The sequence below is a fragment of the Camellia sinensis genome, chromosome 14 (assembly GCF_055761805.1).
Source record: "Camellia sinensis isolate YWXY chromosome 14, ASM5576180v1, whole genome shotgun sequence".
Lineage (NCBI taxonomy): Eukaryota > Viridiplantae > Streptophyta > Magnoliopsida > Ericales > Theaceae > Camellia > Camellia sinensis.
Genome location: NC_138974.1, coordinates 75,673,040 through 75,745,128, shown reverse-complemented (window position 1 = coordinate 75,745,128; position 72,089 = coordinate 75,673,040). Strand labels below are relative to the sequence as shown.

The 72,089-nt window shown below is 35.6% G+C and overlaps 3 protein-coding genes and 1 long non-coding RNA gene across 7 annotated transcripts; 3 read left to right on the top strand and 1 right to left on the bottom strand.

Moving 5' to 3' along the window:
- The first annotated feature begins 27,954 nt into the window (after positions 1 to 27,954).
- On the top strand, positions 27,955 to 32,288 carry LOC114322750 (uncharacterized). 2 transcript variants are annotated; one of them, XR_003650863.2, is made up of 4 exons: positions 27,955 to 28,214; positions 29,345 to 29,524; positions 31,024 to 31,297; positions 31,666 to 31,976. It is a non-coding gene; the product is annotated as an uncharacterized LOC114322750 (long non-coding RNA). The 2 variants fall into 2 exon arrangements; XR_014350991.1 differs by having other exon boundaries at positions 27,960 to 28,214; positions 31,024 to 32,288.
- Positions 32,289 to 33,186: 898 nt separating this feature from the next.
- Positions 33,187 to 38,857, bottom strand: LOC114322749 (uncharacterized). The gene is made up of 8 exons (XM_082907219.1): positions 38,463 to 38,857; positions 37,875 to 38,387; positions 36,114 to 36,282; positions 35,632 to 35,929; positions 34,774 to 34,846; positions 34,600 to 34,690; positions 33,977 to 34,056; positions 33,187 to 33,750 (listed from the first exon to the last, which is right to left on the bottom strand). Exons 1-8 carry the CDS (start codon positions 38,556 to 38,558, stop codon positions 33,505 to 33,507), a joined length of 1,566 nt encoding a protein of 521 aa, XP_082763345.1. The 5' UTR covers positions 38,559 to 38,857; the 3' UTR covers positions 33,187 to 33,504.
- Positions 38,858 to 43,812: 4,955 nt separating this feature from the next.
- On the top strand, positions 43,813 to 47,275 carry LOC145806743 (uncharacterized). Of its 3 annotated transcripts, XM_082904530.1 has the most exons (3): positions 43,813 to 46,504; positions 46,599 to 46,704; positions 46,799 to 47,275. In XM_082904530.1, exon 1 carries the CDS (start codon positions 43,828 to 43,830, stop codon positions 46,186 to 46,188), a length of 2,361 nt encoding a protein of 786 aa, XP_082760656.1. In that variant the 5' UTR covers positions 43,813 to 43,827; the 3' UTR covers positions 46,189 to 46,504; positions 46,599 to 46,704; positions 46,799 to 47,275. The 3 variants fall into 3 exon arrangements, with proteins under 3 accessions (XP_082760656.1, XP_082760654.1, XP_082760655.1); XM_082904528.1 differs by having other exon boundaries at positions 46,599 to 47,275; XM_082904529.1 differs by having other exon boundaries at positions 43,813 to 46,704.
- A 2,132-nt stretch (positions 47,276 to 49,407) lies between these two features.
- On the top strand, positions 49,408 to 55,091 carry LOC114263856 (uncharacterized). Its single transcript, XM_082904531.1, has 9 exons — positions 49,408 to 49,561; positions 52,114 to 52,542; positions 52,625 to 52,866; positions 53,123 to 53,341; positions 53,431 to 53,523; positions 53,617 to 53,718; positions 53,825 to 54,208; positions 54,310 to 54,406; positions 54,881 to 55,091. The coding sequence occupies exons 2-9, from the start codon at positions 52,116 to 52,118 to the stop codon at positions 54,895 to 54,897; spliced, it is 1,581 nt and encodes a 526-aa protein (XP_082760657.1). The 5' UTR covers positions 49,408 to 49,561; positions 52,114 to 52,115; the 3' UTR covers positions 54,898 to 55,091.
- Positions 55,092 to 72,089: the final 16,998 nt, after the last annotated feature.

The window sequence follows — 72,089 nt, the reverse complement described above, 5'->3', positions numbered from 1 at the left end:
TGCAAATACAAGACAAAACAAAATGTGTTCACATGAGATATCTATAAATGATATTTTTTTTTTGCCCCCTCCAATTTTAATAACCAATTATTTAAGAATTATCAAAGTTAAAGGGAATGAAGCACATTTTTACAGACCATAGCATCTCTTTCTATCCAATGATGTGGCTGTGAGGCAAATTTAGATTCAAATCTTGTCAACGAAGTTAAAATCTCAAATGAAGCAAACTCAAAAGCCATCTGGCAGAGGAAGCAAGACCTGCTAATGTTACTACATTTAAAGCTGACCAATGTATGCTTTTATCTTCGCATTCGAGTGGGAGCTGCTAATGCTACTACAATTTAAAGCCGACCATTTATGTTTTTACCTCTCAAATTTAAACTCTCAAATGCATTTTTTATCAGATGAAGGGTATAAAAGATATTTCACTCGATCAAGTGAGTCACCAATTAACAGCAAAAGATTCCATTGACAGAGCTAACCGGGTGTGCGGGTCGGTGTGGTTTAGAAGAAAAATAGAAACCGTACGGCGGGGTGGCTGATTGATAAAAGTGTCATTAGAAATTGTCATTTTTCTTATCAAAAACCAGTGGTTCGATTGGTAAATAATGGCGGTTTCGACTTGACAATTCAGGCAGATTGACAGTTTATAAAAAGACATAATTCAAATTACAAAACTTGAATGAAAAAGTAAAAAAATTAATTTATAAATTAACTAAAATAGTCAAAATTAAAATAGATGTTCATTCATCTAATCTAACATTAAACATTGACAAACTAATAAATTAAAAATTTAACAATCTAAACAAATTATACAATAACAATTTAACAAGGCAATAAATACTAAAAAATAAGATCATCCAACATCCAACATAGTTCAAAAAAAAGTTCTTAAATGTTAATCTAATCATCAAAGTCAACAAACAATCCAAAAGTTTAAGAGTTAATCTAATCATCAAACTCCACAATAACTTCAATCCTTCACAATTGCTTCAACCAAACTCCAAAACTTCATTAATATGTAGACATAAGCAAAGAAAACATAAATAAATAAATAACAAAAAAATTATATATATATACACACATAGAGACAATAACATTATTAATTCTTTCCCTTTATGAATTGAATAACTTTTGTGGGGTTTCTGATTTTACATTTTAATAATCCATTTGACTCTCTCACTGTCACAGAATATCTTGATTCCTCTTTGAAGCCACGAAAAGAGATTTAAATTGATGTAAATATATTAGGGGTGCAACTCGGGCGGGCTCAACCCGAGCAATCTGAGCCCAGCCCGAATTTTTTTAGGGCTTGGGCAACTATATCTTGTAATCTGGACGGGCTTGGGCAAAATTTTGATGTCCGAATTGCAATTCGGGCCGGACTTGGGCAGAACCAATGGCCAACCCGAGCAACCCGAACCCGAATTGAATTTAATATATTATATAAATTATATAATATATATATAATTTAATAAATTATATAATATATATAAATTAAGTAAAAGATTTAGTCTTAATTTTTATTTTTTATTTTTTTTTTGGTTAGTCTTCTATTAAGTAAAAGAGTTAGTCTTAATTTTTATTTTTTATTTATTTTTGGTTAGTCTTCTACCATTAAATTAGCATCTTTTATGTCTACCCTTAGATCTACCTACAGGTTTCTGGACTCGGGCAATTCGGGCAATTCGGGCTAACCCAAGTTCAAAATACAAAGCTCGGGCCGGGCTTGGGCAGCAATGCTCGGGTTCATGGTCGGGTTTGAACGGGCTTGGACACTGCCAAATACAATTCGGGTCGGGCTTGGGTAGACCTCCAACCCGACCGAACCCGCCCGAGTTGCACCCCTAAAATATATATAAACAAGGTTTGAGAATGGTTATGGTTACAAACAATTTCCATGGAATCAAGAGAAGAAGAGAGGCATTGTCGGATAAAGAATGAGCTATGTACCAGCAAAGAGCAGTGGCAACGAGCAAAGAGCAGCGGCAGAAAGGCTAACGGCAGTGACACAGCAAGGCTAGTGCGCGATGGCGCCAATCGGTAAGGTAAGCAACAAGGGAGACGAAGCAATCTATGAATGAAATGAGATGTATTGGGGGTGTGAATTAGGTTCAATTGAGAATTGGTTGTGTGTGTGTGAGTGTGTGTACAATTACTTTGATAGATCTAATCCAAAGGAAAAACAAAATTGCTAGCAGGTCAGGTCGGTTGATATGGTGGGTTGGCTGTTGTAATCTGCCACCTGCGCCAACCCGCCCTTCTTGAACCGCCCACCCGCCCGCCAGAAGCAAACATATACACGGTTTGGAGCGGTTTGGTGCGATTCACAGCAATTTTGGCAGTATTATGCACAGCCCTAACCGCAATGAAGTTTGTGGGTAGATATGTACCATTGCACAAAACGTCAGGGCATGAAAGCGAAATTTACCCTATTCTAAAATAAAATGATGCATCCACTGTTTGAATGAAGACAAATATTTTCTCCACTTAACATTTTTTTGGCTTTTAATGACAAAGCCATACATATACAGCATACAAAAAATTCGGATTCTTACCTCTCTGCTCTAAGAATCTTGTACTTTCCTGGTTTGATAAGTTCAACCACGGTTGATCCTGCACGCCCCGAAGGAAGCACACCACCATCATAAGCATACTCACAATGTTCCCAGTGTTAATATTTTCAGAACATAAAATCTTATGCTATGGATCATCTATCATGTGTATCATCAAGAAATTAAGATAAACATGCGTACCCGAATCCATTGTTATAGTTGAACGGAAGCGTGATTGTCAATACATCCTTTGATATTGTCTTTGTTATTGCCTTCCAATCCTTTCCTTATTAGTGCCTTAAGTTTCTCCTTGAGAGGATATAGAAGAAATTGGCAGTTCTTCCTATCAGGCAGGATTAGGGACCATAACAACTTAAGGTTAAATAGGTTTTCAAAAACAAAAACCGTGTGGCAGTTTCTTAAGAGAATGAAAACCAACTTAACCAATTTTGTTTTAATTTCTATTTCTGCCCCTCATAGAAATAGAAATTTCTCAACTAGTATCTACACATTAGGTCCATGACACATATACCCTCAAGCCTATTAACTAAATTGAATCACTTAAATTGTAGGCTTCTTATAAATGATAACACCACATTTAAAATATGTGGTCCCATTGAGACATTATCTAACAATCTCCCACTGGACCACATATGTAACCTGACAAATGTGCTTAACTTTAGTGAGCTCAGAAATTTGTTATCATGACCTGAGGGTATCCAAACAATCTAGTCCATTAACTATATTGATATAGGATCAAAGCGGTCTTCGTTACATTAATCGTAACTCGACCCACCAAGGGTCACGTATACCAATACAGCTAAATGACATAGATCAATCATGGATGCGTAGCATGGAAATTACATGTAATGTGATCCATACATGCCTATTTCCAACTGGTCCTACTTAACTTTATTGAGATCAATACTTCACAATACGTAACAGAGTGTAATAAACTGAATACTTCATTTCTGCAGAAATTAATCTAATTACATAGATAAAACTCAAGGCTGACATAGAGCAGTAATATAAATACAAACTCCCACTAAACCAAAATGTTCTCAAAGAGAACAACACCCATACGAGCAGTGTGCTCATGAAAGCCCTTGGGTGGTAGTCCCTTCGTAAGTGGATCTGCTATCATGGAGTTTGTCCCAATGTGCTCTATGGAAATCTGTCCACTCTGCACTCTTTCTTTTACAACTAGGAACTTGATATCAATATGCTTTGATTTTGTCGAGCTCCTGTTGTTATTGGAATATAAAACTGCAGACTTATTGTCACAGTATAACTTAAGTGGTCTTTCAATGCCATCCCGAATACGCAACCCAGTGACAAAATTCCGCAGCCATATTCCTTGATTTGATGCCTCATAACATGCTACAAACTCTACGGCCATGGTGAATGAAGTTATGAGCGTCTGCTTTGCAGACCTCCAAGAAATTGCTCTGCCAGCTAATAGATAAATATAGCCTGATGTAGATTTCCTACTGTCTTGGCATCCAGCAAAATCAGAGTCGGAATACCCAATGATCTCTAACTTATCCGACCTCCTATATGTGAGCATATATTCCTTTGTTCTCTGTAAATACCGCATAACTCGCTTGGCTGCTTTCCAATGATCCATGCTAGGACTACTTAAATATCTGCCTAACATGCCAACTATGAACGCAATATCCGGATGCGTACATACTTGGGCATACATTAGACTCCCTACAGCCGAGGCATAAGGAATCTTCTGCATTTCTTGAATTTCAAGACTGTTCTTCGGGCATTGGCTGAGACTAAACTTGTCTCCCTTAGCAACCGGGGTTTCACCTGATTTACAATTTTGCATGCCAAATCTATTGAGTACTTTTTCGATATAGCTCCTTTGTGATAATCCCAGAATACCTCGAGAACGATCTCGGTGTATTTCGATTTCTAATACAAAGGAAGCATCACCAAGATCTTTCATTTCAAAATTCTTCGATAGAAATCTCTTGGTGTCATGCAATAAGTTTATATTGTTTGTGGCAAGCAATATATCATCAACATATAAAACCAAAAATATGTGTTTACTCCCACTGAACTTGTGATACACACATTCATCAACAACATTAGTTTCAAAACCATACGAAGTGAGAACTTGATGAAATTTGAAGTACCACTGACGAGAAGCTTGTTTGAGTCCATAGATGGATTTAGTTAATTTGCAAACCATATTCTTTGAGTCTCCCGACACAAATTTTTCTGGTTGTACCATATAAATTGTTTCTTCAATGTCACCATTAAGAAAAGCTGTTTTGACATCCGTCTGATGCAACTCAAGATCAAAATATGCAACAAGCGCCATAATTGTTCTAAAAGAATCTTTCGTAGAAATTGGAGAGAAAGTTTCTTTAAAGTCAATTCCTTCCTTTTGAGTAAAGCCTTTGGCTACAAGACGTGCGTTATACCTCTCCACATTACCATTTGAATCCCTTTTGGTTTTAAATATCCATTTACAACCTATGGGCTTTGCACCAACTGGTAATGGGACAAGTTTCCAAACTTTATTGTCTTGCATAGACTTATATTCTTCATTCATGGCTTCTATCCATTTATGAGATTTGGAACTTTCCATGGCTTGACGAAAGTTGATTGGATCATCTTTCAACATTCCATTTTCTACCTCATGTTCCTGGAGATATACAATATAATCATCCGAAATTGCAAATCTCCTTTCTCTCGAGGATCACCTTAATGGCACAGGTTCTTGAGGTTGAGGTTGTAGAGTTTGTTCCTCAGGAATAATTACCTCATCTTGAATGAGGGGTTGAACTATATTGTCTTGAACAACATTGTCTGGTTGAGGATCCGAAGTTACTTCTCGAGCAATGACAGGTATAGAAACCTGTAATTGGTCAAAAGTAGTAGTAGGAAGTGGGATTACTCCTGCTTCCTCCTCAAAGACAATGTCTCTAACTGGATTTCTCCCCCCAAATTCAACATCCTCAAAAAATGTTGCAATTCCCGTCTCAAATATTGACCTATTTGTGGGATCATAAAACTTGTAACCCTGTGATCGTTCGGCATAGCCAATAAAGTAGCTACTAATGGTTTTGGAGTCCAATTTTCTTTCATGAGGTTTATAAGGCCTCGCCTCAGCAGGACACCCCCACACATGCAAGTGTTTTAGACAAGGCTTTCGCCCAACCCAAAGCTCATAAGGTGTTTTTGCAGCTGCTTTAGTTGGCACCCGATTTAAGATATAAGTTGCTGTCTTTAGAGCCTCACCCCAGAGGGACTCTAGTAAAGTAGAATGACTGATCATACTTCTTACCATATCCTTAAGAGTCCGGTTTCGTCTCTCAGATACACCATTCATGCTAGGTGATCCTGGCATGGTGTATTGTGGGACGATTCCACATTCCTCCAAGTATTTTGCAAACGGTCCTGGACGTTGTTCACCTGATCCATCATATCTGCCATAGTATTCACCACCACAGTCAGACCTGACACTTTTTATCCGTTTGTTGAGTTGTTACTCAACTTTGGCCTTAAATTTTTTGAATACGTCCAAAGACTGTGATTTCTCATGGATAAGAAATAGATACCCATATCTGGAATAGTCGTCTATGAATGTGATAAAATACTGTTGACCATTCCAAGACACCATAGGGAATGGCCCACAGATGTCCGTATGAATTAATTCTAAGACATCTGTAGTCCTATGGGCACCAAATTTCTTCATTTTGGTCTGTTTTCCCTTGATACACTCAACACAGACATCAAATTCTGAAAAATCAAGAGAGTCCAAAATTCCATCAGACACAAGGCGCTCAACTCTAGATTTAGAGATGTGACCTAGGCGTTTGTGCCATAATGAGGCTGAATTTTCCTTAGTTAATTTACGCTTTGTACCTCGTGATTCCACGTGCAAGGTTTCATTATAAGATGCAATAGTTTCTAGCAAATATAGATTATCAAATGCATTAAATAAACCAGTACCAACAACATTTGAATTAATAGACATACTAAACTTCATATTTTCAAAAGAACAACAATATCCAAATTTGTCCAATACAGAAATAGAAATTAAATTCCGTCTAAAGGACGGTACAACAAAAGTGTCTATTAAGTTCAAATAATAACCAGTTTTCAGCAATAATCTAAAGTGCCCTATTGCCTGCACTTCTACTGACTTGCCATCACTCACAAAGATGTATTTTTCAGCACCAGTTGGCTTTCGGTAGTTCAGGCAACCCTGCATAGAAACACATATGTGAGTAGTAGCACCAGAATCTACCCACCAAGTGTTTCTTGGTACTGAAGCTAAATTTATTTCAGAACAGACCAAAACATAATATGTACCTTTCTTTACACGCCAGTCGACGTATTTGGCACAATTCTTCTTTCTGTGTTCGGGCTTGCCACAAAAGAAACAACCATCCTGCACTTTCTGTTTCTTTAGTTCCGGACCCTTAGAAGCAGCAACTTCCTTTCTCTTATGCTTTCTTTTGCCCGTATGCTTGGAGGTGCTTGCCAGATGAGCACTTTCAGTCCTTTCTTGCTTCAATCTCTCTTCCTCTTGCACACAAAATGAAATGAGCTCATTGAGAGTCCATTTCTCCTTCTGGCAGTTATAACTGACCTTAAATTGGTTAAATTGTGCAGGAAGAGAGATGAGAACTAAATGCACGAGCAAATCATCAGATAGGTCGAGTTTTAGTGCCTTAAGTTTTGAAGCAAGATGAGACATTTCCATGATGTACTCGCGAACATTACCCTTGCCTTTATACTTAATTGAAATCAAGCTTGCTAAAAGCGTGCTTGTTTTAGCCTTATCATTTTTAGCAAAACGCTTTTGAATTTCTGAAAGAAATTCATCGGCAACGGTAACATCCTCTGTTATTGCACCCCGAAAGACTTCTGGAATCCCACGCTTCATGATCATAAGACTTAGCCTGTTAGAACGATCCCACTTTTCAAAGTACACAATTTCCTCAGGAGTACTTTGTTCAGTGAGATCATTCGGTTTTGGCATTCTTAATGCCAAGTCTATGTCCATGCAGCCGAAAACAATCAATATGTTCTCTTTCCAGTCCTTAAAGTTTGTTCCATTTAACATTGGAACATTGTTCATGTTAGCAGAGATTGAAGTAGTCGACATTAAAGCTGAATAGAAAATAAAATAAAACGAATAAACAATTATGCTCACTTTAAGTAACCAAACAGATAATCTCTAAATAAATTAATTTAATGACAACATCTCAAGATACCTAGCATAACATTAATACCAAGCCTTTGGATAGTGATATTAACAGTAAGTGGTATTCTTGTTGTAATGATCAAACATTGACAATAAGTTATATCAAATAACAAATCTATCTTTTGATGGATTTATTATTCACATTAGGTTTCCTTGACAATTGGCACACATTTATCACCATTAAATGTGTGTGCAATTCTGCCAAGTATTAATCATGTCTTTGGACCGATAAATACCCGCATGATGTACACATACATGAACATCAAAACATTCCATATAAAACAATCTAGACAAGAGAGATCACTTTTGTGACATCTTGTTTTAATTGACTTATATTTAGAACGTTTAGAAAATTAAATTTCACCTGTAGACGTTGTATGAAATTACTTTAAATTTAAAGATTTCTTAATGCGTTACCCCGTATATATTATATAATTTGCAGCAATCAATTATATACATATATATATATAATTGACGGTTCCAAAAAATAGTTTTTTTTTTTTTTTAGGCCACAAATCACATGCATGAATAGATTATTAAATGCCAAAGATCAAGCCACAAATCACATGCATGAACAAAGACCAAGCCACTTCTTTATTGTGAAAATAATAACACAATGGTGCTCTGTTTCAAACACCCCGAAAAAACAACGCAGACGGAAAGTTTTTTTTTTTTTATGATGTTCAAAATCAAACTGCATGAAATATATATATATACAATGTAAAATCCAAATGCAAACTGATGCATTAGAAGGATTTAAAAAAAAAAAAACCAGAAAATACAGAATTTGCAACAGTAAGAAAATTCAGAATTTACAAACCAGGAAACTAAATTACATGAATAATAGCATATCAATTTCTGATAATACACATGATATAACTGCTCTGATACTACTTGTTAATATTTTCAGAACATAAAACCTTATGCTATGGATGATCTATCATGTGTATCATCAAGAAATTAAGACAAACATGCGTACCCGAATCCATTGTTATAGTTGAACGGAAGCGTGATTGTCAATACATCCTTTGATATTGCCTTTGTTATTGCCTTCCAATCCTTTCCTTATTAGTGCCTTAAGTTTCTCCTTGAGAGGATATAGAAGAAATTGGCAGTTCTTCCTATCAAGCAGGATTGGAGACCATAACAACTTAAGGTTAAATAGGTTTTCAAAAACAAAAACCGTGTGGCAGTTTCTTAAGAGAATGAAAACCAACTTAACCAATTTTGTTTTAATTTCTATTTCTGCCCCTCATAGAAATAGAAATTTCTCAACTAGTATCTACACATTAGGTCCATGACACATATACCCTCAAGTCTATTAACTAAATTGAATCACTTAAATTGTAGGCTTCTTATAAATGATAACATCACATTTAAAATATGTGGTCCCATTGAAACATTATCTAACACCCAGAGGTTCTCAAAATCTTTGATGCAGACACTACTAGGTTGCCCACTTAAATTTGCACCTGTAAGGGCCAGAGCACTTCCGGAACCACGGGCAACAATCCTCATAAAGTTACAGTCAGGTACTCAAACACCAATTCTCCAGGATGCTCGAATCCCCTAAAAAATATCCAATTTTTGAATACTGGAGGCTACGGTTAAAAATCAACTGTATGCATGTAGAATGGTCAAAATTACAAAAGGTACTACCAGAAACAAGTCATGAACTTTAGGTTCTTGCACATAGCTACTACTGTAGCCAGTTCAGCCAACGGAACAAAAGAAAGCAAGATACTATTGAACACTACTATTGTGGGTTACAAACCTCGCCTTAGCACCACAGTTACGGGTTCCAGAAAGAGACAATCAAGCAAGCCATGAGGCAAAGGGTCCATTCTAGCAAATTGTTTTATGTCTGATACATGCCCGACACAAATTGCAAGAGGGATTGTATGTTTACGCCCTTTGATCTTGTAAATCCTATTTACTTCTTCCATAGAGCTGCAATAGGCTCCACATGAATGAATGTATCAGTTAGTGGGAAAATACAACTCAAGATTCAAAATCAAGCAATACAGGTAATATATAGGATACAATGATAAAATCCTTAATTCAAATCAAGGGAGGTTAAGCAGGTGGCCAGTTGGTTAGTCTTTATTCTTAATCTTTGACATTCACACTAGGACTAAAAATATCAATAAACAGGACTTTTCTCTTCAAAATTTCTGATGAGCTATGAAGCATGGATACTCCAAAATCACTGCTGCGGCAGTGTCTGACACGGGACATGACGAGGACACATACGGGACATGCCAAATTTAATTTAATGATTTTTTTGTAGGGGGCACGGCATGGGACATGACAGGGCTATTTTTTTTTTTTTTTCCTTTTGCCTCTCTTATTTAGTACTTTTGTAAAGAATATTGTTGGATGTTGAATGTTTTCCCCTTCTCGTCTTAGTTCTTGTTATCCTTTATTATGACTTTTTTATGAATGGATGATCTATTAATTTGTTTAAATGTAGTGGTTATATTTATTGAATTAATGTTACTATGTTAGTGTTTGTTAATTTTGATTTAGGATGAATGAAATATGAATTTAGATAACACATAAAAATAAATAAAATAAAATTCGCCATATCCTCCGCCATGTCCGTGTCTCCATTTTTTAGAAATTGTCATGTCCCGTATCCATACTTCATAGCTGATGAGAAATTCATTATTAAAGGTGTTGCATCAAATCACCATACAACACACAACCAACACACAACACACACAATACACAAAATCTCTCTCTATCACTCTTTTATTTTTATTATTATTATTACAAATCTCTCTATCATTCTCTTCCCAGGACCAGGTGTCAGACATGTGAAAAGTGTTTGAAAATATTTTTGAATTCTGGACACTAGGGGACACTTTAGACAATGCTGGGGACACTTTCAAGACACTTGTTTAAATAAATAAACAGTGAAAAGAAAAAAGATTTGGAAAATAAACTAAATAAGCTACCATCTGACAACCATTAGATCTAAAGAAGTAAAATATTAGAAAGAGAGGAATTTCCTAAAAAGATCCCAAACCTCTGAAAAAAAATTCCTGAACATGTTTTCTATTTAGTTGGAAAACTAAACTAGCTTTATATAGACCTGGAGAACTCCTAATTTCAAAGGGATTACGACTCTAACATTTGAAAACTTAAAATTTTGATTTCTAATATCTATCTTAATCCAACTAAAATCTATACCAAGAAATCAAATAACTCAACCTAAAGCATACCGTAACCCATAGGCAACCTCTACCATCCATGTGCGGAAGTTTATAAACATTGTTTACATATCAAAAAATAAAAAATAAAAAAATATATCAAAAAATTCTCCTTGTGGATTTGATTGGTGAGCTCAACCCCTTAGTGTTGAGCATTTTTTTTTTAATTTTTTTTTATCCTTTGGAGTTTTTAAAAATACCAAATCACCGTTGACCTATGAAATACAGGAAAACACAAAGCAAACAAACCAGATTAATACCTAACGTACATAATCATAAAATAAGGCATGAGTGACGTTACAACTTTAGTATGAAGTGTACCAGTTAGTCCTGCCTTCAAATCATACCAATTTTGAAAGTTCACCACTTCTCTATGTGTTGATTTTTCTCAATCTTCTTATATCCTGTATCAATAGTCATGTAAGATTATCAAAACTCATGCATGTTTTGTGGTTTCATGCAAAACTACATCGTCCTTACTCTCATTTGGACCTTCAAGCATTTCTAAAATGAAGAATAAATTCACTGAAGCCTCTGCTACAGTATTTGAAGTTATTTTGCACCCTTCATAGAAAATATATTTCTAAATTCTAAAAATATATAGAAGCAATTCCCTTTTACAGGATAGCTAACAAAATACGGAAGCATTTTATTCGCATAAATCCTAAAATTTTGTTAAAATGAAAGTGCACACAAAATATTACTCCAATTTTCCAAATTTCTCCGATGAAACAGTAACAACTTCACTTATCAATTTCTATCGAGACTTTGATTCCATGGTAGACATATCAACACATAAAGCTTAACTAACCATAAGGGTAAATTACACTTTGTCATCTTTATGTTTGGTCACTTTTCCAATTTGACCTTAAAGTTTATTTTTTTCCATTTTGACTTTTTATGTTTCCAATTTTTGACAATTTACCCCTAAAGCTAATTTCTATTAAAAATTAAACAGAAAATGACATATTAAGGGGTTGTTTGGGGTGTCCTAAATAAATGCACTTTTTGTCTTTTTGGACTAAAAAATTGAGGTTGAAAATATGGATGTTTGGGTTAACTTTTTGACTTTTTATGAAAAAATGTGTAATAAAAAATTGTAAAAATTGATTTGTAGGGAAAAATTTGAATTGGGAGTTGTGCAGCCGTAATTGTTGACTTTTGGTAAATAGTGTTAACTTTTTAACTTTTTGAGTAACTTTTTGACTTTTTAACTTTTTTACAAGTTTCCAAACTTGGCCTAATACTCACGTGACATAAAAATATTTTATTATATATAACTCGCATCTTTGACAAACACTTAAACCCTAATATAATAATATATATATTTCTTATTTTATGTGACAATTATGATGATATTTTCTGTTTTTAAGAGTAAGAAAAACTCAAAATAAAGGCCAAAGTAGGGAGGGGAAGAAAAAAAAAAAAACTATAAGACTAAAGTGGTAAATGGCCGAACATAAAGAGGTAAAATGTAATTTACCGTAACCATAAATGTAGTAGAGACCTTACAATTGTAGAACAAGAAAAAAAAACAATGGAACAAGAAATTGTAGATAAGTAAAAAAATTGTGAAGTCAACAAAAAAAAAAAAACAAAATATGAATAATAAGGAATGGGCTTGAAGATGAAAATGAGAAAGAAGTGCTGGAATGGAATGAGATACCAAGCGAATCCGTAGAGTGCATCTGTTGGGACGGGACGGCAATGAGTATCCCAGATTTCAGAGCTTGAATAGGCTCTTCGGCATGAGCTTCTGTTGAGGGTCGAACTACCCCAAAGTTGAAGTTTGTAATGTAGATTCAAATCGCATTTCTCTCAACTACAAGCCATCACCTTCTTGGGAAATCCCCCTCCAAATCCAAATCTGGGGACAACTAAAGAAGAAGACGGAGATAATTCAGGGATTTTTGGTGAAACCCATTTTTGGTTTTTTTTTTTTTTTTTTTTTTTTTTTTTGGGCAAAGGATAACCCAGTGAATTTTCCTTCAAGAATCCTGAGTAGGAGACGCATGGATCAACAAGGGTATTTTATAATTTGTATTTTTTTAACTATATTAAATTTCCATATATATATATATATATATCATATATTTAAAAATATGAGCTCATGTATACATGGATCTTGTATATTTGAATCACTGAGGAGGATCTGCGAAATTCATGAAGACGATCTCAAAATCTGAAGATCTTGCTGCCAACGATCTTGCCCTTGGTCAACAATATATGATATTGCCATCAACGATCAACACTCTCAATTAAATGAGAGATTACGTTTTAAATCTATACAAATCAGATTTAGAGAGTTTCATCGAGATTTGTGAGTGTTGATGGAGTTTTAGAGGTTTTGCTTCAATCCGGTGTATTGTTCGAGTTCAATCAGGTACGTTGATTTGTTGATTAGTTTTTTTTTTTTTGATTTATTTTTATTGTGTATGATCTGATTTTATTTGACAGAAGAGAGTAAAATTTTACTCTTGTATGTGCTCTGATTTTGTTTGATAGAAGAGAGTAAAATTTTACTCTGATATTATCTGTTAAGATTTTTGGTGAAACCCCTCCTTTTGGGCCTTATTTTAGGATAAAAGATAACTCAATAAATTTCTCTTTTCTTATTTTCATCTTCAAACCCATTCCTCATTATTCCTAATTTTTTTTTTTGAATTTCACAAATTTTTTACTTATCTACAATTTCTTGTTCCAGTCTTTATTTATTTATTTATTTTATGTTCTACAATTATAAGGTCTCTACTAGATTACTTACCACTTTAGTCTTAAAGCTTTTTTTTTTTTTTTTTTTTCCTTTTTACTATGCTCTTTATGTTTCAAGTTTTTTTAATTTACTCTTAAAACTAATATCGGTTCAAAATTAGACAGAAAATATTATTATAATTGTCACATAAAATAAATATATATATATTATCATATTAGGGTTTAAATTTATGTCAAAGATGTGAGTTATATATAATAAAGTATTTTTATATCATGTGATTATCAATGTGTCATTTTCTATCTAATTTTTAATAGAAATTAGCTTTATGAGCAAATTAGGAAAAACTTGATAGAAAGTAAAAAAGTGAGCAAACATAAAGGGGGCAAAGGGTAATTTACCCTTATGGTAGTTAAGCTTCATGTGTTGATAGTCCCATTTCTATCATGGAATCCAAGTCTTGATAGAAATTGATAAGTGAAGTTGTGACTGTTTCATTGGAGAAATTTGGAAAATCAGAACTGTCAATTGGAAAATTGGTAAGTTTCTTCTTTATTGTCTCTTGGCCTTAAAGAATTGTAAGGTCTCTACTCATCAAATTCACTGCCTAATACAAGTGTCTAGTGATAGGGTTTTTCTTCATTCTTGTTCCCATTGGAGTTCATGCAAAAGTGAAGGAATTTCTATTCACTCAAATCTTGCTCAAGCATATCATCAATTAAATGATTTCTCAAATCTCCATAACCTCATTTCACTAGTGACTGCATTTAATTATATAAGAGTGTCATGTGTCAAGTTGTACTGGTGACACACTGTATGAGATGTCAATCTTTGGCAAACCAAATAATAAAAATTAACTCTAAAATAAAAGTTTATTAATTCAAACTAAACACAAATCGATGGCTTACCCAACAAAGGCTCAAGAAAAAGAACGACTTATTTTTTTTTCTGGCTTATTTGCTTGTTGCTCAATCTGAAGCATTTCTACAAAGCTGTCAATGACCTACAAAAACAAAAATAAATTAAATATATGTTAATAAAATGAACTATTTTTAGTTATTGAAGTGAACACTAGTCATTGAAAATTGTATAGCCACTTACATTATTTGCAGTATCACCATCTCTCAGAATTGCATCCACATCATGCAATGTAACATATACTTTATTTCCTATGCTGGACCATATGATTGCACTAGTCATAAAGTAAAAAAAAATGTTGATTAACATGTTGCAGTTTGCTAACAGTAAAAATCTGTTGTTTGATAAAATTAAAATGGTCTTACTCTGTGGTTTTCAAATTGTAAATCTTGCTTGGTAGACACTTATCATTCTCATCAAACAATTTGCATATTGCAACCTTATCTGGATACAAAACCCTTTCAACTGGTTTCGGTTGGCTTAGAGGCAAATTGTCAACACAAATCACTTCTTTTGATATCACTTCAATTACTTATTTCGTGGTCTTTTTTTCTCTACCTCTCTTCTCTCACATTCAAAATCAGACATCTTTTTTTTCTTCCTTGCCTTCATTTTGATTTTTTTGATAATGGATGTTTGCAATGGCTCTATGACTGCAGGTGTTTCTTTCAATGTAGGCTGAATCCCAATGTTTTGCTCTTGTTGTACTCCTTTAACATGTGGCATTTCTTTAGAAGCAAAAGCTTAGGTAGCTGCATGAACTGTATTTTCTTCAATCTGTCCAACCAACTCTTTATTTTCAGATTAGAGTACTTCAAACTGCTTTCTTAGTTTCTCTATTTCTTTCTCTGTGTTGCTCGTTTTTTCCATCATTTCTTTTGTTTTTGTCTCTTGATCCTCTTGTATTTTTTGCATTGTTTCCCTATTTTCTTTAGTTCTTCAACCAATGCCATATTCTCATTTTTCAGCCTCTTGTTTTCTTTTTGAACTCGTTCTAATCTCCCACGATCAATAAAGTCCTTCAAAGGTTAATCATCTTCTATAGCTTCAGCTACATGATCTCTATCTTTTTCAATCTCCAAATTTTCCTCTATGTCCATTGCATCTTCTTCCTCATGATTGCAAATGAGATTCATTTCTTCTCTGTAAATGGGGTTCAGTTGATTGTGATTCACCTGCATTTGAAAATTAGAAAAAGAAAATAAGTCAGCAATGAATCAAACTTTAACTAATAGAGTAAAATTTTACTCTGTTTGAAAGTAAAAGTTTACTCTGATTGTAAGTAAATTTTACTCTAATTTTAAGTAAAAATTTACTTTGTTCAAGAGTAACATTTTCTTATGTAATTATAATTTATGCAAAGTGAACCAATAAGGCTAAGATTGAAAAGATGATATCCCTTCAGGCTTTAGATTTTGCAATGGCCTCTTCATCAGCTTTTTCCTCAACTTTGATAAGTCCCATCGAAGGAGCCTTGGACACAAATTTTTGCTTTTAGGTTGAATGAGGGTAGTGTGCTCGCATAAGCAATTCTGTAAATAAAAAATCGAAATTAGTTAATTCTCTAAAGATGGATTGCGTAATATTTCAAGTTGTTCAATTTACATACCAAAAGAAGAAGTACACATCTAGTTATATTTTCAGGACTTTCTAATGAAGACTGGATTGAAGTAGTCAATATGAATGCAACTGCAGTTGGCCATACATATGAATTCATCATTTCCAAATCTTCTACAAGGGCGACAAAAGCCCATCCAACTGTTAGACCGGTTGTTGGGAATAACAAAGTGGCCACAATGAATAAACACATTATTCGTGCAACATCCTCAACATCAACTATCGTTGTGCCTTCCAATGCATCTCCTAATGCCTCTGGCAAAATCTTTACGGATATTCTTGACATATTATGAAACCTTCTCCGAACAAAAGGTATTTCTTGTTTCTTCCCATATGAGATATTGTCACGACCCAAACCCGCCTCTATATGTTTAGTGTTGTAACCGGCCAGTAATCCTGGGATTACCTAAGGCCTCTGAACAAATTAAGCAAAAGTAAAGGGGCTAGTGGAAGCAAATAACAAAATATGATGTCCATAGAGCTGCGTATATGTACATGGGATAGAAAACTTTAAACTTTAATACAATTACGTGATGTTATAATCACATTAGCCTTACGTTACCACATAACAAATAGACCAAAAGTCAAGTTCAAACTTGAGCAAAAAAGAAAACCAAAAGTCATAACAAAGTTCACAAAACTTGACCACATCATAGTTCGGGAACCTCCTCGGGAGGCACTATGGTTAGCTGACCAAAACAACTCCCTAGGCAGCAACTTAGGCCTGGCTATGTGTCTGCTCACCTACATACATAAATAATACAATGAGTTGGAGCCCAGTGAATAATAATAGAGTAAAGATTTTAATGAATGATGTCCATAACAAATTTAAAAATCAGAATTTAGATTCAGAAATAGAGTCATATTCATGTTCATACTCGTGTTCAGAGTTCACATATCCATATGATCATACGTGGTACATCCATTAGCGCTAACAAATCCAATAACTCCTATTTGGGACGGTCATAAAGGCATTCTGATGACTCATGTGCACAAAGATGTTTCCGATAACCCATAAAGAGACAACCATAAAGGCATTCTGATGACCCATATAGGGACGCATGCCATATGATGCTAAGGATGCCACGAATACATTTCAGAAACTTGGACAATCATTCATTCATACAAAACATAGCATTTTAGAAAACTGATCATTTCATATCATAATGTTCAAAAAATATTTACCATTGAACATAGCTTTACAACATTATTATTCACAAATGGCTCCAATAGCAAAACAGGTAAAGCAAACGAATCAGATAGTCTATGGCATGTAACCTACACAAACACATAATGGATACACATTGAAACACACGCTCGGAAAATACTTGTTTATTTTCTATCTTGGTGTGTTTCTAATCCTTATCCTTATTATTGTGTCTTAATTTAGGCTTACGAATGTCTAAGATGCAATAAGGATGCCAAACTATGAGTTGAAACATTTAGTCAAATTTTCAAAAACAAGGCAGCCCGCTCGAGCGCAATTTCGGTCGCTCGAGCTGTCTGCAAAATTCTGTAAAACTTCTGGGAGCTCTCATTTTACGCTTGAGCTCAACTTACTACACTCAAACGGAGGATCAAAAATAAGGGTGGTCACTCGAGCGCAGGTTTTGCTACTCGAGCCAACCCCCAAAACTCTGCAAAAGTACTGGGAGCTCGCATTCTTTGCTTAAGCGAAGGGTGCAAATTCAGGAATTTTCAGATTGCTAATTCAAGTTCAAAATCTAGTTTCAAAGCATCAAAACACCTCCTTTCGGGCCAAAACTTAAGAAAACACTTGTAAACTTGTAAAACATTTTGAGTTAAAGGTCATTTCACAAAATCAAGGCCCCAAAGTAAGCGAATTGTTCAAAATGAAACTCGAAACTTTGAAAACATAACATGTATGTAATAAATTGAATTCAAAGCCTCCAAACCATGATCAAATAAAGTAAAATGATGGAAAACATGATGAGTTCCAAAACTAAGTTAGAATTGTTACATGCATGTGAGAATTCTTGAAAATTAAGCTCAAAATGTAATAACATATGCATGTATGCATGGTATGACTTAAATTCCTTCATTTCTAGCTCAATTCTCATACTTGATCACAAAGTCTCCTTAGATTCTCTTCATTAATGACTTAGATACAAAGATTAGGAGTCAAATACTCACCTAATTGAGTTCTCATCAACAAATTCTTGAGCTCCTACAAGCAAAACCTTTAATTCTCTACAATTCCAAGCTTCAGTTCAACTTTCCTAAGCTTCTCTCCCTCTCTCTCTCTCTCACGTTTATGAGTTCAAGAAGGGGATGAAATGCTAGTGTCTTCCATCTTCTAAAGTCACTTGTGCCTTATATAGGCTTAATTAGGTTGCCTTAATTAATTTGCGTTAAGGTTGGTAAATTAGGATTATTTTATTATTTTATTCTAATTAATGGGGTCCGAATCGAATCCCAATTAAACCTACCATAATGTTCTAAAAATTCCAAATAACACATAACCAAGTCAATTTCGTGATCAAATGTCGATAAGGCCTTCAATTGGCGTACCGAAAAAAAAAAAACAGACAAATATTCTTACGTCAGACAGATACAAACACAATTAGCACAATTCACATGCAATTAACTCAGAATTTCCTCTTAATTACTTATTAGGCATTCTTAATCAAAGATTATAAGCTAATTACAGGTCAGGGTTGTTACAGACATCTACTTTTTTTGTTCACAATTTTATCCCAAAAATCAAAGTAACATCACTATCCCCGTATGTCACATGTTTTCCCCCCAAGCTTGAATCACTTTGTTTGAAAATCATAAGACTTGATCACAACCATGACATTATCGTCAACTTTCTTGAACCTTTTCAACACCACATTTTTCTTCTTCTAAAAGGATTTGAATAGCATCCCAAAAGGTGTTCTTTCAAGGGCAGTAATGTGTCTTTCAGTGAACTTTGTGTCTCGCATTAGGTTTATCAATGAAACAACATTTGACCTATATTGTTTCACATAGTTCTCCTTCTCCTGTACTCCACATACAATATTCGACTTTGAAGGTTTTCTTGTTGAAGGCATTGGATTGCTTTCATGAGAGCCGTCATCCTCACTAGGGGATCCATTTCTCAGTCTCATTGATGGAAGCACAAAATCATTATCACATGCATTATCCACATTGCTCATGGATTTTTTTACAACTTTTGCTGCGTTTTTCAGGAAGTTTCTTCTTTTGTACAGCTCTAGATGGAACTTCAAAATCATCATCATCACCATCTCTACATTTGCTTATAGTAAAAACCATTTTAGAACACTAAAAAGTTTTCCTGTATCAATAGTGTAACATTTTACTTTAAACAACAAAGTAACAAAACAATAAGCACTAAAGAAAACGAAGAATAATGCAACAAAAAACAAAAACAAAAAAGTGCACAAAGGTGAAGAATAAAAAAGCACAAACATTGTAATGAAACAATAAAGTTTTACTGTGAAAGTAAAATTTTACTCCGAACAATATACCCTAGGAAATAAACAAAAAAAACCTACAAAAATTCTACAACCAATAATATTGACAAAGCTACATCGCCATATTCAAGAAATGATGGTGAAGAAACAAAGGTAGTTCTAGCGATGTATAGAAATTACATATAAAGATCATAAAAACATATATTGACAATATCAGACTGAAAATTTGCTGCAAAGATCAAGAACATTGACCTAAATTCAGGAAAATTCCAAGAAAATCTTGTCTCATTGTGACTATACGCAACACAGTTCTGAAATTAAACATGTACAATTCACATTCAAACCAAAATCGATAAATGACGAAACTACAATCACATTCACATACATAAATTGATATAATATATACACATATATTCATATACAAATTGATATACGCATTTATAAAATAAGCAAAGGTTAGAGAACACACATAGTAAGAAATCAAGAGGCATTGATGAAAGCATAAAAATGCATAAACATTGTAATGAAACAGTAAAGTTTTGAAATAAAATTTTATTTTGTCTATAAGTAAAACTTTACTCTAATTCAAACTAAAATTTTACTCTGAACAATATACATTAGAAGATAGACACACAAAAAAACATATATTGAACAATATACACTACAATCACGTTCACATACATAAATAGATACATATATACACACATATATTCATATACAAATTGATATACACATTTATATAATAAGCAAAGGCTAGAGAACACATGCAACAAGAAATCAAGAAGCATTAATAAAAGTATAAAAATGCATAAACATTGTAATGAAACAGTAAAGTTTTAAAGTAAAATTTTACTCTATCTAGAAGTAAAACTTTACTCTCATTGAAAGTAAAATTTTACTTTGAACAATATACACTAGAAAATAAACACAAAAAAAAAAAAAAAAAAACATATATTGAACAACATATACTACAATCACATTCACATACATAAATAGATACATATATTCATATTCAAATTGATATACACATTTATAAAATAAGCAAAGGCTAGAGAACACATACAATAAGATATCAAGAGGCATTGATGAAACCTCCTCAATGTCATTGGCACCGTCACTCACGGCGATGGTGGAATGAGGGTTTCGAATGCTCACAGCAGTGGTGGAAGGAGGGTTTCGAATGCTACTGCGGTGGTGAAATGAGGGTTTCGAATGCTCACGGTGGTGATGAAATGAGGATTTTGAATGCTACAACGGTAATGAAATGAGGGTTTCGGAATGACGATTTTTAGAGCAATGAGTTCAAGCGATGAAATAGAGTGACGGAGACAAACAGTTCCATCATTTGATATTTGCCCATTTATATGGAAAGGTATTTCAGTCTTTTCACTATTTTTTTTAATTTGAGGGACTTTTGGAACCATTATTTTATTCCATGGGCTTCACACAAATATCCCATTCAAAAAGTCAAAAAAATAATAAGTTGGCTTTTAACCTAGTTGCTAAAAGAGGCTTAAATGTAATAGGATCCCCTCCAGTGGTGTTGTTGGGGACCGTGGGTCTATCACAAGACTATTTCAATGTCTAAATCGTTCAATTTTTCACACTTCGCATATTTCATTTATATAAAATTAGGTCGAACTGATAATCATAGCTTGTTCAATTTATTAGGTTTTTCACCAAAAAAAAAAGGTAGACGATATTTTTTTAGTAACAAACGCAATAAATTGAATAAGTTATAGTTATCAGATTGACTTAATTTTTTGTGTGGACAAAATACATAAAGTGCCTAACAAAATAAAAATTTTGAATTGTCAAAATTAGGCCAAATTTTAGACTAAAGGGAATTTGTCTCCAATGTAATATACAAAGATGTTTATCATGGTTCACTTCCATCAATGGATTGGAGGGTCTAGTTTAATTTATTATGGACTTTTCTTGGCAAACAAATCCTTTGTTTCCCCCCCAAATTGTTGGATGAAGGTGGGTGTGGCCTATCTATCCTTGACAGCGTGAGAATAGAAGTATTTTTCAATTCAATTCAAGTATGCTTGAATTATGGGATTTTTGGTGAAAAACCCCTCCCATTGGGCCTTTTTTGTGTGAAGCCCACAGAATAAAATAATGGTTCCAAAAGTTTCTCAAATAAAAAAAATATGGTAAAAAGATTGAAATACCCTTCCATATAAATGGGCAAATATCAAACGATGGAACCGTTTGTCTCCCCCACTCTATTTTCTCGCTTGAACTCGTTGCTTTGAAAACCATCATTCCGAAACACTAACATCCGAAAACCTCCTTCCACTACCGTCGTAGCATCCAAAATCCTTATTTCATTACCGCCGTAAGCATTCGAAACCCTCCTTCCACCACCGTAGTAGCATCCGAAACCCTCCTTCCACCATTGCCATGAGCATTCAAAACCCTCCTTCCACCATCGCCGTGAGCGACGGTGCCAACGACATTGAGGAGCTTTCATCGATGTCACTTGATTTCTTGTTGTATGTATTCTCTAGCCTTTACTTATTATATATATGTGTATATCAATTTGTATAAGAATATATGTGTGCATATATGTATCTATTTATGTATGCGAATGTGATTGTAATGTATATTGTTCAATATATGTTTTTGTGTGTGTTTATTTTCTACTGTATTTCAAAGTAAAATTTTACTTTCAATGAGAGTAAATTTTTACTTTTCGACAGAGTAAAATTTTACTTTAAAACTTTACTGTTTCATTACAATGTTTGTGCATTTTAATACTTTCATCAATGCCTTTTAATTTCTTGCTGTATGTGTTCTCTAGCCTTTGCTTATTATATAAATGTGTATATCAATTTGTATATGAATATATGTGTATATATGTATCTATTTATGTATCTGAATGTAATTTTAGTGTATATTGTTCAATATATATATATTTTTTGTGTTTTTATTTTCTAGTGTATATTGTACGAAGTAAAATTTTAGTTTAAATGACAGTAAAGTTTTATTTATAGACATAGTAAAATTTTATTTTTAAAACTTTACTGTTTCATTACAATGTCTGTGCATTTTTATACTTTTATCAATGCCTCTTGGTTTCTTACTCTATGTGTTCTCTAGCTTTTGATTATAATATAAATGTGTATATCAATTTGTATATGAATATATGTGTATATATCATATATATTTATGTATGTGAATGTGATTGCAGTTTCGTCATTTATCTGATTTCGGTTTGAATGTGAATTGTATATGTTTAATTTCATAATTGTGTTGCGTATGGTCACAATTGAGACAATCTTGGAATTTTCTTGAATTTAGGTCAATGTACTTGATCTTTGCAGCAAATTTTCAATCTGATATTGTCAATATATGTTTTTGTGGTCTTTATATGTAATTTCTATACATCGCTAGAACTATCTCTGTTTCTTCACCATCATTTCTTGAATATGGCAATGTAGCTTTGCCAATATTATTGGTTATAGAATTTTTGTAGGTGTTTTTTGTTTATTTCCTAGGATATATTGTTCGGAGTAAAATTTTACTTCTAATCAGAGTAAAATTTTACTTTCAATGAAAGTAACATTTTGAAAGTAAAATTTCACTTTCACAGTAAAACTTTACTGTTTCATTATAATGTTTGTGTATTTTTATTCTTCACCTTCGTGCACTAATTGTTTTTTTTTTTTTTTTTTTTTGCATTATTCTTCATTTTTTTAGTATTTATTGTTTTTGTTACTTTGTTGTTTGAAGTAAAATGTTACACTGTTAATACAGGGAAACGTTTTAGTGTTTTAAAATGGTTTTTACTAGAAGCAAATGTAGAGATGGTGATGATGATGATTTTGAAGTTCCATCTACGGTTGTATAAAGAAGAAACTTCCTGAAAAACGGAGCAAGAGTTGTAAAAAAATCCATGAGCAATGTGGATAATGCATGTGATGATGATTTTGTGCTTCCATCAACAAGACTGAGAAATGGATCCCTTAGCGAGGATGAAGGCTCTCATGAAAGCAATCCAATGCCTTCAACAAGAAAACCTTCAAAGTCGAATATTGTATGTGGAGTACGGGAGAAAGAGAACTATGTGAAACAATATAGGTCAAATGTTGTTTCATTGATAAATCTAATGCGAGACACAAAGTTCATTGAAAGGCACATTACTGCCTTTGAAAGAACACCTTTTGGGATGTTATTCAAATCTTTTTGGAAGAAAAAAAATGTGGTGTTGAAAAGGTTCAAGAAAGTTGACGATAATGTCATGGTTGTGATCAAGTCTTATGATTTTCATACAAAGGGATTCAAGCTTGGGGGGAAAATGTGTGACATACGATACAGTGATGTTACTTTGATTTTTGGGATAAAATCGGGAACAAAAAAAGTAGATGTCTCATATGGGAAGCAACACGAAACACCTTTTGTTTGGAGAAGGTTTCATAATATGCCAATAATATCCGTAAAGATTTTGCGCGAGGCATTAGTAGATGCATTAAAAGGTACAACGACAGTTGATGTTAAGGATGTTGCACGAATAATGTGTTTATTTCTTGTGACAACTTTGTTATTCCCAACAAGTCTAACAATTGGATGGGCTTTTGTCGCCCTTGTAAAAGATTTGAAAATGATGAATTCATATGCATGGTCAATTGCAGTTGCATCCACATTGACTGTTTCAATCCAGTCTTCATTAGGAAGTCCTAAAAATGTAACTGGATTTGTACTTCTTTTGGTAAGTAAATTGAACTACTTGAAATATTACGCAATCCATCTTTAGAGAATTAACTAATTTTGGTTTTTTATTTTACAATATGTGAGCACACTACTCTCATTCAACCTAAAGGAAAAAATTTGTGTCCAAGGCTCCTTCGATGGGACTTATCAAAGTTGAGAAAAAAGATGATGAAGAGGTCATTGTGAAATCTAAAGCCTGAAGAGGTATCATCGTTTCAATCTTAGCCTTATTGGTTCACTTTGCGTAAAATTATAGTTACATAATAAAACGTTACTCTTGAACAGAGTAAAATTTTACTTAAAATCGGAGTAAAAGTTTACTTACAATCAGAGTAAACTTTTAAAGTTTGATTCATTGCAGACTTATTTTCTTTTTCTAATTTTCAAATGTAGGTGAATCACAATCAATTGAATCCCATTTCCAGAGAAGAAATGAATCTCATTCGCAATCATAAGGAAGAAGATACAATGGGCATAGAGGAAAATTTGGAGATTGAAGAAGATGAAGATCATGTAGCTGAAGCCATAGGAGATGATCAACCTTTGAAGGACTACATTGATCTTGGGAGATTAGAATGACTTCAAAAAGAAAACAAGAGGTTGAAAAGTGAGAATATGGCATTGGTTGAAGAACTAAAGAAAATGAGGCAAACAATGCAAAAAAATACAAGAGGATCATGAGGCGAAGACAAAAGAAATGACGGAAACGATAAGCAACACAGAGAAAGAAATGGAGAAACTAAGAAAGAAGTTTGAAGTACCCAAATTTGAAAATAAAGAGTTAGTTGGACAGATTGAAGAAAACGCAGTTCATGTAGCTACCCAAGCTTTTGCTTCTAAAGAAATGCCACATGTTAAAGGAGTACAACGAGAGCAAAACATTGGGATTTAGCCTATATTGAAAGAAACACTTGTAGTCATAGAGCCATTGCAAACATCCATGGTCAAGAAAATCAAAACGAAGGCAAGGAAGAAAAAAGAGATGCCTGATTTTGAATGTGAAACAAGAGAGGCAAAGAAAAAAAAGACCACAAAACAAGCAATTGAAATGATATCAAAAGAAGTGATTTGTGTTGAAAACTTGCCTCTAAGCCAACCAAAACCAGTTGAAAGGGTTTTGTATCCAGATAAGGCTACAATATGCAAATTGCTTAATGAGAATGATAAGTGTCTACTAAGCAAAATTTACAATTTGGAAACCATAGAGTATGACCATTTTAATTTTATCAAACAACAGATTTTTACTATTATCAAACTGCAACGTGTTAATCAACATTTTTTTTTACCTCATGACTAGTGCAATCATATGGTCCAGCACAGGAAATGGAGTATATGTTATATTGCATGATGTGGATGCAATTCTGAGAGATGTTGATATTGCAAATAATGTAAGTGGCCATACAATTTTCAATGACTAGTGTTCACTTCAAAAACTAAAAATAGTTCATTTTATTAACATATATTTAATTTATTTTTGTTTTTGTAGGTCATTGACAGCTTTGTAGAAAATAGAAATGCTTCAGATTGAGCAACAAGCAAAGAAGACAGAAAAGAATGAGTCATTCTTTTTCTCAAGCCTTTGTTAGGTAAGCCATCAATTTATGTTAGTTTAAATTGATAAACTTTTACTATGGTTTAGTGCAACACTGTACTATATTTTAGAGTTAACTTTTACTATTTTGTTTGCCAAAGATTGACAACTCATACAGTGTGTCACCAACACAACTTGACATAAGACACTCTTATATGATTAAATGCAGTCACTAGTGAAATGGGGTTATGGAGATTTGAGAAATCATTTAATTGATAAGGTGCTTGAGCAAGATTTGAGTGGATGCAGATTCCTTCACTTTTGCATGAACTCTAATAGGAGCAAGAAAGAAAAAAAATTCTATCACTAGACGCTGCTTGTATTGGACACCGAATTTGATGAGTGGAGGCATTACAATTCTTTAAGGCCAAGAGATAACAAATAAGATACTTACCAATTTTCCAATTGACAGTTCCAATTTTCCAAATTTCTCTAATGAAACAGTCACAACTTCACTTATCAATTTCTATCAAGACTTGGATTCCATGATAGAAATGGGACTATCAACACATAAAGCTTAACTAACCATAAGGGTAAATTACACTTTGTCCTCTTTATGCTTGGTCACTTTTCCACTTTCTATCAAGTTTTTCTTAATTTACTCCTAAAGCTAATTTCTATTAAAAATTAGATAGAAAATGAAACATTGATAATCATGTGATATAAAAATATTTTATTATATATAACTCACATTTTTTACATAAATTTAAACCCTATTATGATAATATATATATATATATATATTATTTTATGTGACAATTATAATAATATTTTCTGTCTAATTTTGAACCAAAATTAGTTTTAAAAGTATATTGAAAAAACTTGAAACATAAAGAGTAAAGTAAGAAGGAAAAAAAAAAACTATAAGACTAAAGTGGTAAGTAATCTAGTAAAGACTTTATAAGTGTAGAACATAAAATAAATAAATAAATAAGACTGAAATAAGAAATTGTAGATAAGTAAAAAATTTGTGAAATCCAAAAGAAAAAAACAAATTATGAATAATGAGGGGTCGGTGTGAAGATGAAAATGAGAAAGTCCTTATTGAGCCACACGTCTCCTATTCAGGGGCTTCTTGAAGGGAAATTTATTGAGTTGTCCTTTACCCTAAAAAAAGGCCTAAAAGATGAGGTTTTACCAAAAATCCCAATAGATAACACCAGAGTAAAATTTTACTCTCATTTTATCAAACAAAAACAGAGCACAAATTAGAGTAAAATTTTACTCTCATTCTGTCAAACAAAAATAGAACACATACCAGAGTAAAATTTTACTCTCATTTTGTCAAACAAAATTAGAGCACCTATCAGAGTAAAATTGTACTCTCATTCTGTCAAATAAAAACAGAGTACACACCAAAGTAAAATTTTACTCTCATTCTACCAAACAAAATCAGATCATACATAATAAAAATAAAACAAAACCAAAAACAAAAAAAACTAATTAACAAATCAACATACCTTATTGAACTCGAACAATAATCAAACACGTAATTGAAGCAAAACCTCAAACTCCATCAACATTCACAAATCTCGATAAAAATCTCTAAATCTGATACAGATTTGTACAGATTTGAAACATAATCTCTCGTTTCATTGAGAGTGTTGATTGTCGATGGTGAGATCGTGTATTGTTGACCAAGGGTGAAATAATTGGCAGCAAGATCTTCAGATTTTGAGATCGTCTTCATGGATTTCGCAGATCATCGTCACTGATTTCGCAAATCCTCCTCACTGATTCAAATATACAAGATTCGTATATACATGAGCTCAGATTTTTAAATATATGATATATATATCACTACTAGAAATACGATTTTTTGCGTCTATTTTTTTGTGACTGATTATTTAACAGTCACAAAATATACTTTTTCCATCAAAATTCCGTTTTACTTAACCCCCAAAATCGTGTTCTTAACTGAAAAAAAAGGGCCCCAAAATTGTGTAAAACTTGCCCTATCCCCCTTCACTCTTATTTCCCAACACTCTCTCTCTCTCTCTCTCTCTCAAAATCTCACAAATCATGCTGTTAATCTCTCAAATTCTTCTCTGTCACTCGACTCTCCGCTCTCTCTTGCTCGAATCTCACTGTCCACTCTCCACTCTCTCTCGCTCGACTCTCACTTTGATGAAGATATGAAGATTTTGATCGATTGTTAATAAAGATTTGAAGACTTCAATCTACTGTTGATGAAGATCTGGATCGATTCATAATCGGTAAGCCTAATTTTTATGTATGAATCCAACTCTCAATCTCTGTAATCCCTATCTCTTTCTTTCAGCTCCCAAATTCTCTTCGACTCATAGCTTTGTTCGATTTCGAAGATCAACATCAACGGCAACAACATGAATTTTTTCCAATGCGGTGTAGATTCTGATTTCGAAACATCTTTTTGATTCAAAGATTCATTTTATTTTTTTATTTTTTTAAATTATTAAATCTTGATATGCTTTGGCTTTGAAATTTGATTTGAACATTTCTCTAGATTGTTTGCTAAATTTCTTTTAGTTTTTGAACCTCTTGTTTGTATAATTTCAAACTTTTAGTATTATGCTTTTATGTTTGTTTGGCTAGAAAGCTAAAGCTCACCTCAATTGAGGTAATATATATATATATATATATATTTGTTTTCCAGTGTCTATGTTACATTTTCTTAGCAACCAAACAGAGCATAATTTGGTTAATCTTTGAATGATTTTTCTAGTTTATAATCTTGTTGTTCTGCTTTGAATTCTTCTTTGTTACATGTTTTAGTCGTACTTGATTTCTATATTGCTCTGTTTAATTTTGATTTCAAGCTCTCTCTGCAGTTTTCAATTTCAATTTAGTTTGATGAAGCTCAGAAGTAATTTAGGTCTTGAATTAAACGACGAATTACTTGCTACTAATATCTTTCTCTCTCGTTTTTGAATATGAATTCGATTCATATAGGTAAATGCATAGAGTATTGAATATTAGTATGCTGAGGAAATACATGAATATTTTTAAAAAATTTAATTTGTTCATTAGTTTTTTAACCGGATCCTTATTGGCTTGTATCTTATTTTAGTTGATACATTCATAAGGGCTTTACACACTCTTCTTTGTCCTTCCTCCACACTTAGTAGGCCTAATTTTGATTTGGGTTAATTTCTTCTGCCAAGTAAAATTTACTACTATAGTTTGATTTGGTCTCAAACTGATATTTAGTTCGATTATTTCTTTTTGTATCCATTCATGTGAATAAGCAAAAATAATAATAATAATAATAATGAGTAGAACTGACGAGACGCTGTAGGCATGCTGATATTTAGTTTGATTTATTTCTTAAGTCTTTTTCTCAGATTTGTCATGTTTCTGTGTGTAGTTCTGGATACTGCGGCAGGAGTCTGGTGTGATACAAAGTCTGTTGTTACCACTCCCAGGACAGGCAGATACAGTGCTGATGCTGCTGGTGGAGATGCTGCAGTTGAACTGACGAGACGTTGTAGGCATGTTGTCACTGCTATTGGTGACCTGATATTTATCTATGGTGGTCTACATGGTGGTAAGACGTCACAACAGAACACTCAATTTTTTTCCCTTTGTAATCTGGAGGCATGCTAAAAGATCTATGATGGCTCATATTAGAGGATTAATGGTAATGTGTATTAATGGAAAGGGACATTGAATTGACAGAGGATGGTGTACTTTATACATGAAGAGAATTGTGGAAATATATTTGAATTCTTATCTTGAAGAATAGATGACTTTGAACTGGCTGGTGTTGTGGAACCAGGTTCTATGCACAAACCTGTAGAAGATTTTTAAGATACTTGGCAATTTTCAATTGAGTGTCTGAAATGTAGATTTTTGCTAGTTCACATGGAGTTGAGTTTTAATTGGCCAGAGATGGTAGTATTTGGCAAACGCAACAGTGATGTAATTTTTTTGGGAGTTCGAAACAGAATACATTATTTGTTTAGATGTTTGTGGCTCAGTAGAGCTAACTTGAGCAAATAGATCTGTTAACAAAGACTAGCCATTCAACGAAGGAACAGATAATTCTTATTAGCAACACTATTTTAGCTTAAACAACTAGCATTGAAGAAGAGTATCCCAAAATAATTTTAGCTTCGCTCTAGATGTTTCTCATGGAAGTTACTTTGTAATGGGATTGTTGAATAAGTTGTACAAGAAGTGGAAGGACCTGCTCATCTTCTTTGGTTAAGTAAATTATATGATAGTTTATCTGAGAGAGGAAAGATTTTCTACTCATTTAAATTTGGGAAAAAAGAAAGGAAAGGAAAAGGACAAATTGATAATTGGTTACGGATGTGTGATCAAGTGGCATAAGAACAGTTTGAGGAGAGAGGCATGTAGTTTTTAGTTACTGAAAACTATTAAGATCTAAGGGTGAGCATTCCTCACTTCATTAGAATACCTTGAATAAGTTTTTTAATTTGGACTCATTAATAGTTCATCCATAACTTCATACAATGCTGATAAGCATGCTATTTTATGGTTTATTGGTTTAACTAAAAATATGGTCCTGTATAGAACATATGGTGGGAATTCTGTTGCTGAAATTGACTGTATAAGGAGTTATTGAATTGTCATGTTCCCAGTTTAAACAAGGTATTGGAAGATTTGATGACATCTAATGGCTATGCCGATTTTGATTTATGCCTTTTCATAAGGCAAATCTATTTAGTTTATATGATTGTAGTGGTGGTGTAATTGTCCAGTACTTTTTAACTCGTCATGTTAAAAATTTGATCCAACAAATATCATCTTTTATGTCAGTTTTTTGCCCTCCTTTCTTCCCTTCACAAAAGTGTGTTCTTGTTCCTGCTCTTCCTTTTTGTTGTTCTGAAAATTCTAAGAAGTTTCCATTGTTATACTTCTAATGCCCGTGCATTCATGTCCTACCCAAGCAACTCCTATTTCATCCTAGAAACCAAATATTTTGAAGTTAATTTCCTCTATATGATTAACATGTTATGTTGACCAATTTTTTAGTTGATTCTAAAGCAGTACTTCGTGTTTGATATGTTTGTCCTGCAGGGGTTTTACTTGATGACCTACTAGTTGCTGAAGATCTGGCTGCTGCTGAGACAACCAGTGCTGCTTCACATGCTGCAGCTGCAGCTGCTGCATCCAATGTACAGGCGGGAAGGTTACCTGGAAGATAAGTGTTTGCTGATGAAAGAACCAGGCAAACGATTCCTGATGCAGTTTCTGATGGTTTAGTTGTGCTGGGAAGTCCTGTAGCTCCTCCCATAAATGGTGATTTGTATACTGATATCAGCACTGAAAATGCGATGCTCCAAGGTAGCCGGTATGCTTGTAGTTGCATATCTACATTGCTTTCATTTATTTGTAGTTTTTAGCATGTTAGTATTTTGACTTTTGTTGTTCTTATAAAGAGCTACTAAAATAGGTCTTTTTTGGTCTTCTCTGTCCTGATTTGAAAGCATTAGTATTATTTTTTTAATATTAGTTATGAACAATTAGTAGTTCTTTTTCTGAAAGCATTAGTATTCTTCCTATTATTTTCTTATTTTTCTAGGAGTTGCAAGTATGCGATACCCTCTTTTTAAAATGTCATGTATGAGAAATTCTTTCAAGGTTCTTTATTTGATATGAATATTTTTTGGGTTCATTCCATCTGTTGTGATTTACATGCAACATGTATAAAATTTTCAGGTCCCAATAATAGCAATGGTTATGGGTGAAAGGGTTTGATGGCAAGGATACTTTGTCCCAAATTTGGGGGATATCTTACTTTTGGTACCCTTGAGATAGTATCAGCACCTGGGCAACCAACAATTGATGATTTGGTGAACTTGTACAATCTCAGACAGATAGGACCTGATAAAAAAGAATTTGGCATTATTGGGAAGCCTGTTGGCCACAGCAAGTCACACATTAATCAAAGATAAAAAATCTTCATGAAACATTTTATGATATTTTTTTCATGATCCCTAATATTATTCTTTATACAATGAAGCATTCAAAATGGAGTTGAACTTTCTCCAGACTTATTCATCTACAGATTTTGCTGGGTTCAGGTTCAATATTAAGATTTGATAATAGTAGTATAATATAATATTTGAGTTTTTACTCGTTCATGGTTTGGCATATGGTTTTGTAGATTTTGTTGAGGGAATAGTTGATATGATCGAGCAAGTGATGTTGGGAGCCAAAGATTATGTTGCTCTTTTTTTTTTTTTTTTTTGAAGACTTGAATTTTTAGTATAGTGTATTTAAGGATGGTTAATGGATAATGTCTATTATAAATTTAATTAATTTGTTAATTTTGTTATTTTTCATTAACAAAAAATTGTTCGGTGCTTGTAATTGATTTTTTTGTTGTAGCAAACTCATATATGATTTTTTTTAATAAATAATTATTTGCGACAGTAAAACAACGGTTGTTAAAAGTGTTTTTTATTTTTTTTGCGACGGCAAAATAGCTGTCGCAAAAAGTAGTTTAGGTGATCGGTCGCATAAGCCATCACAAAAAGTTTTTTACGATTGTGTTTTTATTATTTGCGACGGCTTGTAGCAATTGCAAAAAGTGTTTTTTTTTTTAATAGTGTATATATATATAAAGGGCAATATGGTAAAAAAAATATAAATTATAGAATGTCTTTATTTAGCCACGCGTCTCCTACTCAAGGACTTCTTGAAGGGAAAGTCATTGAGTTGTCATTTACCCTAAAAAAAAAGGCCCAAAAAGAGAGGTTTCACCAAAAATTCATTTTTAAATCACATCATCACTATCTTTTTTTCATATTTTTTCAAAAAAAAAAAAAAAAATCAAAAAGTCAACTTTTAACATATTTCCCAAAATAGTTTATCACCTCCCACGACACATCTCTAACTAGGAGTGGATGGTTTGGAAAGAAGAAAAAGAAAAAAAAAATATATATATATATATATATTTCTTTTGATTTAAGTCATTAATTTGGATTAGTAAAAATGACAAAAATAAAGTAAAATAGAAAGAAATTAAAAGAAATTGAATTTTCTTAAAATTCTTATTTTGAATTTCTCCAAAAGTAATATTGGAAGAGAGAAAAAAACCAGTAAATTACTACTTAAAAAAAAAAAAAGTATATAAGAAGTTATTTTGGTTATATAACGAGAAACAGTTTACGTAGAGGGGAAAATTTCCACAGATTTTGGGAGCAGTCATTTCTGTTGACAATTACAGTAGCAATTCAAAGAAAACATGCCCATTCTCAAATGGGTTTCATTGCCATTCCTTTACTGCACAATACAAAGCTTGCAAGCATGTGATACATATCTTGACATACAACAACTGGAACGCTTCATTCCAAATTCACTCTATTACTGCTCCTAACCCTCTCCCAACCTGGTTTCGTATTCCTAATACAAAAGCGTGAGGTAAATTCGATTTTTCTCTATTCTTTTTCACCGATGAAAGTATTAAGATCCCAAGTTGTACAGGGAGGGACATCAAATGTTTGTCTAAAATATTTTCCACCAAGAAGCTACCAGTCACCGTCGAGTGCTAATTCAGCTCCCGCTAAAAGTTTCTGGATTTTCTACATTAGTTCGGTGGTGATGAGTAACTATCTGGGATGGAATTGCAATTTGAGGGTGTCGATTTGGGGTTGGCACAAATTGGGACGCATCGGGTGACCAGGCACGCCAATGTCTTCTCCATCTAAAGAATTCAACGAGAATGGAACTCCCACTCATTGCAATGCCAAACCCGGTAAATATTGAGAGGAGAATCGACAGGACTGCTTGCACATGAACCTGTGCAGTAAAAATAAATAAATTCAAAACATGAGAAACATTTTATGTTTTACATAGGGCTGCAAACAAACTAAACTGGTCATAAACAGCTTGTGTAGATCCGGCTTAAATTGGATCTATAGTCAAATTCACTCAGTTTCAAGCATGAATTTTAATACAATCAAATCAATAATCATGTTCATTTGTAATTAGTGTCCTGGTGGTATAATAATTAAAAACTCTTTACCACAGAGTAGAAAATATGTGCGAAGATAACCACAAGTGCAAATTGGGTTGATGAGTAAATCCAAACAAATCTTCTCTTCACTGCACATAGAAAGTCAGGAGACGGTAAGAAAACTAGCAAAAAGAACAAACTAATAACGTTAAAAGGGCAATTTTATCAGCATTTGAATATCAAGAACATTCTTAGTAGAAAGCAATTTACGGGATGGTTTTTATAAACAAATCTTTTGCTGCAATTATTATTATGATTTTTGTGGATAAATTGTATTTTTCATATTATCTAATTGGATTAACTCCACACCTATAAAATACCACAGCTGGGACCATTCAACAGACTACATGTTTATTACTTGCATATTTATAGTTATTTATTTATTTATTATTATTGCCCACCCCAGACGCACAAACCTGGGATACATGTGACTACCCGCTAGCCTCACATATCAGGCGAAGTAGGACTCGAACCTAAGACCTCCTGGATAAAACCTAAGCAACTTACCATTTGAGCCAACCATCATGGATATGAACCAATTTATAGTTGTTTGGTACTTTTCTTGATAGTACTTTTATATCCTATAACAGACTCAACTGTCTACTATATGTTTCTCTAGGAACTTAGCTTACCCATGGTTGAAGAGGTCATGGAAGAAAGGAGACCCAACACACAAGAAAATGGAAGAGATATGGCAACTGCACCAGTACCCATTTTTCCAACCTGCGTGAAAACAAAAATATTACAAAAAAATATATATATTTTATTGGTAAATTTTGAGCAGGAAGAAGAGCTACTAATCTTACCAGAAGCTGCTCGAGAAAACAAAAGTAGGCAAGCATGCTGACAATGACAAGAATAGACACTTCCTGCCAAATCCTAACAAGAATTATAATACAAAAATTTAAGCCAGACCAACCCAGATGTGAAGTAGTATGGATGTTAAATGTTGATGTATAACCAGAAATCTTGATCTTGATGGTATAATATGAAAACAAATAAAGGTACAACACAGGACAAAACTACTTGAAAATTATGGCAATCCAACTCTAATAAATTCCTATTTTTTTAATGTTTCCTTTCTTTTTTTTGATTTCTATGCCATGTAAAACTCGGGAGTAAGCATCTTTTTCATCAATAAAAATTCCTTCAGGGTCATTTAGCCTTGCCGAAAGAGATAGAATTGAAGTCCCACCCAACATAACTTGTGATCAAGTTTTAGGGGTAAGATAGTGAGTGAACTGTAGGAGGCAAGTGATGAAGAAGATTGTATAAAGAACTTATTCAGGAAACGGCGAAGGGTTTAAGAGATTAGATAAGATAGCAATTACCAGTTAGGTTTGATATCTTATAACTAGGCTTAAAGAACAATTCTCATCAAGTTGCTCGGACATGTAGGACATGGTTAGAGAAGTGCAGGAAAATAGACACCCGGAGTGTTTTGTGGTATGTCCATGCGAGCAACTTAATGACATTGTAACAAAATAGAAGAATGCCAAGCCCCATCCTTCTAGGACTAAGCAGCTAAGATAGCTTCTATTAGGGGATGTTCGGATTGCGGGGATTGATGTTTGGGGTCCCAAACTATGGGGCATGCTTATAAAGAATGTTCACATGCAAATATATTTTCACAGCCAAGAAAAAATACCAAATATTTCACTTGCCTGTATCCATTAATTTCCATCTGTAGGGCTCTATTTGCTCCGGAATTTGGATTTTGAACACTTTGAACCCGTAGAAGTGTGACAGATAAATTTTGAACCTCTTGCTTGCACACATCACAGATCTTGTTACCTTTGATGCTAAACCATTTTATAGCACACTCTTGATGAGCCAAAGCAAGTTCACCTTTACAGCTGCATTCCATCTTGAGGGTCTCGCCGCCTTCACATAACTCGACCAAACAAATTCTACAAACAGCCTCTTCTTCATGTATATCTTCACCGTCATCTTCATTGTTTTCTGAATATGATCTTAACATTAGAATTGAAGGTAAACAAAACAAAAACTTGAAATAGAATATATGTTTGGAGAAGACTATAGTAGAGCATATGTTGAATCTAGAATATTCAATAATGAATTCAAGTTATAATTATCTTTCAGCATTTAAACACAACAATGTTAGATACTAAAGACAACAAAATACCAGTGTCTCCAGTTGGAGTTGTTGCATTTGGCATGGTGGAATCCACTTCCTTCACTCGAGGAGTTGAGGAAATCACGCGGAAAAATGAATCTGATCTCTTCATTCTTTTTTCTTTTCTGATGACAGGGACCGAAAGTGAGCGGGATATCTGGCGAGGGGCTCCTTTTGTCTACAAAAACACCACAACAGATGCTAAGATGTTTCTATGCATATGAAACTGATGTTGAGATGCAACAGCTACTCAGAAATAGACTTATAAAAAATAGATAGTCCCAGAAAAATCGTAAAAACCAGAAGAGTCTAAATCTCCATAAATTTGATGTAAATCACTCAAATTCACTTAACCATTCAGAAAATTTGATGTAAATCTCCATAGATAGTCCCAGTAGCTCAAATTCACTTAACCATTCATCAATAGTGCCATACCAAACAAAATTTGAAATAGTCCTCTCAATTCCATTCCTGGCGATGAATAGAAAAAACTCAAAACAAGAGCCTAAGGTGGGTAATTACACTGGAGGTGTCATTGCCATCCACTATGTGCATACACACCATACACATACGTAGCACCAGTCAGGCAGGGGGAGCTGGCTGAGTGACCGCCATCCAAACACTAAATTACCAGAGAGTTGTTTAACATAAGGCTTATCTCAGTTAAGACAAGTACACCAAAAAGGCAATACATTACTCAATTGGGTATTTCTAATGCTGTCATCAGTCATTCCCAAGATTTCATTATTGTTCATCCAGATAAGCAGTTGTAATATAAAGATTATACACAATAAACAATAAATAATATACTGGAGAAAATGCCAAGTTTTCGTTAGAGCAGGCTAAATAGATGCCTAAAGACAACAATTTACTGGCACAATCTTAAACCAATCCATAAATTGAAAAATCCAACCTAGCCATGTCTGTTAAGAGTCTGGCTAGGCCAAATCTCTTCTTCTTTCTTTTGACTGGCGAATAACCCCTCCAAGGTGGAGTCATTTTGGACACACCCCGTTGGGTAAACCATATACCTGCAACTAGAACTGAGCACGAGCCGAGCTTTGGGATGGCAAGCTCAGCTTGCTGAAAATTATTCAAGCTCAAACTCAAGCCGGTCTTAAGTCAAGCTTAAAAAATCAAATTTGAGCTCGAGCTTGATAGCATTTGTGAAACTCGAGCTCGGCTAGCACTTGAAAAGAAAATTAAAACTTAAATTAGCATACAAATTAAGAAAAAAAAGAAAAGGAAATTATAAGCAAAATATAAATAATTCTTATATTATTTGTAAACTTTATTTATCAAATATGTAAATTTACAAAAATGCCAAAAACGCCAAACATAATCATAAAAATTAAATAAAGTAATAAAAATATATTTGATAGGAGTATATTATTACAAATAAATATTAATTTATGTATCATTGTATTCACGAGCCTATCCAACCTAAGCTTTTGTTTACTAAAACTCGGCTCGATTATGAAAAAAGTACTATAAAAATTTGATCCAAGCTCATTCATATAGCACCAAGCCAAGTTCAGAATAGTCGATGAACAGCTCATTTCATTTGTAAATCTACCTGCAACTACCCATAAGTATCAGTTAAGCCAAGGAGTCACCAGCCTGAGTCAAACACAAAGAAGACCTTCAAACCAAATCACCCTGATGATGGTTAGTTAGACCAAACCAAACCCAACCCATGAATGCAATCAAATGATTATTTTCCCTACTCCTCAAGTAAAATTGCATAAGCAAAATTCATAAAAAACTTACATTCAAATTGACTAAACCTCCAAGGTTTTCTCCACCAATTGATTCCGGATTCGATTGCCCAACTGGAGTAACAGGTAGAGAAGATGTTGTACTCTTCATCCTGGGAGTAAAAATTCTGGTAAGCGACCATGACCTCGAGATAGAAGGCTTCTCTTGCGGTAAAGGCAATGGAGACGAAGCTTCAACATCTGGATTTGCAGTAGCTCTCTCTGCATCTGACTGAGAACTCCGAGCCTTGAAGCTCAGCTTCGGTAGAAGATTTTTGAACCCCGATTTGCCTCTGGCTGAGGAGGGTCCTGGAGAGCCAATTGTTCTGGCATCGGAAGGGCTTGGTGTGAGGACGAAATTCACTTTCTTGGGAGTGGGTGTTGGGGTTGGAGGCATCTTGATTTGAACGAATTCATCAGGAGGAGAGACATGTAATCTTCTTGTGGGTACTTCCAAGAAGAGGTTTTGTTTCTTCCAATGCTTGGGATTGGGTGTTTCTGACGCTATTGCAGAGGGATTATCTATCTGAAAAATGCAAAATAGGGATTGAAATTTTACCAGAAAATTTTGGACAACATAGAAATAGAAGATATATATTACCTTGTGAATTGGAATGAGGATTTCAGTTTGGGGTGCAGTACTGTTGCCATGGTCTTGGAGCTCAGTTGAGGAGGAGTTTGTGTCTGCAGTTTTCATTGTGTCGTAACAAGTTGAATTCAGCTGAACCCAGAAAGTGGTGGCCAAAAAAAAAAAAAAAAAAAAAAACCAGAAAAATGTTTAGAGAGAGAGATGGCGTTGTTGCTTGAGATGGGTGAGTAAAGATGGAGAGAGTTTTTATGGAGGGAGAGCATGGAGAGAGAGAGAGAGAGAGAGCGAGGGCGGTTACAGAGTTGGTTTGTGGGGGTAAATATCACGTGCGCGTCATTGGTCTGGTCTACCGCCCACTGCTCACTCCCCACACAGTGCGGAGTAAGACAACTCACTCACTCACTCACGCAGTGAGTCACCGTTATTGATCCCTTTGTTTTTCTTTTTCTTTTTTTTTTTTAAGATGGTATTGATCATTCTTTTTTATTGATGTTATTCGGTGGTGGTAATGGAGGGACATGGGGTATGCTTGGTGTACCAAGCTTCTCATATTCTTAGATTATTTTATGTAATTTTTACTTATAATTTATAATTTATTACGTAAAAAAATTTAAATTTTAATAATTATTTAGAAATTGTGAGGGAGATATTTTATTTTTGTTTTTTAATTATATATTATTAATTATAGTTAAGAGAAATTATTTTTCTCCCGAAAAATTATTTCCCCGAATCCCTCGAATCTAAAGAAATCGAAGGCAAGAGAGAGAGAGGGAGAAAGAGAGAGGAGAGGAGAGAGGGAAAGAGAGGGAGAGAAGAGAGAAGAGGGAATGGAGACACAGAGAGGCTCCTGCATTCCGGCCAATCGTTCGATCGTCACAACCCAGCCGATCGTCGTAGCTCGTCCGCCTCTGCCTCTGCTCAGCCGCGGTCGCCTCCGCCTCCGCCTCTACTTCTTCTCTTCTTCTCCTCCTTCCTCCTTCTTCCTCTAATTTTCTTCTTCTGTAAAAAAAAAAAGAAAAAGAATTCAAAAACGACGTCGTTTTTTGAATTCGGGAGATTCGGGGGGTTCAAATTCGAGCTACCAATCACTACTCTATAGTTAATTACACAAAACCAATTCATTATACTGTGATGTTTAGTGTTTTAGTTTGGATTTATTGATTTAAATAATGAGACATGTTACTTCTATACTAATTTTGTAAGAATATGCATAAGTGTTACATTAAGAATGGTATAAAATGTTGTTTCAAAACTACTAAATAACTCCCACTCTATATCATTTAGCTTTTAATACTAGTCATGTTGTCCATTAAAAATCAACTTAAAAATAATAAGTCTATTGTATTAATTAGTTGAGACACTGTATGGATTTACCCTATGAACTACTAATTAATTTTTTCTCCGTTTGGGAAGAGCTAGATTGGATTTTTTTGGTTATTTTAGTCACAAAATACAAAATAAGTTATTTTAGTTATAAAAAATAAAACATTACATTCAACCCATAATCATTACACTCTTCTCTCACAAAAAAAGTCAAAAAAGTCAAAAAGTTCTTTCCAAACCAAGTTTTTTAGCCTAAATTAAAATAGTCAAAAAAGTCAAAAAGTCAACCCACTTCCCAAACCAATGTAAAGGGGCAACTTGGACGGATTTGGGTGAACTCATGCTCTGTTTAATGTTTGGCAATTAAAATAGTTAAAAAATAAATACAATTTTTTTTTTAATACATTTTTTATATATACTACAAGAAAATCAGGTTTTAGCAGCGTTTTTTATTGCAGCGGCCTAAAAAATGCTGCTACAGATGGGCTATTGTAGCGGTTATTAACCACAACTAAAAATTAAATTTTTAGTAACATTTTTTACCTAAAACGCTGCAATATATTTTTTAATAATGACGGTTTGTACACAACCGTTACTAAAAAGCCAATCAAAATAGAGGCCCGCCAAATTGAACTCTGATTTCGCGCGAAATCAGATTTTTTTTTCGTGAGGAGTGGATAACATATCAGAATTTCAGTCCAAAAAAAAAAAAAAAAAAATCGTTCAACTCATCTAAAACTGTGCCCTAGTCCAGCACCCCTGTTTGGCGAAGCATCAGAGCTCATCCTCCCCCGCGGCGACGTATCGGCGTTCATCCTTCCCCGCAGCATTCATCATCGTCCCACTGTGATTTCAAGGTCAGTTTGCTTTCTCTGTCTCTGTTTCTCTTTCTCTATCCCTTTCTTTCTTCTTGTCTCTCGGTTTATCTCTCTGCCATTCTCCCTTTCTTCTACTATCTCTGTCTATGTTTTTCCTATACTGTCTTCGGTCAAGTTTGGGTCAATGAAATTCATTATTAATCTACGACTTGCCACTCCATTCAGTGCTTCTAATATCTCCAAAACTTCTCTACTTTGAAGGATTTCATGATCATCTTGAATGATTTTGATTTGGAAAAATAATTTAGAAAATAGAAAAAAAAAATTGTTGGTATTCAATATATGTATGTACTGACCCCGACCTAGATTTCCATGTGCTGAGTCACACATCAGAAATCTACAAGGGGCAATGAACCCAAACGACATCCCTTGACTAGCCCCTTTGGGAAGCAATGAGCCCAGAGGACATCCCTTGACTATCTGTTTTGGGGAATTCCCATGGTTGTTGTTATATATCTATTAAATAGATGCGTATGATATTAGAGAACTTTTAAATATAAAATGCTAACACTATATGTTGATAATCAGTTCATGTATAGTATGTTCAATGAAAATTTGAAGAAGATTGAGATTAACCAGTAGTATGTTCAACAAAAATTCAAAGATTGAGATTAACGGGCCATAGAGATCAACCCAATCACTATAACACCTTGGGAGATTATCCCATTTAATTACCTCCATTAAGGAGAGTCAAGGGGAAAAATAAACCAAGAAAAAAGAAAAAGGAAATAAAATTAAGAATGATAAAAAAGAGAATATTGAGGAGAATGCATCACCACTAAGTCAACTGCAACAGAGAGTTTGTAGAAGCACTTAACATGGAATAACTTATAGCAGCCAAAACCACTGTTTTTCTCAAACAAAAAAAGTTACAATTTTGCACAAAGAGTTTTCTTTCTGGAACAACAATGGTGGCATAAATGATACTCATGTACATATATCTCCTTATATTATTATTTGAAAAAGTGAACCCACTAGATGTTTCCATTAACATATAAATATTAAGTTCAGCTTTTGTCTTCTTGAGGTTAGGGATGTTTTGTGGGTGCTACGGCTTGTCATGTCCTAATGTATATATTGCATAACCACTTTTAGTTCTTCAAGCACTTGCAATAATTGGTCATAGAAATTATGGTCTGTTTGGAAATCAACTTTTTAGTGCCTATTTAGTTAAAATATGAGGTGAAAAAAATTAGTGTTTGGGAATGATTTTGACTTCTACACAAAAACATGCAAATAGTAGAGAGAATGGAAGGAATTTTTGACCTTTTTTATGATTTTATGATTTTTTTTTGTGACTTTTTAGCTAAGCCAAACAATCCCTTAGAACCATATTTCTTTCTGTCACCAAGGCACTCTTATTTGTGAGCTGGCATAATAGGGGGAAATTTTACTCAAATCAGGGGGAAAAAAATTCTGGGATGCACATCACAGAAAATTTGCAGACACTATTCATTTTTGTTTTGTAGTTTATTTTTGTTTTGAAGTTTATAGTCAAATATTTTATTTTTGTTTGAAAATTTATATTCAAACAATACAAATATTCAAATTTTTTCTAGTGTGCTTTCTGGTGTGTCCTGCAACTAGTCTGAATTCTTGGCTTCTCAACTCTGTGTGTTAAACTCTGTTATGCATGACTGTAAGGGTGGGAGGTAGTGTTAATAGTAAGGGGGTTGTGGCTTGTGGTTGGCTTTTGCTGTTCTGCACTGGTCTGCTGTCATTGATGCTTTGGGTACATTTAGATGTGCAATGGGGCTGCTCCTAGTGTACTGGTGGCACAACTAGGTTTCATTGTTTGTGAGTTATCCATTAGGCTGTTTGAGAGTTATCCATTTGGGAGACTTGAGCAGCTTTTTGATTTCTTCCGAATGATGTCATTTTATTTTACCACGGTCGGTAACTATTTTTGCACTATGGTATGTTATTTATGCCATCTTGAGCTGTGAATCTCTGCTATGTTGTGAGCTTTGATTGAAATTAGTGTTGGAATCTGTTGCTGCAGGATTGGAATGTTAGTTTTTGAGGATAATGTTAATTGTTTATTGGTTTATTACTTCTTCGTTTCATGTATCTGCGAACAAAAAATATTAATTTTTTTGGAGGGGAAGCACTTAATTAGTGACTTTCTTGTGAATTAATTTTGTTGATATTGGTTGTGCTAAACATTTAATATTACAAGTTAAGTTGTTTCTGTTTAGTGTCTAGAACTTGATGATGTTGATGTCATCTATTCCTATACAATTCTCTTTCACATCAGTGTCTGCTTGTTATCATTTACTTTGGTGTTACTTGTCACATGCATAAATGGTGCTGTAGAAGAATGTGATTTAACTGACGAAAAAAGAGCGAGATTAGAAATGAACTATGTATGCAGTACTTGAAGTTCTTTGAGAGTTTGATATATATTGTTGGACCCATTCGCTAATAGCTTTAGCTTTGCAGCTGATTGTTTTCTTGACACATTATTAACTATGAAACACAGATACTAAAAAAACCATACGTGTACATTGTATACATTACGTGAGTAGAATGCTGCATGTTATAATTACTCAAATAAAAGCTGAATCCCTAATCTAGACACCAATCGATGTGCCACAAGTTTAGTGTGGATTACTTTTTCAATGTTATTGTTTTCCCTTTAATTCATAAAAAATTTATGTACTAAGGTAGAATTGTAGTATTTTCTTAGAAATAGTGTATTATACTAGAGATTTTTCTTATCTATTATGTAATACTTAAATTTAATCATGGAGTTTAAACCATATAATGTATTGTACAAGAGATTTTTCGTAACCTTCAACAACCAAACTTTCATTATGTATTTGCATGTGCACGTGAAAGACAGCAAAAAATCATAACCAAACCAAACTAAGCCTTATGTTCCATCAAATGGAGTCGACAGGGTAAAAAAAATCATAACTCAAAAAAATTAAAATGCTACATAAATTGTGAAAATGAAATTGAAGAAAACAAATAAAAAAAAAATGAAACGTATCAAATATAAAATAGTTCAATTTTAGGAAAAGATATACATGAAAAGTCATATACAAATAATTCAATTATGTGTACCTACACTAAATTGTGTAGTGCTTTTTTATATTAGTATAGATAACTCTTTATATAATATATTTAACTTTTCATTTTGTTTCACGGTACTTCAATTTAGTTAATTATCAATGGATAAGAGTTGGATGAAGAAGAGTAGATTGTCAAGAGATTATATGCAAGGGATTAAAGAATTTTTAGAGTTTGCTTCTCACAATGTATCTAATGATGGAACAATTTCATGTCCATGTATGAGATGTGTGAATTCATACATGTTGACTTTAGAAGTTGTACATGATCACTTGGTATCCTATGGAATTAGTCCGGGTTATAATTGTTGGTATCTTCACGGGGAAATTATGTCTGCAACGACTTCTAGTAGAACTAGTCAAAGCCATGAAGAAATACGACCTGAGTATGGTGATATACGTGACATGTTGCGGGACGTGTTTCCCATGCACACCCAAAATATAGATGAATATGCAGAAGAAAGTAATTTACCAGAACCATCTGATCAAGGTCCAAGCATGCAACGACCTCAAGAAGATCCTAATGAAGAGGCACAAAAATTTTACGACTTACTGAAAGATGCTGAGAAGCCTTTGTATGAAGGGTGCAAGAATTTTAGCAAGTTGTCAGCAATTGTGCATCTGTATCACTTGAAATGTCTTAATGGATGGAGCAACCACTCATTCACAATGTTGCTTCAAATTTTGAGAGACATGCTTCCTTCAGATGCAAATTTGCCGAAAGCCTCTTATGATGCCAAGAAGATTATTAAGGATTTAGGTCTCGGTTATGAAAAGATTCACGCTTGTCCTAATGATTGTATGTTATTTTGGAAAGAACATGCAAATGATGAAGTGTGTCATTGTGGTGCTTCAAGGTGGGCAACAAATGAGAATGATTTGCAGCATAATATGAGTACTTCATCTAAAAAGAGAAAGAAAAAGGCTGCAAAGGTTTTACGGTGGTTTCCCTTGAAGCCTCGATTGCAGAGGTTGTTCATGTCTTCAAAAACAGCTGCTTATATGAAATGGCATGCTGAAGGTCGTACAAATGATGGCATAATGAGGCATCCTGCCGATTCTATGGCTTGGAAAACATTCGACTCTCAATATGTAGATTTTTCCTTTGACTCCCGCAATGTCAGGTTGGGGTTGGCAGCAGATGGATTTAACCCTTATGGGAATATGAGTACTAGTTATAGTATATGGCCGGTCATATTGGTCCTATATAATTTGCCTCCATGGATGTGCATGAAAAGATCTTCTTTCATCCTATCATTGCTTATTCCTGGTCCGAGCTCCCCTTCGAATGACATAGATGTGTATATACAGCCTTTAGTTGAAGAATTGAAGGAATTATGGGATGTTGGAGTACAAACTTATGATATATCTTCCAAAGAGAACTTTCAAATGCATGCAGCTCTAATGTGGACTATAAATGACTTTCCCGCATATGGTGATTTGTCTGGTTGGAATACCAAGGGTGCTCTTGCATGTCCTTCTTGTAATTATGAGACTCATTCTCGATGGTTAAAACATGGAGGGAAATATTGTTTTATGGGCCATAGGCGTTTCTTGGATAAAGATCATAGATTTCGTAAAGATAGAGCATCATTTGATGGCAAACAAGAAATAGAATCAGCTCCTGATATACTATCTGGCTTTGAGATCATAATGCAAACAGAAGACCTTGATTACAAATTTGGGAAGACAAAGGCAAATGAAAAAAACAAAAAAAGAAAGAAACAAGCGGATGGTGATGAGACACAACCATGGAAGAAAAGAAGTATATTTTTTACATTGTCATATTGGGCAAATCAAAAATTGCGTCACAATCTTGATGTGATGCATATAGAGAAAAATGTGATTGATAATGTATATGGAACATTGTTGAATTTAGATGGGAAGACAAAGGATAACTTGAAGGCACGTCTTGACTTACAAGAGATGGGTATAAGACGTGAACTTCACCCACAAAAGATCAGTTCCAATAAGACATATTTGCCTCCAGCTTGCTTCTCAATGATTTTAAAAGAGAAAGATGACTTCTTGAAAGTTTTGAAAGGGGTAAAAGTCCCAGATGGTTATGCTTCAAATATTTCACGTTGTATTCAACTTAGACAGCGTAAGATTATAGGTTTGAAGAGTCATGATGGTCATATTTTGATGCAGCAACTTCTTCCTATCGCATTACGAGGAACATTACCAAAAAAAGTCGCTTCACCTCTAATTGAGTTATCTTGTTTCTTTAGGGAAATATGTTCCAAAGTCTTGCAAGTGGAAGAGCTTGACCGACTTGCATCTCGAATTGTACTGACTTTATGCAATTTGGAGAGAATCTTCCCTCCCTCCTTTTTTACTGTTATGGTGCATTTAGTCGTCCATTTGGCCACTGAGGCTAAAATTGCTGGCCCAGTTCACTATAGATGGATGTATCCCATTGAGAGGTTAGGTGTGACAACTTGTATCCATTTGTGTTTTTAATCCACATCACAATGACATCCAATTTAGTCGATCTATAATCATGCTGTTTTTCATGTAGGTATCTCCAACGACTAAAATCTTATGTTCGTAATAAAGCCCATCCAGAGGGCTCTATTGCAGAAGGATACATAGCTGAAGAGTGTTTAATATTTTGTTCGCGGTATTTGGAATCTATTGAAAATGTATTCAATCGACCCTTAAGAAATGTGGAAGATTCTACAGGGGCAATAATGAATATCGAACTTGATCAAAAGTCATGGATACAAGCACATCGTTATGTGCTATTTAACAATGATGAAATTCAACCATATCGGATGTAAGCAATATTTATGAGTTATGGTATATAAATAAGTTTGAGTTTCCCATTTTAATACTTGCAATAGTAACACAAGTTAGGAATAAACATACAGAGAACACAAGGAGCATATAAAGAGACAAAGTCGTCCGCGTCGTCTAACTGATGAAGTTCTTAATAAGATGCATATGGAAAAGTTTTGTGAGTGGTTTCGATCATATGTAAGTATGTAGCTATTAAATAATACTATTATCATATATAATTTTTAGCATAGAGATTAATGTAATCATTTTAATGGATTATATAATATATCAGGTTGTAGCTATGGATGACACAAGAAAGCAACAACTTGCTGATGAAATCAAGTGGCTTGCCCAAGGCCCAAACACTCTAGCTAGACGATTCAAACGATATGTTGTTAATGGTTTTAAGTTCCGAATTAAAAATTACGAGGAGACGAAGAAAACTCAGAATAGTGGGGTTTGTGTGGCCACTGAAGGAGGCACCATGTATTATGGTGTTTTAATTGATATCATTGAGCTGAATTATTTTGACAAGTTGAAATATGTACTATTCAAATGCAATTGGGCTGATGTGAACACAAGTAGAGGCTACAAGATAGATGAATATGGTTTTAACCTTGTAAATTTTTCACATTTGATACATACTGGAGAACGGTTAAATGATGAACCATTTGTCTTGTCATCTCAAGCAACACAAGTTTATTATGTGGGAGATGTAAGGCATGAAAATTGGTTGGTTGTTGTTAAAACAAAAGCGAGGGATGTGTTTGATGTTGATACTACTGAATTAGGTGATGGTGATGTTGACAATTACTATGATAACGAGCCGTATAATATGATAGTTGAAGACACTCATGTGGATGCGAATGAAAACCTCAATTGGGCTAGAAATGATACTGATGGAACGACAATCAATATACCACTTCCACTTGATAACCAACTGATCGATGAAGATGATTTAGATGAGGATGTCTAGCTATTGAGTTCAACTAGTTTGATTTTAATTTATTTATTCTCATGTTAATCTTTGAAACATGATTTGGTTTTGAATATAAATTTCAAATTTCTTAGTTTCATATATGTATGGCAACCCGTGTTTTTTATTTTAATGTTTGTTGTTAAATATAGCTATGATAGGCTTGGACTGTCAAATCAGCATCTTGACACTATGTTTTTTTGCTCTCTCTGGTTTTAACTTTTAGTGGGCGAATCTAGGTATATCATATCTTGAGAAGAAAGAAGTCTGCATTCGTCCAAGAGAGGTGAATATAGTCATGTATGTCCGCACCTGTCTGAATGTAGTACTATTATTGTGTCATGTGATGTTTAATGAACTAAGGAGTTTACTAACAACACTTGGGATGATGTGGATGTGTTGGAGCCTCTTTCTTACAGAGCAGTTTAATGTGTTGCCTCTGGGCATCTGCACCATAATGCTGGTGCTGTGCTTGCCTAACCTGAACTATGTACTGTCCGATTTTGATATGATTACATTCAGCCTGCTCAAAATTCTAGTCAAATTATTGTGCTCAAACTATCCCTAGGGATTTTTAAGGCATTAATGATAGGCCAAATCAATTTTTTATTGTGTTCTTCAGTGGCTAGATTTTAATTACGATCCTTTTTTTTTTTTTTAAATGCTTTTCTAAGGTTTTAAATTTTAATATTATGAATTCCTATAAGAAATTAAATATGTTGAAGGTAGCACTGAATACTTATCTGAATTAAGTAATATAAGTAACTCAGTCAATGACATTGTACATCATCTTCAACAGGTTTTAGTCTGCCTTGGCTAAGGTTACTGTCTAGCTAATTTCTGTTTCTTTCTGATCTGTCCCTGTGTTGTTTGATCTGTGTTACTGTGGTCTGGTGTGAGATCCGAGTTGTTGTGGTATGCTTCTGGGATGGTTTTCAAGGCAACAGTTCGGGTGCTAGTTTGTAAGGTAGAAGACTGCTAGTGTGGTAAGGCTGCTGTTTCTACTGGAATACTAGGCCCCAGTTTGGGTGTGCATTAGCTTCAGGCTGCAGAGTTCTAAGTTTGCATTGGTGCTTCTAGTCTGCTAGTAGCAGGTTTGTTGTGTTTCAGTTCTGGGCTGGTTTTCAAGGAACCAGTTCAGGTGCTGGTTTGTAAGGTAGAAGTCTGCTAGTGTGCATAAGGCTGCTGTTTCTGCTGGAATATTAGGCACCAGTTTTGAGTGTGCATTACCATCAGGCAGAGAGTTCTTAGCTTGTGGTTCAGGTTGCTGGTTCTGTTTCCTTAGTTGTCTACTGCTGGTCTTTAAGGCACCAGTTCTGTTTCCTTAGTTGTCTACTGCTGGTTTCTTTGCTATTGTAGTGAACCTCTGCTACTGCAGGATGGTGCTTCGTGGTGATTATTTGCTGCTGTATGCAATAGAGGTTTCTTTGCTACTGAGGTGAGTACTGGTTTGTTGAGTGCTGTCCTGATATGTTTAGTGGTGATCCTTGGTGCTGCTGAGTGCAATGTTGTAGTGATGGCCTTTGGCTTTGGGGTGATAGAGTACTAATTGAGTACTATTTTTGCTGATGAAATCTCAATGCAATAGAGGTTTTTGCTACTGTGGTGAATCTCTGCTGCTGCTGCTGTATGGCTTGCTTTGCTGCTGTCTGCTCTGTTTGGTCTCTTGTAGTGGTTGGTCTGCTTAGGTTTGTTGGTCTGCTCAATTTTGTTTACTGGTTGGTGGCTGCTCAGTTAATGTATTCTGTTTTAGTGGTCGGTCTGATTATGATAGGCTGGGCTTTTTGGCATCGAAAAAAAAAAATAAATAAATAATATAAGTAACCTTAATTAAGCCAAGAAAGGAAAATGTATGGACAGATATATTTTTGTTTTATTTTTTTTATGCATTTTGCTTTTGGCTTTGTTTTAGTCTGATGAAATAGGATGAGTGGCCAAATTTCTCTAAGTTATCTTGTGGTATTTGTTCTTGTGTAGGAAAGTCCAGAGCAAGAGATGCTGCATTAAATGTCGTTCAATCACCTTTATTAGATATTGGCATAGAGAAGGCCACTAGAATTGTCTGGAACATAACTGCTGGTAGTGATTTAACTTTGTTTGAGGTCTCTCTCTCTCTCTCTCTCTCTCTCTCTCTCATCATATGCATGGGTTTGATCTGTGTAGTTAACATTTGCAGATCCCTGTTTACCTCATATTTTGTTTGGGCATCTTCTGAATATAACCATTGGTGGTTACAATTATGATCTAATTGAGAGTGAACTTGTACAACTTCCGAGACATAAATATATATATACATGCACATACATATTTGTATACATGTATTGCAGCCTATGTAAATTCCTACACCATTTATTTATTTATTTAGTAAATAATGACTACATTAATTAGCATCAAGGGGATGCCATCCATGTACATCAAAAGAGCCTATGAGAGAGCCCTCAGTTTTTATAAATTTTTTTTAAATGACCAAAAGGTCCCACAAAAAGGAATATTACTTACAAATAAGGTATTGGTCCCAGGTTAGGCCCCACATTTGCCACTTAAAGTACCTTGAGGATTTTCTCAATGTTCACCAATTTTACATGAACAGAACAGAGGCAAATTCTTATGTTTAACCTTGTCATGCTATATTTGCTTTTGTTGAACCTTGTCATGCTATGTTCTTTATCCGCATGCATGTCTCTTTATCTATCTTACTGATCACACCTTGATTCATACTTTGAACCTAAATGGTTAGTATTATTGGTGAAAAAAGGCACAAAATGTGTACAGTTTTGCTTGGCTTCAGTGTTTAAATGTTATGGTCTGTGAAAATATTGATTAGTTCATGGTTAGTTAATTGATTTGGCCTATCATTAATGCCAAATAACATTGACTCATGAAACAATAGCAATAATGATTACCCAAACCCTAAATTTAGGTATATTGACTGACTGAGTTAGCTACTTGACAGTACGATAGCCATAATTAGACCCATAGACAAATCTTTCTGGTGATAATGATTCAAGTTTATAAAAAGTATTATGGCATAAACAATAGTCGTGCTGTCCAGCCACACTTATTCCCTTTTTTTTTTTTTCAAACTTCATTCAGCAAATGTGGTTCCAGTTCAATATGTGGTCCCCCAGTTTCTAGGACTGGTAAATGTCTTTGTGATCAAGGGATGTTGGACATGGGTATGGTTGTAAAACTGATGAACCTGAAAAGAATGCATGCTGAATCAGTTCCATTAACAGTGGACAAACATTGAGATAGTGAACATATCCCGTGGCTGTCAGTGGACAAACTTGAGTGGCTCCCATGGTGAGAGCATGTCGCCGCATGCCAACAGGGAGACGGACTGGGGAACGGCTCCTCGTGGGGCCTTCCCAGGAGTCGAACAGTGGCAAATTCAGAAATATGGACAACTGAATGTAAGATAAGCTGTCTTCAGTTTTTTGTGTTTTGTAAACTCAACTTTTATTAAGGCCCGTATGGGCATTACTACAGGCAAGGAATGGCTGTGCAGCTCAATTGGGTAACATTGGGGTGAAGCAGACTTAGGCTTTGCCCAATTGGTGCACCCTCCGAGGAATTGAATGAGTTCCTTTTAGCAAAATAGCAAGAATTGCTTTTGTTAGACTTTATTAACTTTTTGTGTTCTATTTCCCTATGTAGCCCAAAAAAAAAAAACACGAAGAATACAAGTCAAAATTAGATCAGCAAAGCTAGCATACCTGCCTTGGAATAACAAGGTAGTAATCCTCAAATGAAGGAACATTTGTGTATCCAACATAATCTCCAATAAGATTTGCTCGTAAGAAATTATCATTGGATGTTACTGTTCTATTCCCAGGGCCCACAATCACGTCCTGTAAGAGAGCATATTGTGTACCTAAAACAGATTAAATGTCTTGTGTTAATCTTGTGTACTTGCCATGATCATTACATAACAAATTCAGACTCACAATGTTTAGGATGATACCAATTATAATATCCATTCCATAAGGGGTACACATGTGCCTTTGGAAGAGAGATTATTATAAGATTCCATGAAATAGTTACCTTTCAAAGTTCCACAGATTTTATATATATAACCAGGTTATATATTAATATTTCTAATAACCAAAACTATGGAAGAGGAGACAAATATAACATATCACTGACCTCTTTTCCATGTTTTGCAATGCATCCATTAGGGCCTAATGTCACCACAGCCCACTGACAGTGTTTTGCCAAAAAATCAAGAGCAGACTCAGGATTGGCACCTTCTTCACCCCTACAACCGTGCCAAGACAATCAAACACCATTTACTAGAGACTGCACCCTTAGTTGAGAACCAATGAACTTACAATCATTTTGCCCCTCCACAAATACCACAGTGCAGCAAAAGGAAACACATCCCATATTTTCCATTCCAAGATTCTAAATTTATACCCAATTCACCATTGTAACAGATCTGTTCCTCTTTCCATGCATTGTTTACAGAAAATCTCCGTAGAAGTAGAAAAAGAAAATAATCTTGCGAGGTGTATATGAGCTTTTCCTATGGCTTATGTTCTCTAATATCTTTAGTATACTATGATAAATGCTCATTTAATTTGATTAATATCTTTGTGTTTGATTAATTACATCTATTGTTTATCTAGCAGATATGGCAAAGAAACGATTTAGAACTTGCAATCTTGAGAAGGAGTCCCAAAATAAGCGATCAAATAGCTCTTCACAACCTAGCCAGTCAAATAACTGTTCACAGCCTAGCCAACCAAATAACCCTTCACAGCTTAACGCACCAAGTGGAACTTCACAACCTAGTCACTCAATTGGCTCTCCACAGATGGACTGGCCAAATAGAACTTCACAACCTAGTCGTTCAAATGCCTCTTTACAGCTTAATCGGCCAAATGAAACTTCACAGCCTAGTCGATCAAATGGCTCTTCACAACCTAGTTGGTCACATCCCTCCTCACATGCTCCATCACATGTTCCACATCCTCAACCTCAAGAATCAGAGGTTAACCCTCAATTTGAAGATGATTTAGATGAGGACTGGTTAAGGGAAAAAGAAATGCAACGTACAGGTATTATTAGATTTTGAACTAAAACACAAATTAGAAGTCACCCTTAACTTCCATGATAAATATCATTGTTGTATTGTAATAGATGAATCGACCAAGCGAAACACGCGGGGAATTACACGTATGGTTGAAGTGTGGAATTTGACTCCAGAAGAACGCATTATGCTCACCTTCAACAAGGATTTGCAGGCTGTTTCTACAGAGGGTGGTATATTCAGTCGCTTCATAGGCACCATTGCTAGGAAGCCACACTTATGCCCAATTAAGTACAAGAATTGGCATGAAGTGCCAGATCAGTATAAAGAAGATTGTTGGAATATTATCGAGGTAATTTTCTAACTACAAGTATTTTGTGATAATTCTACTACAGTGGTAAAGAAAATTGTTGCTAGGATTGTCTAAAAGTTCCTTTCCTATATTAGGATATAGGTGTCGTCTAGAAGTAAGAAGTATGAAATTAGTGTGGTTCATTATCTCCATGTAAAAATATGAGAATTAGGCAAAGAAATGCACAAATTTAGTTTATATTATTGTATTGATAATTTTAAGAATGTTCATAACATGAAAAACCATACAATTGTAGTCCAAGTTTGCCATTCCTCAAGATGAGAGAAGGGATATGATTAGGCATCGAACATTGAAGTCAATGGGAGAGAAATGGAGAAATTGGAAATGTAGTTTAAAAGCAAAGTACTATGATGAGACAAAGACAGCAGCACAGATAGTAGCTACTGCACCTTTAACAGTTAACCGTGAGCACTATGCTGACCTTGTCGCGTATTGGTTTTCAAAGGAAGGACAGGTATGCATAGATGTATGTTTTCTATCAAATAATACAATGTCATTATATCATTTTTTTTTTAACATATTGTTATGCATTTATGAGTGAAGGAACTTAGTGCAACCAATAAGGAAAGCAGGCGAGAGCAAACAAGTGCACATACGGGAGGATCTAAAACTTATGCACAACATGCATATGATATGGTATTTCAAACTTCATTCCTTCTTTCAGCTTTTTGAATTTGGTTAGCGCATTATATTATGAATTTATTCTCAAACGATATGATTGTCACATAGGAGCAAAAAGATAAGATTGCACTAGATCGAGCAAAATTATATATACCGCTTCACAAAAGGAAAGATGGGACACCAGTCAATGAAGCAGCAGCTACAAAAATTGTATGCCCATTTAATAAGTTACATTTTCAAAATTCTAATGTGTTTGTGGCAAACAATCACTCTCGCTTTTTGTCGTCTTATTTTTTTCCCCCCATTTATGCTACAGGAAAAACTAGAAGCTTTGATGAGCTCACAACCAAGCAGCTCCGAAGGAAATGTTGGTGGACGTATATCTTGGTCACCAAATGATATTTATTCTCAAGTGATGGGTAAAGAGCATCATGGTCGTGTTCGAGGTTTAGGATTTGGGCCTACTCCTTCCAAGCATGGCTTCATGTGCAATAATTTTGACCACTTAAGAATGGTTTCTGATGAAGAGAGAATGAGAGACAAAGACACTATAATTGAGTTGAAGGAACAACTAAAAACTCAAGGTGATCAGTTACAAACTCAAGGTATTCAGTTGCAAGCTCAAGATGTTGTAATAAACTCTTTAAAAGAGCAAGTAGCATTTTTGATGAGTCAGAGACATAGTTCTAGTGGTTTGCAGGTATAACTACATATAACATATTCTTTTATATGATGTATTTATCATATGTTATCATTTTCTAAATTTATGCATACTTATGTAAATTTTATTGTATAAATTAGGCGACAGATGGATGTAGTGGCATTCCGGACCAAGCTTCTCCACGAACACATCAAAGATCCTCTTTTCAGAGTCATGAAATGCAACCTTCTAATCGAGGTAAATCATCATTACAATACACATACATTGACACAAATTTAGAACCACTGTTAATGACTTCTTTACCAATAAATTGTTAGTTAGTTAGTTTGGACGAAATTGGGGTTTGATAGGTTGACTTCTCTACTTTGCTTCCTTTATTGGCATCCGTAAAAATACCAAACAAACCAATGAAATAGAGAATTGGGCAAAAATTGAACAAATTTGAATATCAGCAACGTATCAAACTGTAATATACAATTAAAAATAGACCCTTAGATGTTGCTAGTGGTTGCTTGATTTGGTGGCTGCTACTAATGTTTGGCTTGATGATCTTCAACTTCATTGTAATCTTAATTTTTTTATATGTAAACCATATACTTACCAAAATAAAATAAAATAAGACTTGTCGAGAATTATTTGTTGTCTAAATTTTCTTTATAGATTTTAAAATTGAAAATGATACTTATACTCATTCAATTATTTTTATTGCAGGAAATAAGATAATATGAAGTATCAAACAATGGACGTCATTTCTCGATTTGAACATTTTTCATGGAGATCTTTATAAAATGGTGTCACGAGTAATACTTTTGAGTACTATTGTTATGTGACAAGTTTTTCTTTTGGATTATGGTGTGGGCTATTAGTTTGCTAGAAACATTGGATCTTTTTGTATTACAGGCTTATGTAATGAACCTTTTAATTAAGGTGCTTTGGATATTTTGGGATTATGAAAATGCAGACTCTTTCACCTTTTACAATTATTGAGCATTGAGCCATTAGAATAAAATAGTGTTGTTATAGATATATAATGTGAGCAGGGCTATGATGTCTGTTTTGATCATTTTGTAATCAAATTGTCCCTGTAATATGGCCTTTTGGGTTTTGTTTCTAGTTCCTTTTCTTGTTTGGATCTTTTCAATGTAATCAGGTTATGTTGCTCTTAGGTTTTTTTTTTGGAATTGTTTGCCTTGTTCTTGCCCTCATTTGCTCTTTGCTTATGTGGTGTGTGAACAGGATGGTTTTTGTTGTGTAGATTGTCTTCTTTTTTTTTTTGGTTTGTGTGTTTGTATAGTTGGTTTGCTCCTAGGGTATACCCCTTGTATCTTGTAGTTTTTTGTCATTTTATTTATGACTTTATTCATCCCCCCCCCAAAAAAAAAAAAAAAAAAAAGCCTACAACAGTGGTTAATAACCGTCGCTGTAAATAAAATACGAAACGAATTATATGGTTATAGCGACAGTGTAAAACTGATGGAATAGAGTCAAAATATAGCAGCGGTTTACAAAATGTCGCAAAAGTGAAGGATATAGCAGCAGTCGACCCGTCGCTATAAAGTTAGCAAGTAATTGGTAAATTCAAGATATAGCGACATTTGTAACTGCCACTACATCAACTGTCGCAATAAAAATAACTATACCAGCATTTGCGAAAAACGTCACTATAAGGATATGCCGACGGGGCTATTGCGGCGGTTTGGCCGCCACTATTGCAACCGCGGGTAAAGGTGTTTCAGTTTTTAGCGACGCTTTTTCCTGCTTTTAGCGACAGTTTTGGCCGCTACTAAATCTTGGTTTTTTTGTAGTATAAAAAGAAATTAAAAAATTATTTAAAAAGTCAAAATTCCAAACAAACCAACTTCAAGTGTAAAAAAATATGTTCATATAGTCTAAACGTAACGTTTAACTGAATATTTTGTCTAAATCTGAATACGAGTTTAACTCAAAAAATTTCCGACTAAATCTGAGTTGCTCAAATTCAAACACAAATAAAGACATTAAAATAAACAAATCATTTAGTTATCCTAATCTAATGTATTGTATTTTTTCAAAATAAAAAAAATATATCTTAAAAAATACAAACATGAATCATAATAATAATTAAATTGACTAAGATGTACTAAACAATAGAATACATTGCATTGCAATAGGACTTAATCAAAATGGTAATAAATTAATTTGTAATTTATAACATTTCATATTTATTACATAATATATATATGTATATATTAACAATAAAAATTGGGTTATTCGAGTTGCTCTCGGATTGCAAAAACCCTTATCCAAATTCTATAGGAATTTCATTTGGTCTTTTAAATTTTAATCCAATTCTAATTAAATTTAAAATAATACATTCTTAAATCTTAAAATTATATGGACCAAGACTCAGGTCTCGTTTAAAAAGTGGCTATTTTTTAATTATTTGACTATTTTAATAGACTGTTTTAATTTTTGTGTTTGGAAAGTTAAATTGAATTTTTTAATTTATTGTTATATTGAAAAATGCATTTGAAATTAAAATGACAAATTTGTTTTTAACCTAAGACATTCATGTTTTTTCAAAATTATTCTAAAGAGACAAAATTGTCATTTACTAATTATGGAGTAGGCTGTCAACGTGACAGTGGCTTAGACTACGAAAAATTCTATTTTCACATATCTTTTTATCTCTATGCACGTTATATCTCAATACACACCCTTGTAAATTTGATATTCCCTCCGTTCCAAAATAATGGTCCCTTTTGAGAAATCTAACTTTTTTTGGTAGTACAATCATTGGATTTTAAAAAAGTTGACTTTCCAAAATGAATAATGTTTGAGAGCCACAATTTGTGTGGCTCAAATGGCTCAAAACTGTCGTTTTGGCACATCAAAAGTACCAAAACGACATCAAAACTGCCAAAACGACGTCGTTTTGGCAGTTTTGAGCCATTTGAGCCACACAAATTGTGGCCCTCTACCATTGCCCTTCCAAAATTACCCTTTTGATAGTACATTTTTTGAAAAAATCAATGTCATAATTGTACTTTTTATATTGTTTATTAATTTAAAAGAAGGGCAAAATAGAAAATTTATATTATTTTTGTACTTGATTTTTGAAGAGGAACTAATAGTTTGGGACAATAAAAAATGAAATAAGGGCCTAATATTTTGAGCCGGAGGGAGTAATACATTATTATTCTCACTTCACTCATTATATTTCCAATTATAACCCAAACTCAAATCTTTCACACAAACCCCACCTTGAAACACACACCTACGCTAAACACATCCACACAGCTACCCACGGATAGCCACATAGCCTAACTCCATTGAAGACCCAATGGTGAAGATCCAATTCCATTGAAGAACTACACTTAGTCCACTGCATTGTTGAAGGTAAGTAATAGATGAAGAAAAATGAAGAAAGCAGAGTATTAAAAAATTGGGTCTTGAATTTGATTTACATCTCCAGCAATCTTCGCTGCTTCAACAGCAATGGCGAGGAACCGTGAGTGTGAATCTGAATCAGTAGAACTATATCAGAAAACAAATTGATTCAAATATACAGAACAATTACATACATATATATATACACACACAAACACATAAGAACATGCATATATACAAATTATATACATATATAGAAACAGAGTGAGGAGAGATTAATGGGCTCCTGAGCTCATCAAACAATTCTTTGCAAAAATGGCCGAAAATGGTATGGATCTTCTCATCAATAAAATGGTATGGTTCCTGAGCTCCTCAAAGAAGAACATGCATATACACAAATTCTTTGCTCTTGAGCTTTGTGGCACACGAAATAACAACGACACCACAAATTTATGTCTAAAGAGAAAACTATTCATGTTTAGTGTGTTATGATGTATATTATGGTCATTTTGTTTCATGGTAAAATTGTTATTAAAATTTTGTTTCATTAAATATGTGCACAAAGATGAAAATGTATGTGAAAATAGAATTTCTCTTAGACTACTCTTTTTTCTTTTTTTTTTTAATATAGGTCGGTGGCTTGAACTATTGTTTGAAGCCTTATTCGTCAATTATATATTTTAGTCAAAAAAATTTAAAAATTATTATAAATTATCGCATTACTCCCTTTACTCTTTTACATATCTTTTTATAAAAAAATTTAAAAATTATTAAAATAATCTATCCTAAAATAAAAGAGTGTCTAAGCCTGTTTTAACCTCAAACCTGGTTCCAAAACAGGGCCTCAAAGTTAGGCTCCAGTTACAACACTACCCCCTCGTCCAGGCCATTTCTTGGGTGGGTGAAGCTGAGAAGTTGGTGTGTGGAGTCTATATCTCAATACAGTAACATAGTGGTGTTTTGAAAAATTGGTAAAAAATTAATTTTTTAATTTTTTTAGTTTATTTTATTTTTTTATGAGTAAAAAATATGAGAAGTGATATGATCTAAAATAAGTAAAAAGGTAAAAATTAACTTCTTTTTTTTTGTTTTTTTTTTGCTTCTCAAAAGACTCTATTAGCTTGTTTGGTTCTAGTTTTCAGAAAATTCTATTTTTTTATTTTCCGTATTTTAATATTTTCAATGAATTTTTTAATATTTTAAACATTTTTTTTAAATTTTTAGACACACCTAACATAAATACACTTAAAAAGTATAATATTTGAGAAAAAAAAACTTTAAAAAAACATTAAATACCAAAAAATATAAAAAAAAAATATGAAAATTCAGTACATTTTCGTATTTTTGTGTATTTATTAATTTTTAAAATATTTTTTCACAAATATTTTACTATTTAGATACATCTAAATAAAGTACATCTAAAAAAGTAAAAAAATTACTTAAAATTTTAAAAATATTCGATAAAAATAAAAAAAATATGAAAAATTAAAAATTAAAACCAAACCTACTGTATAATATTTTAGTGCGTGTCCATTTTGTTAACATTGACATTTTGGTGTAAAAAGGGGGAGCTGCATTAATTATGAGAACACGTATCAAGCAATATATGCACTTAGAATCTACAGTTTGTTTGCCATTTTAGGCTTACTTTCTGTTTCTGAAATAATGATCATGTTTAGTAAGACTTATTTTCAATTTATTTTAATTTTTAACTTAATTTAAGTTATTTGGATGTGTTTGGTTCAGCTTAGTAATATAATTTATAGTTTTTTGTAAGTCAAAAATTAACTTATTCTTTGAGTAGAGGAGAAGAAGCTTAATTTATAACTCAAAAATAACTTATGCTCACACTATCCCACAGTTCTACCAAACGGGGCCAATGTAATGGTGTGATGTTAACATCCTTCATTCTATTCACCCAAAAAAAAAAACATCCTTCATTCATGCCCACTACGAACCGACGCGTTACAGAGGCTGCCTAACAATTGGCAATAAATCCAAGTGTATAAAAAATTAAATATAAAATAATTTTCTATCTGATCTGCGTTTTTAACATTATTAAAAAAATTAGAGCAATTATTCTTAGAAAAAAATGCATGCAGATTAGAATTGGGAGAAAGTATTGAAAAATATCTTAAAATATTTGAAAATGTATAAGAAAGGACGGAACCGGGATTTTATTACCTGAGAGGTCAAAAAAATAATTTTTTTTCACCATATACACAAAACACGCATGCATGTATATATGATATATAAATTATATATACATAAAAAAAAATTAAATACAATAGAAGCAATTTATAATAGGATAAATAAGTTTTTTTGATGTAAAATAGAAACAAAATTTAAGACGGAAGAAAAATGACATATATATTTTTTATAATGGGGGAACATTTTATTTATATATAATGATATATATTTTTTTAAAGTTCTATGACAAACAATAATATTCACAAAAATAAAGGAGTCATGTCCCCAGTCCCATAGTTTTCTCCTAATTTTGTCTCTGTATATAAGAACATTTGTATTAAATTTCACCCTACTATCACTAATATAACTATCAGCAAATTTTAAGGATGCAACTATAATCAAAAAATATTTTCTGAAAAAAAAAGATTTGTAGAAAAGGTGGTTTACTTGGACCAATTTAAGTGATAGTGGAGAAGGGAGAGGATGATGAAAGGAAAGGGAAGGAAATGGGAGAGGCGAAGAAGAAGACCAGGATGCTTGTGTCAAAGTATTAAGGGGTTGTTTGGGGGTGTCTTAAATAAGTGTACTTTTTGTCTTTTTGGACTAAAAAATTGAGAAAAAAAATATGAATATTTGGGTTAACTTTTGAATTTTTATGAAAAAATATGTATTAAAAAATTGTATAAATTAGTGTGTAGAGGAAAATTAAGATTGAGAGTTGTGCAACCGTAATTTTTGAATTTTGTTAAATAGTGATAACTTTTTAACTTTTTGAATAACTTTTTAACTTTTTGACTTTTTTTAGGATTGCCAAACTTAACCTAAATTCAAAATTAATTTGCAGTGAGTAGAAAGGTGTTTAGAGTATATTAATTAAATTTGTGCGATTTAGACAAACGATTTCGGATAAGTTTAACACTTTTGCACAACAGCTCGAATAGTATGTGGAGATGACGCAAAGATGAAAGGCGAAAAATTAAACTTAGAAAAAGATTTAACTCAATAAAGACTACTGCAGACTTAGTTCTGATACAGTATTAAAGTATACATTTCAAGACTAATCAGCAATGAGTGAAAGGCCTGTAGAGTTTATTAGTAAGTTTAGGTGATTTACAAAGATGTTGTGGAACAAGTTTAATAGTTTTTAATTGTAAAGTGTAAAGTATAAGTAAAAAAAAATTGAGTGTTTAATTATATGACTAAGTTGTCCAACAGTAATTGGTTACGGTATGGAAAATCCAAACACTCCCTTGTCCATGGCTCCAAACACAAGTGGATGTGATTTATATTTTAATATTTATTCTTTGGGTTTGAGATTAGGGCAATTCTTACAGATTATTATCCATATTGCCTGTTAACTTTGTTTGCCTACCTCATCTCATCTTCTCCAACCAAAGGCAAACCCTTTCTATAGGAGCAATTATTCAGTGCCCATGGGGCATGGCCAGGTGTCACAAGATGATAGGTCCCATAAGACAATTGTGATTGATGTATATTATGAGATTCATGTATGTCATTTTAAAAGACTTATCAATGTCATTTTATAAAAATCCTCCATAGACTTAAATTTACTCTTATGTTAGTAATTTGAGAACAAAATAAAATTAATATTTTATTTTTAATTTGTGATATGATCACATAGTGTCTATGGGACTGAATAATTTTTCTGGCCATAGCTTCAATTTGCAAAAATAATTACATTTTCCCCACACTCTAAAAAAAAATGAAAAGAAAATACATAGGCATTTGCCGAATAAAATTAATTTTATTTGGTTACCCATAAACATGTGTATTGAGAGGGTAATTTTTGGTAAAAATTGGGTCGAACTATGTGGTGGGCTTCGTGGCCCAAAGCACCAAGGACTTGGTAAAAAGGCCGCAAGGTTATTCCGGCCCAGGAGAGATAAAAGATACTCCGACCCAAGCTGTTAAAGTTACTCCGGTTCAAGAGCGATAGATTTACTCCGGCTCTGCGGAGATAATTGACATACTTCGGTCAAAAGAGATAAAGTTACTTCGGCTAAAGGAATGTAAAGCTGCTTTGGTTTTGACAACTTGAGTTAGTCCGGTCTCAAAAGGTAGTCCGGTCATGATTGAATTCGGGATAGGTCGGTTGTAATGTTGTTACTCAGTGGATCGGTCCAAACACACCACGGTTCATGTATGAGAGAACCGAGATATGGTGTAGCATGAAGAAGAACCGAACTACTGTTAGTACGGCCTACTTTGTGGCTCGGCATAGCCATTTTTACTTCGGTCAAATGGAAGTTCGGCCATAAAGAAAACCATCCCACTTGGTTTAAGCAGTGGGGGAGGGTGTAAAAGGATAAGCATTATCCTTAGGAGAATGAATCCTAGGAAGACTCTGCATGGAGAAGTACAAGTCCTACTAGGATTGTGCCACGGAAAACTTATAAAAGCCCATAAACATCACCTTGGAGGAGGTAATTGAACACAACCTTTCTGAGAACATAAAACTTTGTCTATTTGTCAAGCTTACTGACTTAGGCATCGGAGAGGTTTCCGGCACACACCCGCCGGCTAGCTCACGTTTGTGTTTTCAGGTGACAAAGCGACGTCGTACGGAGGAGCGTGGACTTGGTCAACAGGATTATACGAGGAGAATTATTTCCTCCCCATACAATTGGCGCCGTCTGTGGGAAGAACAGACAAGAACAAAAACCTCTTGACTAAGCTTCTCCTTTTCTCATTCAATGGCACACATTGAAGACTTGCCGCAGTCCGCCGTCGACGGGCTAACTCCAGACGGGGGCGCAAGGCGAGAAGGATTACCCTCTGTCCCTCCTATGGCAGATTTGGAGCCCCAACAACATAACTCCAGGAGGAGTGGCAGGGGAAGGCGGAATAGCAGCCCTCGTCACTCTCAAAGTCCCGACAGGCAAAGGAGGAGGATTGATCCTCAAGCCCTGGAAGATCGCGTAAAGGAACAAGATGAACTAATTCGGAAGATGGCGACGGACATGGAAGCATTAAAACGCCAGATGAAGACTAAAGATGTGGCGACAGGAGAGGGGCGCAAGCATAAGACGCCCCCTCGCCACTCAGAGAATCGTAGTAGGAATGCTACACCCTCCCAAGGAGAAAGCAGAAGCCTCAGGACAGGCGACACTCATTCCTTATCTTCCAGAACTCGTCACTCCAGGTCTGAGAGGACGAGATTCGAAAGATCATACACTAAAGGAAGCACGTATTGGCCTTCACATTCACACCAAACCAGATCCAGACAAACAGAGCTACCCAGGCCATCCGACTTACGAACCGTGCTAGAAGAAAAAGCACGATGCAAGGAGGATGCCAGGGCAAGGGATCCACACCGAGTTTCGGCCTTACAACGGTTGGCTCCTCGGACGCATGGAAGCGTCGAGGTTGAAATGCCAATACCGCGACCGGCCTACGAACCAACGGACAAGGCATTGGCAAGACTACAGACTTCGTCGTTTGTTCCAGCAATCGAAAACGCGCCTCTACCATCAGGCTTCCTTCAGCCGAAATTCACTACGTATGAAGGGAAGACAGACCCGTATTCACACCTGAGCCACTTTCGCCAAGTCATGGCTGTATACAGGCGAAACGAGGCTTTAATGTGCATACTCTTCCCATCAAGCCTTGGCGACCTCGGCTTGACTTGGTTCGAGAAGCTCCCAGAGGGCAGCATAGCCTCCTGGGCCCAATTGGCAGAAGTGTTCATAACAAGGTTTCGAACAAACACTAAAACGCCGGTAGAGATAGACCAGTTACTCTCTATCGACATGGGTGAAAAAGAGACCCTCAGATCTTACAACAGTCGCTACTGGGAGACATTCAACCAGATTGGAGACTGCCCCACCAATCTGGCCATTGCGCAATATAAAAGAGGCCTACCAGTAGGGAACAGACTAAGGGATTCAATTACCATGACACCACCCCTCACCATGGAAGCCCTGATGGAGAGAGTGCATCAGCACATCAAGGTAGAAGAGGATGGCGCACGTGCCAAGGCAAAATCAAGTACGACCGCAGCACCAGAAAAGAAAACCCCTGCCAAGGTCAACACGGTTGACCGAAGTAACAAGAACGGACGTGGCAGACGAGATAATGGAGAAGACCCAGACAAAAGATGGTTAAGAATCCGCACTGCCATAACAACGGTGTTCAAAAAACCAATATATCGAATTCTGAGCGAAATCAAAGACGAGCCTTTTGTCAAGTGGCCAGCCAAGCTAGGGGAAGCTCAGAAAAATTACGACGACAGATCACGGTGCACCTTCCACAAAGAAAAGGGGCACCGAACTGAAAATTGCATGCCACTGAGACAGCACTTGGAAGAATTGGTGGCAGCAGGCCACTTGGACAAATACATTGAAGGAGGGACGCAACCGGCCCCCCAAGATCATAATGACCATCCCAATAGAATGCCAATCGATGCACCACCCCAAGGCATTATCAATGTAATTCATGGAGTTTTTGAACCTGAGCGCGTGTGCGAGCTCAGAGGTTCAATCAAGAAGGCTGAGCACTTCAGGGAAGTATTAAGTGCCCAACCTACCATCAAGAAGGGGAGGACAGAGGCAACAAACGTCATGTCCTTTTCGGATAAGGACTTGGAACGAATTTACTGCCCCCATAATGATGCCCTGGTTGTCACTCTCCGAGTCAAGGATTTTGACGTCAAGCGGATTCTGATTGACCAGGGTAGTTCATGTGAGATCATGTATTACGACACGTTCAAGCAACTAAAGCTGCAAGACAAAGACTTGGCACCTGCAGTTTCTCCCCTGATCGGATTCAACTCCATGCCAGAGTGGCCTGTCGGCAAAATAATCCTTCCAGTCAAAGCAGGGAGTGTAACAAAACAAGTGGAGTTCTGGGTATTGAAAGTCCCCTCCACATACAACATCATCTTGGGCAGAACATGGCTGCATGCCATGCGTTCGGTAGCGTCATCATACCATCAGGTAATGAGGTTCCCTAACGACACCGGTATAATTGAAGAAGTTTATGGCGATCAGATCATGTCAAAACAATGCTTCGCCACAGCGAATGGAAGCCGAGCTGCCAAAGGATACGTTCATTCGGTGGAAGAACCAGAGAGTAATGAACTATTCGCGGACGTCGGCAAAGAAGCTGATCAGAAAGCGGTGGAGGACTTGGTGGAGGTAAAAATAGATGAGAAGAACCCGGATAAGTTCTTCTTACTTGGCTCATCGTTGTCCAGCACTGAAAGATTAGAGGTCTTGGAATTCTTGACCTCTAATATCGAAGTGTTTGCCTGGACACCCTACGACATGCCAGGTATTGACCCTAACTTCATCAGTCACCAACTCAATGTCCACCCATCCGCCAGACCAGTCATCCAACGCACACGCAGATCGGCACTCCACCACGCCGAAATAGTGGCAGAAGAGGTAGGCAACCTGCTGGAGGCAGGAGCAATAAGAGAAGTGCACTACCCAAGATGGATCTCCAACACAGTCGTAGTGCCAAAAAAGAATGGTAAATGGCGTGTCTGCGTCGACTACAAAACAGTCAACAAGGCGTGCCCAAAAGATAGCTTTCCTCTACCAAGGATAGATCAACTGGTGGACCTAACGGCAGGGCATAACCGACTTAGCTTTCTGGATGCATACAGAGGCTACCACCAGATCGCCATGCATGAACCAGACCAGGAGGTCACATCCTTCACAACACCAAGGGGGTTATATTGCTACAAGGTCATGCCCTTTGGCCTAAAGAACGCAGGGGCGACATTCCAAAGGATGGTCACCAAGATGTTCGAACCATTGTTAGGCAGAACAATGGAGGCTTACATCGACGACATGGTGGTCAAAAGCAAGGATGAGAATGACCATCTTAAAGACCTAGGCGAGATGTTCCAGATCCTGAAGAAACACAAGTTGCGCCTCAATGCGTCTAAATGCGCATTCGGAGTTGGATCTGGCAAATTCTTGGGCTTCCTGGTAACCAACCGAGGTATAGAAGCAGACCCCTCTCAGATTAAAGCAATCCAGGAGCTGGAGAGACCAAACTCAGTCAAAGAAATGCAGCATCTCACTGGCATGGCGGCTGCACTCAACCGGTTCATAAGCAGGTCATCAGACAGACTACGACCATTCTTCCAAGCTTTAAAGGCCAAGTTTGAGTGGGATGAGGAATGCGACCGAGCTCTGGAAAGCTTGAAGGAGTACATGTCTTCCCCACCACTACTTGTTACTCCAGTACCTGGTGAAGAACTCTTTTTGTACCTGGCAGTCTCTCAGCACGCAGTCAGCGCAGTGTTGGTTCGTGCAGAAGGAATACAACACTTGCCCATCTTTTATGTCAGCAAGACATTGTTGGGAGCCGAAACAAGGTACTTGCCCTTGGAAAAACTAGCATTAGCATTAATGATGGCATCCAGAAAATTGGCGCACTACTTTCATGCCCACACCATAGTCGTCCTCACGGCCTTTCCACTAAAAGCTCTGTTTGAAAGGGCGAACTTTAGTGGGCGAATTTTGAAGTGGGCAGTGGAGTTGGGACAATTCGACATCAAGTTCCAACCCAAGACAGCAATAAAAGCCCAATCTTTGGCAGACTTCGTCGCAGAGTTTACTCCTGGAAGTCATCATATCTGCCCAGTCGACCTAACTGACACAACCGAACTAGGGACGGAAGTTGACGCCGGAATAGCGCAACCCCTAGCAGAAGGTAGTCAATCAAGCACCAAGGCAGACCATACTAAGGACAACAAGGAAGCAACGAACAAAGGCTCACCAGCAGTTCAAACAGAGGACGAAGGGCAGACAGCCAACATGGACTTTGAAGAAAACACCATCCTTGACCCCACGGCATCGTCTGATCCTTCCACTTGCTGGAAACTATTCGTTGGAGAGATGTGGAAGCTCTTTGTGGATGGAGCATCCAACCGACATGGTGCAGGGCTTGGCATAGTTCTCATCTCTCCAGACGGCCTAGTTATAGAGCAAGCAATCAACCTTGGCTTCCCAGCATCCAACAATGAAGCGGAGTATGAGGCGCTTCTCGCAGGACTCAAGTCGGCACACTTCATGAAAGCAACCGAACTAATGGTGTATAGTGACTCTCTGCTGGTGGTAAACCAAATTTCTGGCGAATACGAAGCAAAGGACGACAGAATGGCCAAGTACCAAGAGTTAGTCAGAACAGAGATCAAGAAGTTTGATGTGCTAAGGATAGAACAAATTGGCAGGGAGGAAAACAGCCGAGCGGATGAGCTAGCAGGCCTGGCCTCAATGGCAGATACATCAATCCCTCATCCATTACTCATCGACTTCTTACCAAGACCAAGCATAGAAGACCCCGAAGCAGAAGAAGTATGTTGCACAGAATTAGGCCCTTTTTGGATGGATCCCATCATCCTGTTCCTAAAAGACGGCATCCTACCAGAAGAGAAAAAAGAAGCCAACAGAATAAGGGCAAAGTCGCAGCGATTTTGGCTATCTCCATCTTTGGCATTATACAAGAAGTCATTCTCTAGGCCTTACCTCAAATGCGTTCATCCCAGCAAAGTAGAAGCATTCTTGTTCGAGATACACGAAGGGGTATGTGGAAGTCATCAAGGGGGAAGGTCGCTCGCTTACAGGGCTATTTCGCAAGGATATTGGTGGCCATATATGCAAGCAGACTCAGAAAAATATGTGAAGAAGTGTGAGAAATGCCAAAAATTCGCGCACCAAATACATCAGCCAGCAAGAGAACTCCTACCATTAACTAGCCCATGGCCTTTTGCAATGTGGGGCTTGGACATAGTAGGACCACTTCCAACAGCGCCCGGGGGAAGAAAATTCTTTCTCGCAGCAACAGACTACTTCACAAAGTGGGTGGAAGCAGAAGCATTGGCGTCAATCAAAGAAAAAGATGTGAAGAAGTTTGTTTGGCAGAATATCATCACTCGGTTTGGCATACCAAAAGCACTCATCTCAGACAATGGTACTCAGTTCGACGACAGAATCTTCAGAAGCTTTTGTGAAGAATACAAGATAGAGTTCTACAATTCCACACCGGCATATCCTCAAGCAAATGGACAAGCTGAAGCATCAAATAAAGTCGTCTTGGATGGACTAAAGAAAAGGCTAGAGAGAACAAAAGGCAAGTGGGCAGATGAACTTCCTCACGTCTTATGGGCTTACCGCACCACGCCCCGGCGATCAACCGGAGAAACACCATTCTCCTTAGCTTATGGAATGGAAGCAGTGATCCCACTAGAAGTTGGCCTCCCCACAATTCGAAGCGAAAATTTTGATCCAGACTTAAATGGAGAAGCCATAGCCTTAGAACTCGACCTTGCAGAAGAAAGAAGAGAAAGAGCACTAGTCCACATCGCCTCATACCAACAAGAGTTAATCCGAAAATACAGCAAAAAGGTTCATCCAAGACAATTCAAGATTGGGGATTGGGTACTACGTAAAGTAATGGGAAACACCTTAATCCTAGGAGACGGCAAGTTAGGCCCAAATTGGGAAGGTCCTTATAAGGTGGTTGGATTAGCAGGCAAAGGGGCATACCACCTAGAAGACAAGGATGGCAAGGCAATCCCTAGGCCATGGAATACGGCCAATCTCAAGTTATTTTACTTTTAGCTTTTCTTTTCCAAACATATGTACTTTTCTCTTCCTTCAATAAAATAAGAAATTCTTTTTAGCACGAATTATTCTTTGTAAAAGTTAGCTTGAAAGACTAAGTATATTGCAAGCATTCTATTCTAAGTTAGCTGGAAAAACTAACTTAGAGGTTGGCTGGATTAAACCAACACCCTTCCTAAGCCCAGGATAAGGATCCAGGCTGCAGGACATTTGGTCGGAATAACCAAATACTATAAGTTAGCTGGAAAAACTAACTTAGAGGTTGGCTGGATTAAACCAACACCCTTCCTAAGCCCAGGATAAGGATCCAGGCTGCAGGACATTTGGTCGGAATAACCAAATACTATAAGTTAGCTGGAAAAACTAACTTCAATAGTTGGCTGGAATAAACCAACACTTGTTACTCTTCAGCCGAAGTAAGTGTATGGCTGAAGAGTGGTTGGCTGGAATAAACCAACACTTGTTACTCTTCAGCCGAAGTAAGTGTATGGCTGAAGAGTGGTTGGATGGAATAAACCAACACTTGTTACTCTTCAGCCGAAGTAAGTGTATGGCTGAAGAGTGGTTGGCTGGAATAAACCAACTCTTGTTACTCTTCAGCCGAAGTAAGTGTATGGCTGAAGAATGGTTGGCTGGAATAAACCAACTCTTGGTACTCTTCAGCCGAAGTAAGTGTATGGCTGAAGAGTGGTTGGCTGGAATAAACCAACTCTTGTTACTCTTCAGCCGAAGTAAGTGTATGGCTGAAGAATGGTTGGCTGGAATAAACCAACTCTTGGTACTCTTCAGCCGAAGTAAGTGTATGGCTGAAGAGTGGTTGGCTAGAATAAACCAACTCTTGGTACTCTTCAGCCGAAGTAAGTGTATGGCTGAAGAGTGGTTGGCTGGAATAAACCAACTCTTGTTACTCTTCAGCCGAAGTAAGTGTATGGCTGAAGAGTGGTTGGCTGGAATAAACCAACTCTTGGTACTCTTCAGCCGAAGTAAGTGTATGGCTGAAGAGTGGTTGGCTGGAATAAACCAACTCTTGTTACTCTTCAGCCGAAGTAAGTGTATGGCTGAAGAATGGTTGGCTGGAATAAACCAACTCTTGGTACTCTTCAGCCGAAGTAAGTGTATGGCTGAAGAGTGGTTGGCTGGAATAAACCAACTCTTGTTACTCTTTAGTCGAAGTAAGTGTATGGCTGAAGAGTGGTTGGCTGGAATAAACCAACTCTTGTTACTCTTCAGCCGAAGTAAGTGCATGGCTGAAGATTAGTTGGCTGGAATGAACCAACACTTTGTACTCCTCAGCCGAAGTGATTATATCGGCTAAGGAGTGGTTGGCTAGTAAGCATATTTTAACCAGCCTAAACCGAAATAACAATTGAAGTAATAAAAGACATTACAAAATACAGGCATACATATCACAACCGGAATAAGAGTTGCGTAAAATTTTCATTGCAAGAAAGGTCATTACAAAGGGGCTTAGTTCGGTTACAAAGAAAAGAGTACAAAATTAAGAGAAAAGTTCATCTATCTCGGCGTCAAAAGCCGCATCATCACCAACTCGAAGACCGGTTTCAAGAGGAAGCTCACTCTCGGCTGCCAGGTTTCCTTCGGTTGGAACCACGTTTTCATTCGGCTGCTCGTTAGGAAGGTCCTCTACCATGGATTCCAACCGAAGTGATGGGTCGGCACCAACAACCGGAATGTCTTCAGGAGCAGAGGAGTCATCAGTGTCTGAGTCCTCCAGAAACTCTTGTTGCAAGGCGTCTGCATACGCCGCAAGGGACTTCGGTATAAAATAAGCTGGAGGGTCGAAGACCTTGGTCTGTTGATCATGACCGAGCTTCTCCACAGCCGCCCTCCAGCCACACTTGAAGAAAAGCTCCTTTGCGGCGTCGCATTGTTTGACATAGGCCTCCTCTGCCTCCTTGTAACCTCGCTTGTACCCCTCCTTTTCGGCCGCCTCCATGTTCTTTTTTAGTTCGCTTATTTCGGCGTCTTTTCTCTTCTCAAGCTTCAACAACTCCCGCAGATACTTGTCCTTCATAACGATGGCGGCTTTCTGCTTCTCCGCTTCAGCCGAGTTAACCAGATCGGCAAGCCGACCGTTCTCAGCTTGCATCTCGGCCATTTTCTTTTCCGCTTCTACTAGTTCGGCCGCCTTTGCCTCGGCTTCCGCCATTGCTTGCCTTGTAGTTTTTCTTAGTTCTTGAACTTTCTTGTATGTAATATTGTTCTTTTGTAAGGCCTGGCAAAAACAAAGATTTCTTTTCAGCCAAAGTGAAAGTTGGAAAATTTAGGCAGAAAAAACAGACAGAGCTACTTACTAAGATCATGGACTTGGAAGCAGACCGAATTGACTTCATTTCGGTGTTCAGTTGCTTCAAGTGGTGCTCCATGTCCTTGGGGAGGCACACACTTTTGGCCAGGTTAAAGGCCAATTGATGGTCTTTTTCAGCCACAACCGAGTCAGTAGCTTTGATGTCTCGGTCGTTGAAGGTCAGCGGCGGAGCCCACTTCGGAGATTCAGCTCGGTCAGTTTGCTCCGGTTGGGGGGAAGGTTGAGGACTCTGGGGGATGGATTCAACCTCATCGACAAGTTGCTGTTCGGTCGATGTATTTCGGGAGCGTTTGGAAGGGCGAGATGAAGAAGGCTGCTGAGAAGGGAGGGCCACAACGGCAGGCTGCACCTCGATGGATGGCTGTACTTCGGCTCTGGTAGATGCAGTTAGAAGGGCCCTGACTCTGCTCTTCTTTGCCATTTCTTCCTCAGCAGTTAATGGAACAAGTCTTATTTCGGGCAAAGTTGGGTCCGGTTCTGGTGCTTCCTCAAGTAGGAAATCGGTCACTCTTGCTTTTCGGCGACCACTATATCGGTAGGTCGGTTCAAAATTTAGAAGCTTGGCCCAACCTCGTTCTTTAATCCGTAGTGCGGCTCGCAAAACCGCAAGGTTGGGATAGCTATATAGAGAATGGAGGTGGGCAAAATCTGCAAAAAAGAAGTGTTAGTTCGGTCAATAGACTAAAAACCGAGATAACATACAAGATAGAAGACCGAAATTAAAATTACCAGGTTCTCTCTTTTTCCAATTTATAGGTCGGCCAGGAATTTGGGCTTGAAAATCCTCAAAATTCCCAGAGACCCAGAAGAAGTCATCATCATTAAGGTCTTTGTCCGGTGTGTGCTTAACTATCTTCTCTCGGCGACGGCGGATCCTAAGGTAATAGACCCACCCAGCATCTTTCGAGCCGATGGAATATTGATGGAATATTTCGGCAAGGCCAAGGTTTAAACCGGTTTGGTGGTTTAGTGCGGCTATTCCCATAATAATACGGTATGTATTGGTGGATAGTTGGGTGGGGCATAACCTAGTCTGCCTAAGAAATTCGCAGATCAACGGTTGTACAGGAAACCGTAGTCCGGTCTCTATTATGGATTGAAGAGTAAAAGGAACGAAACCTTCGTTGTCCCATGGAATGACGTCCTTTTTTGCTAAAGTCAAATGAACGTCATCCGGTATATCATAGTCCTTCCTGAATTCGGCCATCCCACCAGGGGTCTCAACTAAATACCTATACTTACCCATTTGTTGTATAATTTAACAAATAAATTATTTCGGTGCAATAATCGTGCTCAGAAGCTCGGTTGAGCGCACGCAGGAGTGCCTGGGTAACCTAAGTCTGCAAAGTAAAAAACAGAGGGGGTTAAAGCATTGATCAATGGATCGTGCTACAATTTAAAAGCAAGGTATAAAAGCCCTACTTCGGCCTCA

Bases quoted from the DNA above. Each gene is read 5' to 3' on its own strand.
- LOC145806743 (XM_082904530.1), top strand. From the start codon at position 43,828: ATGGATAAGAGTTGGATGAAGAAGAGTAGATTGTCAAGAGATTATATG.
- LOC114322749 (XM_082907219.1), bottom strand. From the start codon at position 38,558: ATGAAAACTGCAGACACAAACTCCTCCTCAACTGAGCTCCAAGACCAT. The intron at 34,691-34,773 runs GTAAGATTAGTA...GTTTTCACGCAG, and splicing joins GTTTTCTCGAGCAGCTTCTG to GTTGGAAAAATGGGTACTGG. The intron at 34,057-34,599 runs GTAAGCTAAGTT...TTCTATGTGCAG, and splicing joins CATGACCTCTTCAACCATGG to TGAAGAGAAGATTTGTTTGG.
- LOC114263856 (XM_082904531.1), top strand. From the start codon at position 52,116: ATGGCAAAGAAACGATTTAGAACTTGCAATCTTGAGAAGGAGTCCCAA. The intron at 52,543-52,624 runs GTATTATTAGAT...GTATTGTAATAG, and splicing joins AAAAGAAATGCAACGTACAG to ATGAATCGACCAAGCGAAAC. The intron at 52,867-53,122 runs GTAATTTTCTAA...ATACAATTGTAG, and splicing joins ATTGTTGGAATATTATCGAG to TCCAAGTTTGCCATTCCTCA.